This window comes from Talpa occidentalis, unplaced genomic scaffold (genome assembly GCF_014898055.3).
Source record: "Talpa occidentalis isolate TD23 unplaced genomic scaffold, MPIMG_talOcc4v2.1, whole genome shotgun sequence".
In the NCBI taxonomy this organism is placed as follows: domain Eukaryota; kingdom Metazoa; phylum Chordata; class Mammalia; order Eulipotyphla; family Talpidae; genus Talpa; species Talpa occidentalis.
In genome coordinates this window covers 81,631,360-81,703,448 of record NW_026555331.1, presented here as the reverse complement: position 1 = coordinate 81,703,448, position 72,089 = coordinate 81,631,360, and the positions used below count along the sequence as shown (strand labels likewise).

Genomic DNA, 72,089 nt, shown 5'->3' with positions numbered 1-72,089 from the left:
GTGCTTATCAGGGAAAGAAAAGGACATTCAAAACTATACTTTGGATATCTGTTAGCTGACAGTAGCTATGTTTATGTAGTTCTAATCAAAGGTGCACCTAGGTACATTGGGATTTCCCATTCATTTTTCTTTAAGCCAAAAGAAATACAGGCTTCAGATACATCCACCAAAGTTTATACTGCTGCATTTCTATCTTGAAGGCATGAAAGAAAGGAATAATTCAATGAAAAAACTGATACTGACAAACGTAAAAAAAAAAAAATCCAGTAATCTTTGGCAAAAATAATATAATTTGTAAGTTGTAATAGTTGTGTTTATTTTATAATATTTTTGTTGGTTACTGGATAAATCTCTGCAACAACTGAAGACTAAATTCTTCATTAAGTCAAATACAAAGGAATAGTAATAATATAATTATTATTATTAAACATTAGCAGTTTCCATCATGTAGTACTGTAATGATTTTATATTTCTAAAATATCTCCTTTGTGTAAGTACTGACAGACAAATGGTCTGCAAGAAGCTATAAAGGAAATATAAGTAGCAAAATCCCACAGGGATTATCTATTTCCTGAAAACATTATCCAGCTGCATTTCTAGGTAGTCAGCAATTCAACAGAAAGTTGATGATAAATATTTTGTCATTTTCCCAATTAACCAATATATCAGCAAACAAAAAACCCCAAAAACTTATTTCAGAATGTTTAATATTGTTACTTTATGAATAAATTCACTTTTATATCCAATATCATCCCTCATTTCTTTAGTTCAAAATGTAGATCCATGTTTTAATGCCTGAAATAATATTGATTATCTTGATCATTTCCTCATTTTATGCAGATTAACTTTAATTCATATAGTTCTCTTTAGCTTCTAGAGTTGAAAAATGACTGCTTACTGCTTGACTTTTTTTCAGTAATAAATCTCTGCTAGATCTAAAATTTTTTCCAATTATTTCATTTAGAAGGGAGTTGATGAGCATGAAACAGTTTCTGTCATCTGTGAATGTTAATACAATCTAAGTACAATCATTTGCCATCCATTTTCTGGTTAAGAGTGGAGAACAGTAAAGCTGCAACTGGGATAGCTAACTTGAAAATGAATATGATTCCATTTTATTCATACTTTATTATTCATACTTATAATATTTTAATATATTATAAGCTTATAATATATTAATTTTTATAGGAAAATAATTAAGGTATGCAGTGGTGAACGACTATGGGTGCTTTGGTGTTAACATACATTGTAAGATGTGTGAACCTGTTCCCCTGAATCATATACATCTTATAAATCAATATCACCACAAGAAAATATAAAATAAAAGTTAAAATAATTTCATTAAAATTGTAGTTGAGATCAATTAGAAAATTAAAAAGAGTTTGGACCCAAAATTGCCACAACCTTGGGCCTCCCCGGTGGTGCAGTGGTTGAACGCTGGGCTGCGAAGCTGCCCTCAGCCTCTGTAGCGCCTGCTCAATCCCCGGCCACCGGTGAGGGTCCCACATGGTGCGCAGACCTCTCCTGCCACGCCCGCTACTCTCCTCAGCAGTATATTTCATCGGTCTGCCAGTTCTGTTCCCAGCTCTGGCTCTGGTGAATTCTCTCACTCTCCTGCGCATCTGACTGTACCCAGTGCTTGTATAAATAAATAAATAAATCTTAAAAAAAAAAAAAAAAAATTGCCACAACCTTTTTAGTTGGTAAGAAACATTTAATCTTGAGTTGGCACAAAAGTGGGACAAGTGATTCTTTTCCAAAAATGATTTGCTTTGGTTAAACAATGATGCATCAATTTACTTGATGATCTCTTGGTAAACTGCCATGGTGACAAAAACATACAGGCTTACAAAACTATGGGCACTAGTGACACTTAAAAAACAGACCCACAGAATGTCGGAAAGAATTGGAAGGGCATTGGAGGTTATTCAGTCCAACTCGCTCACATTATTGATAAACCAAAAGCTAGAATTTTCAGTGACTCATGAAAGGTTATTCAGCTAGTCTTTGACAGTCAGTTGAGGTACCATTTCTCTCATACATTACACTACTCTTCACTCATCACAATATCATGACAGTAATCACTGAAGATATCAGCAGACTGGGGTGAAAATCACTTTTACAACACTGGAATATATAGAGAAGCATTTGAGTTATGTTTACAGATTTGAATTAATCATCATTATTATTTTACCAAATAATTATCTTCTTCTAGACTTCTCCTAGGCTTCATTTTCCAAAGTTCTTCTTGGTTTGTGATGCTTTGTCTGTTCTCCATTAATTTTATAAAGTAGTACAGCTTCAGCCACCTGTAAAAATAAAAATTATTTTCTTTGTCTTTGCCCTTTATGATGTTAATATTTGACAGGACAATATGAAAAATTTACTGATATGGTGGAATGGCAGATAAAATACAGTTAAAATGAAGTAGTAGCTGGGCCTCCCCTGGTGGCGCAGCGGTTGAGCGCTGGGCTGCGAGGCTGCCTGCAGCCTCTGCAGTGCCGGTTCGTTCCCCAGCCGCTGGCGAGGGTCCCACAAAAAAAAAAAAAAAAAAAAAAGTAGTAGTAGCTGATTTACACATTCAACCTTACTATAAGCTGCAAGACTCTCAAAACAGTGCATTTGTGTCAATAACTGTCTAATTTTGTGCAATGAATGCCCACTCCAGATGCTCACTTAGAGGAAAATCAAGCCCCCTTAAAAGCAAATAGAGGGGCCTCTCTGGTGGAGCAAGGGGTTAAGACACAATTTATGAAGTTGTCCATAGCCACTGCAGTACGAGTTTGATGGCCAGTCAGGGAGCTACCCACATGGCACAGCAGACCTCTCCTGACTCGCCCGCTGCTCCCCTCAGCAGTGTATTTCAGTACATCTGCCCGTTCCGTTCCCCACTGTCTCTGGTGAATCCTCTCACCCCTCCACACCTCGGGCCTGTACCCCAGTTCTTGTATGCATAAATAAATCTTTAAAAAAATAAAGGCAAATAGAATTAGGAATTCATCCTTTTTTAGAGGATCAATGTTAGCAAGGGAAGTTGGCCTAGCAGACACAAGATTTTACTTCAGTGATTGTAAATGGGATTGTTTTCTTGATTTCTTTCTCTTCTAAAACATTATTTGCAATATAGAAACATAATAGATTTTTATTGATTTTGTAGTACTGCCCCTTCACTGTATTGATATATTATTTCTAACAGTTTTTTTTCAAAAGATTTATTTATACATATGAGAACTGGGGTACAGGTCAAAGGTGTGGGGGTGAGAGGATTCACCAAAGACAGAATGGGGAGCAGAACAGGCAGACTGACTGAAATATACTGCTGAAGGGAGCAGCAGGCAAGACAGAAGAGGTCTGCTGTGCCATGTGGGTAGCTCCCTGGCCTGGAATCAAACTTGTGCTGCAGAGTGCTGTGACTTAATCCCTTGTACCATCAGGGAGGCCCCTGTACTCAATAATTGACATGCCCACTCTCCTGGTCAACCCACTGGAAATTAATTTCGTGAAACTTCCTACCCTATAACGGAATCTTTTTCTTAATGCCCTTCACAGATTCTCATTCAGACCTGGTGTACCATTTTTTCAGGAAGGGAAATACATGATGTCACAATATTATTCACTGTCTTTATTAGTTCTAAATTTATTTCCAGAGGAATACATCACCAATTCCTATTTCATGTAATTCAATGAGAAAAACAGAATATATAATCTTATGGACAAAAAAAGATTGCAAATGTTTCTGAATTTTATTTTATTTTTTTAAAAATTAAAAAAAAATATTTATTTATTTATTAAAGATTTATTTTTATTTATACAAGCACTGGTTACAGTCAGAAGCGTGGGAGGGTGAGAGAATTCACCAGAGCCAGAGCGGGGAGCAGAGCAGGCAGAAAGACCGAAGTACGCTGCTGAGGGGAGCAGCGGGCAGCAGGAGAGGTCTGCATGCCATGTGAGACCCTCCTCCGGTGGCCGGGGAGCAGCCAGGGATTGAACCGGTGCTGCAGAGGCTGCGGGCAGCTTCGCAACCCAGCGCTCAACCGCTGCGCCACTGGGGAGGCCCTGTTTCTGAATTTTAGAGCACATTAATACTTTACAAGTGGGCAGCTGTTTCTAAGGATTAGCTTAAAATACTTAAAACATTTACAACTTTTAAATGTTTGCTCTTCACAAAGAATAAATAAGAATCAGCTTTATATAATGCCAGCATTTGTCTTTCTTGAATACTCTTGGAACATTTTCCAGATACATTATTTGAAATTTCACAATACTCTTGGGGAAGGTTTTTGTTGCATTGATATGCTCATATTCTTTCCCGACTTTTTTACAATCTATATCATTTCCTCCATTTGCAGAAATGCTCTTCCTTTGGTCACAAAAGTGGGCATATGACTCAGTCCTGGCTAATCACAGTTCTCTATTCCCTTGATCATAGATTGACTTAGTGATAGCATACAACACTAGCTGAACCAAATGGAATACTTTAGTAATTATATACGAAAGTGGAAGAGAAAGATGTTTTTAATGTTTTGTTGAGACAAAAGTCTATCATGCTTTTTTCTATGCTGTAAGAAGAAAGCCATACTCATCAGAACAGAAGTTCACAGACCCAAGTATAAGTAAGAAATGGGAAAAAATACTGATGAATACTGGTGGCATATTGTAAATATTTAGAGTCCCTGAGACCAGTTCCTAAATTTTGCAGTTACACAGGTAATACTTTCTCTTTTTTGCTCAAGTTAGTTTAAGTTGTGTGTTCATAATTTGGAATTTGAAAGAGTTATAAGTAAAACATACGCCAATCATCAAGTATATATTAACTCAACCCTAAGATAGTGATGTTGTTTTTGGAATAAGTGGGTTTGGAGTGCGGGGTCCCTGGGTTCACTCTGGGAAAGGTTTCACCAGAGCTCCCCTTTTATCAGCACGCAGTGAGTTTCCCAGGCAAGTTTCTCCACGAGGCAGAGAAGTTACTTATATTTAAAGAGCATGTTTATTAGAGAAAGGGACAGAAAGTAAAGGACACTTGCATAGACACAAGTGGGCAGGAAGAGCCGCCCAGGTTTGCTGAGAGAGGCCTGCATGGCTGTAGGCAGGCGGCCTTGAGGAGAGCTGCCTTCGCTGAGGGAGGTCCGTGAAGAGAAGCCCAGCTATAGGTCACGGGCAGGCAGGAGGCTGCTGCCCTGCTGAGGGAGAGAGTTGGTGAAAGGAAGCACCTGCATAGTCACAGGTGGGCAGAAAGACTGCTGCCCCTTTGTGAGGGCAGTGTTAGGTTTTATCATCTTCAGGGAGGGGCTCATCATTGTGGGTGGATGGGCTGTGCTTCCTGACACTCCTTATAGCAATCATATAGTTTTTGTGTGTGGCGCCTCCTGATCTGGGCGTTGATGCCTAAAGGTCTTGGTTTCTGTAACTGGGTTAATGGTTTACACTAATCGCTTCTACCCCTACCTCCTTGTGTGAGTTAGGTTCTTGATCTTGTAGCTCCTTTCCAGTTTTTCTATTCTTATCCATCAATAGTACTGAGAAGGAAATATTGAAATGAGACTGCATGTCTGTTCTGAGGAGCTTACAGTCTTTTTTCTTTTCTTTTCTTTTTTTTTTTTTTTAAAGATCTATCCATTTATGCATACAAGAGCTGGGGTACGGGCCAGAGGGGGGTGGGTGAGAGAATTCACCAGAGACAGAGTGGGGAACAGAACAGGCAGACTGACTAAAATACACTGCTGTGGGGAGCAGCGGGCGAGTTAGGAGAGGTCTGCTGCGCCATGTGAGTTGCTCCCTGGCTGGCAGGGGATCTAACTTGTGCTGCAGAGGCTGCAGATTGCATCACAGTGTGGTGCTTAACCCCTTGCACCACCAGGGAGGCCCTCTATTTTCTTAAGGAGCATTATTCCAAGCCATTTAGTGGTTTAGCCAACATTATAAATGTATGTGTGTGTGTGTGTGGGGGGGGTGATTTGTCTAGGAGTAGAAGTTTATCTACTGTAATCAAAGACAAGAAATAATTCACTACATTTAAAAGACGTTTTAACTCTGTGAGCTGCAGGATGGCACAGATAACATAAATTTACATTTATCCATATTAACTCAATAACTAGATTGTGTACAACAATGGAAGGGAGTTGGAACGCAAAGTTAAATGAGATGGAGTTTCTGCTCGCCAACTCTCAAAGACTGGCAGATAAGGCAGATATTTGAACAAGTAACTTCACGATACAACGATGAATAATGAAGGAAGACGATGTTATATGGATAGAGGGTGGCATGAGAAGGGTGATGCCTCTCTAAACCTGGTCCTGGGGCTTCCGGCAGGTGGGCAGTGTTTGCTGATTGAGGGCCACTATGCACAGAAACAGAATGATGTGCTACCCAGTCACTGGTCTGCGCCTTAGGGACATCAACCAGAGAGAAAAGTCAAAGAAAAGTCTAGGGCTGTTAGAAAGCTTTTGACTGTGTGGTGTGGCTCACAGTTAATTTTGTACTCAGAAGCCAAGAAAATAAAATATCATTCAAGTAAAATATGTTGGTTTCCTTTAGACATTAACCAATGGGTAATATAAGGTCTACAGTAGAATCTTTTCATACAAAAAAATAAATAACAGGAAACAGCACACTGTTCAGATGGTAGGAACTCCAGAATTGACCTAAATTTCGCTAATTTTCATCCCCATTAAAAGCAAAGCATATTTCTGATGTGACTGTTTCTGTTTTGCTGTGCCAGTGCAGATGACCCCATGTTTCTGCTAAATATTGACACAGCCCAACCTACTCATGTTTATGTAGAAGAGTTTAGAATATGACGAACTCAGTGACTGGGATAACCTGTGAATTGCCCTGCATTTCCAAACCTTGTATATTCTCTCCCGTGTGCACACTGGAACTGAGTGAGGGGAGATGCATTTCTTCAAGGGGTTGTTTTTTTCAGTATTGCTTCCTCCCTGTGCTTAACATTGTGTGCTAAATGAATGACCTTTCATTTTCATGAAATGTCAAGCTATTGAGAGATTTTTTTTTTAACAAAAGTAACAGAGGAATTTGGAAGCAGACGTAAATTTTATGTCTACAAACTTTCCAGTGGACTTGATCCATAACATATTTAAAACCTTGGGGCCTCCCTGGTGGCGCAAGGGGCTAAGATGCAACTTATGAAGCTCCCCACAGCCAACAGACCATGAGTTCGATCCCTGGCCAGGGAGCAACCCACATGGTGCAGCAGACCTCTCCTGACTCACCCGCTGCTCCCCTCAGCAGTGTATTTCAGTCAGTCTGCCTGTTCTGCTCCCCACTCTGTCTCTGGTGAATCCTCTCACTCCCCACAACTCTGGCTTGTACCCCAGCTCTTGTATGCATAAGTAAACAAATCTTAAAAACACACACACAACATATTTAAAGCCTTGACTAACTTATCTGGGGGCACTTGTATGCCTACCCAGATCCTGAAAGAGTAGGACAAATATTCCAGGGGCTTAAAAGGAAAACTTCCTGTTCCTAGGGGACCTGCAGACGAGCCGCGCCACTTCACCGGCCTTGTATCAATCATTCATGAGCAGAGACCAACTCCAACCAACTTTGCCAAATCGGAAAACTCGCCATCAGAACCCAACTTTAGGGCGGACTTAATATCCCACCATAACCCCAGCCCCTAGAGAAAAGGCTTCCTGGGGAGCCCCTGCTCCGGGCCCCAGGCCGCCGCGGCTGAACTAAATGCGGGGCGGGGAGCGGGGGTGCAAGGGGCGGCTCTGGAGGGCGCGGGGAGGGCGCCCGGCGCGCGCGGGTCCCGCAGCTGCGCCCCCAGCCCGCGGCCGCTCCCGCCACACCCCTCCCGCGGCTCCCCGGCGGCGCCCCTCGCAGGGGCCCGAGGAGGCGCGGAGCGAGCGGCGAAGCAGAGGGCTCAGGGGACTCACCCGCTCCTCGGCGTGACCTGCCGGTAAGTCGCGGCCGCGGCAGCTGCGAGGAGGTGCCGGCCCCACGCGGCGCCGGGGGAGCCGGGGAGCTGAGCCGGCTGCGCGCGGCCGACCCCGCCTCCGGCGCGGGGGCCTCTGCAGCGCCCCCTGCTGGCGCCCGGCGGCCGCGCCGCCTCTGGTCACGGCGGCCCCGGGTCCTGGCGGCCGGACCTGTTTCTCCACCTGGCGAGGCGGCGGCTCTCGCTTTCCCTTCCCTTAGCCCTGGTCTCTGTCCTGGGTGTTCCCCGACCTCCCGCGCTCGCCTTGCTTTCCTGTCCCAAGTGCCCAGCATTTGTGCAGGCCTGGAGGGGAGCGGTGCGCAGACTTTGACCTTGTCACCTGTAGGGATTGTTCAACAGCGGGTTTGGGACCCGCTCACAGGTGCCTTTTCTGGACGCCTGGGATGGGGCCGTTTCTTTTCTTTTTTCTTTTATGCATTTTTACATCATTTTTCATTTTTGCACAATGAATGCGTTTTCATCTTGATTATAGTCCCCATACAATTCCCACCCCCCTTGTTTTGATCCTACACCCTCCCCCACCCCCCCTTAGTGTGTCTCTGGTTTATAGTTGCTTGTTGATTTTGATTTTTACTTTATTATAATTAGTCTTTTTCCTGGTCCTTTATTTAGGTTTCTTAAATTCCTGCTATGAGTGAGACCATCCGGTATTTTTCGTTTTCTTTCTGGCTTATTTCACTGAGCATGATCCCTTCTAGCTCGGGTGGGGCCCGTTTCTAATCAGTTCCCAGCCAGGCAGAGGCACACTTAGCTCACACTTAGAGATGGGTGGCTTTAGAAATTAGCTGGCACATTTCAAACGTCACAGTAATTCTGTGAAGTGGCTGTTTTTACCATTCGGGAATCCGAATTTAAATCTCCGCGGGTGACTTGTCTTCTAAATTGTCCAAATCTTGTGCTCTAAACTGTGCAGACCCTTCCTCTGAGGTACAAGCTCTTAAAACGCACATTTACTTCTTATTTCCTCACCTTCTAAAGGTTACTTCTGTGCCCCAATGCAGTCAAGCTTTCCAAATCTAAAGCTCAGTTACTGTCAGACTTTAAAAAGTTTCATGGTTTTTTAAAATCTGAGGGGGATGAAGAAAGTGGGATTTACTCCTCTGAGCTGGAGCCAACCTCAGGGTAGTGTCTCAGACCCGAATTGCAACATCCTGGGATTTGGTGTACAGTATTCCCAGAACTAGTCCGATTAGAAAATACAGATGAAAATAAACATTCAACCACATTTTCCATGAATTATTGTTTTCTCATAGCCAGGGGACCAGAAAGTTCATGTTTCTCTGTGTAGTTTTTAGTAGTCATTGACCTTCCATGTGGTGGTGTTAAAGGCCTTTGAAGGTTAAGTTACTAGGGACTGATTCCTTATGGTAGGAGTAGAATCTTAGGCTTTTTATTTCTAGTGAAACCAGAAAAGAGTCATTTAAGAAGTTTTAGAAAACTAATCTGTGTGTGGGGGCACAGACTGCAAAACATTGCGACCATTTATTAAATGCGTAGGTATTGTTGAATTTTTAAAGTGATCATGAGTCTTAAATGGTGAAACAAAGCAATATGCACACATTCTTTACAATTTCTTTTCTTACAATTTTTTTTTTTTTACAATTTCATAATCTGTTTTCCACAAGACGAGTGCAAGGAAGTTATTATATTAATATAAACTGAATAGCAAACATCACTTAAAACTGCTTTCTACCTTCTAGTCAAAATGCTTAAAATCAAGCCCGAAATATTTTTGTTTTATTATTAGACTAACAATTTTGTTTTGCACTCCTTCCAACAGTTTTTTTTTTTTTGTTTAACATTTTAGTCTGATGAATAAATACAGTATGTTTCAAAGTAAAATGATAGGAAATGTATGGCTGTTTACTACTTAGGTTGTAGATATTGTAAAGGCAACACAGTACTGAATTTAAAAAATGACATTAAAGAACTTTTATTGACTTGTCAGGAGTTAATATTACTGATGAAATTTCTGCAGTTTGGATGATTTCTGTGACTAGCATATGGGATGAAGAGAAAGATTTCTTTGGAGAAATATAAACCAAAGACATCTGAAAATGCTCTGAGTCAGCCAGCCACAGACTTTTCAAAATCAGTATGGGTGGGAAATAGTGTCATGCTATTACAAATATTGAAAATCACAATGCTAGTTTGAGTATGACTACTAAGACTAGGGAATTTTAAAATAGGAATTCATCTGCAAGTTACAAACTTGGGTCATTTGGATATTTTGTAATAAACTTTAGCAAGAAAGAATATTAGCAAAAATTGTTCTCCAGTGTTGCTGGGGATGGACTATCAAGCTAGTGATTTCCCACTAACACATTGTTGGGAAATCATTGTAATTTAGAATCAATGAGTTCTTTTACCTGAACAACCTAATTTTAGAACTTGATGGGATTGTCATTCAGGAAGTAAACAGAATAAAATAGTGTGAGAGAGAAAATAAAAAATGATCATACTATTAAAGATGATCACAATGTGTAATAGAGAATAAGTTGTAGATGAATGAAAAGAACTGTCCAAAGTTTTTCTCCTTGGGAAATCGAACTAACTCCTAAGGGCACACGCACAAAAAAAGATTAGCAGTATTTCCAAATCTACCTCTTATTGCATAAGAATGGTCAGACTTATATTAAGAGGAGACAAAATCACTTACCTTCAAGGAGAAATATTCTGTCAAAGTGGTTGTTTTAGCATGGATCACGGTAAAGCTTATCTGGTGTAACTGATTCTACTAAACTAATATGACTAATTCTCTTCATTAGTTTAAGATCTGCTGGTAAAGTAATGTTTAGAGTATGTGGTCAGTTTGTCCCTAGTATCTGTGTGTGAAAATGGCTGGGGGTATAGAGAAGGTCTACCTGTGGGATTGGATTAAAATTTCTTCTATGTATTTCCCCCAACTCAAGCCCTTTATTGTTCATTCGATAACACAATCAACAGTCAACATCAATTGTAGATGGTTTATTTTGAGGCTGACAGATCAAACTCTAACCAATTACTACTTGAATGATGCTCAAAATTCCATGACTAAATATTTTCAATTGTCTTTGAATCTGTTTTATCTATCAAAAGGCTAAAATTCCTGGAAATTGTACTCCTTTAAGCCTTACCAATTATTTGTATCCTACTGTAAATAAGTAATTCAGTACTCTTTGGGAAAATTTGTTCTGGCATATAGAGTGAAATATAAAGATGTTGAAGACTTATATTGGAGGCGTATTAAATGATTTATTTTTAAAAAATGTATCTTAGTCATTCTTTCTAGTGTTTTAGGTTCCCATCTGTTGCTCAACAAACTTTTTTTTTGAGATATAGTTGCTACATAACATTTTATTTGTTTCAAGTATATAACATGATTTTATATATATATATATATATATATATATATATATATATATATATAGCAAAATGATTACCGGGATAATTCTAGTAACATGTTACTATACGTAATTACAATTTTTTCTTGCAGTGAGATCTTTTAAGAAGTACTCTCTTACCTACTTTTGAATATGCAATACAGTATTAACTATAGCTACCATACTATACATTATATCTATATTATTTATTGTATAAATGGCAGTTTCTATCATTTGACCCCCTTCACCAGTTTTTCCTATCCCCCACCCCTCTCTCTGTCAACCTCCAGTTTGTTCTCTGTGGCTATGAACTTACTTGTTTGTTTTAGATTCTACATATAGTGAAGATCATTCAGTATTTGTATTTTCTTCTGATTTATTCCACTCAGCATAATGCCCTTAAGGTCCATTTGTCACAAATGGCAAGATTTTATTCTTTTTTATGAGTGAGTAGTATTCCATTGTGTGTGTGCATGCACACATACGCATCTTTATCCATTCATCTACCAACAGACACTTAAGTTGTTTCTGTGTCTTGGTTATTGTAAATAATGCCATAATGATCATAATGGTGTAGATATCTCTTTGAGTTAATATTTTCATTTTCTTTGGATAAATACCTAGATCATGTGGTAAGTTCTAGTTTTAATTTTTGGAGTAGCATCCATAATGTTCCCATAGTGGATGCCCCAATTTACATTACCATCAGAAGTGCACAAGAGTTCTCTTTTCTCTACTTCCTCACCAACATTTGTTATTTTTTTTATCTTTTTAATAATAGTCATTCTAACAGATTTGAGGTAATGTCTCAGTGTGTTTCTGATTTGCACTTCTCTGATGATTAATGATGTTGAGCACCTTCCTTTTCATGTGCCTTTTGGTCAGGTCACTTGTATGCCTTCTTTGGAAAAATGTCTATTCAGAGCTGCTCATTTGTTAATTGGATTTTTTTTTGCTTCTGAGTTGTATAAACTATTTTCTTTAAATCACTCTGTTGGTCCTTTGTGTTATAGTAGCTTAGCACATACCCTAGCATTCTTGATATTATATTCTTTTCTGAGTTTTTAAATATGTGTTTATGTTTTATGTGTTTGTTACCATCACTAACATTTGAATTTTAGAAGAGCAGAGATCATTCCATTTTAGCCCTGTATGCCTTGTAACTTAGAACTTGATGGAATAGATTTATTGTAGTTGTTTGTACAATATAACTTTAACCATGGATCTGAGCACAATTGTATACATGTATATTATATGTTCATAAGTAGTCAGGAGCTGATAAATAATGATGAAGAATACTTTGGGAAAAATTTAATGAAGAGTAACTGGTCAATAATGTTAAGTGCTACTAAAAAATCATAAAACATAGGAAATGAACAAATATTCTGTTGGACCCAACATTTAATAGGACTTTTCCAACTATGTGAGAACAAGTACTAAGTACTTCCAGGAAGAGTTGGGGAAGGAGAGAATGAAGAGAGTGAAGACAATTACTCTCGCCTTCCCATAAGGTTGAATAAGAAAGGAAAGAGAATTGGGGCAAGCAGTTACAGAATCGTTTTTTTTTTTTTAAGGATGAGAGAGATTATTCTTTTTTTTTAGAAGATTTATTTCTTTATGCATACAAGAACTGGGGTATAGGCTAGAGATGTGGGGGGGGTGGTGAGAGGATTCACCAGAGACAGAGTGGGGAGCAGAACAGGCAGATTGACTGAAATATACTGCTGAGGGGAACAGTGGGCAAGTCAGGAGAGGTCTGCTGCACCAAGTGGGCAGTTCCTGGCTGGGAACTGAACCCATGCTGCAGTGGCTGCAGATAGCTTCATAAGGCTGTGTTTTTTTTTTTTTAAAGATTTATTTATTTATTTATTTATGCAAGCGCTGGGTACAGTCAGAAGCACGGGAGGATGAGAGAATTCACCAGAGCCAGAGAGGGGAACAGAACAGGCAGGCTGACGAAATACACTGCTGAGGGGAGCAGCGGGCGCCATGTGGGACCCTTGCCGGTGGCGGGGGATCGAACCGGCGCTGAAGAGGCTGCGGGCAACTTCGCAACCCAGCACTCAACCGTTGCGCCACCATCACCAGGGAGGTCCCCCATACGCTGCACATTAACCCCTTGTGCCACCAGGGAGGCCCCGAGATTAGATTATTCTTATAGGGTAAGAGGAAAAGAACTGCCGAAAGAGATATTGAAGATATATGAGAAAGAGACTGAAGGAGTAAGGTGCCAGGAAAAAGTAAATGGAGGTGAAAATCACAACACTATGAAAAGATTGTATTTGATCGAAAGTAGGAATATCTTTCTCATGGATTGGATGAATGAAGGGAAATATGAGTTTAAATGGACCCAGCTTTGTGAGTAGGAGTGAAGGATAATGAATGAATATATGTCTGATGGGAGTAGAGAACAGTTGAAGGAGATGGAAATCCCCCCCTTTTTTAAAAGATTTATTTATTTATGCATACAAGAACTGGGGTGTAAGCCAGAGGTGCGGGGAGGTGAGAGGATGCACCAGAGAATGTGAGGAGCAGAACAGGCAGATCTACTGAAATACACTGCTGAGGGGAACAGCAGGTGAGACAGGAGAGGTCTGCTGTGCCATGTGGGTAGCTCCCCAGCAGGCCAGGGTTTGAACTCTTGCTGCAGTGGCTGGCCATAGCTTGATAGCGCTGTTTTTAACCCCTATGCCACCAGGGAGGCCCCCAGAGGTCCCATTTTTGAAGCAGCAAAAATTGAGGACTTATTCCCTGCATTCAAAGTATATAAAACTTATTCGGATGAAATGGGGAGACAAGGAATATGAATAATTGAGTCATTAGGGGAAAAATGCATAATTAGTCTTATTATCCAAGTACGGAGTAAGAAGATATTGCTGGGGTACCTAAAATTCATAGAAGCAGTGGAGGAAATGAGTTAGGATTTAATTGGTTAGGCAAGATACAATGGAGGAATGGATGTTTTGAATTTGACTTCAAAAGAATGAAAGAATTTTCACTGGTAAAAAGAAAAGGTTTTGCTTTTTTCCCCTAACCAGAGGTGGTATATATGGATTACATTTTCCTTTGGTCTAGCATCATGTTTATTTTTAAGAATTAGCTTTATAAACTTAGTACTGTTCCCTGAGAACTACTGCTTATTTGGGATAACCAGAAAATTTATTGTTTTTTTAATTGAAAATTTAAAATTATTTTTTTAGTGAGGTAATATTGGTTTACAACGTTGTATGTTTCAGGAGTACTGCTTTACACCTTGATGAATATCTATATCACACCATGTCATCATATCCACCATTAAAGGTCTCGTTTTCATCCACTGGACCCCTGCTCCCTGTTCTAACCTCTGCCCTCGCCCCTTCTCTGCTCCACTCCCTTCCTCTTTGGTAGTCACCATTCTGTTGTCATAATCTAAGGTTTTTTCTTATATATTCCATAACTTAGTGGGATCATATGCTATTTGTCTTTCTCTGATTAGCAAAATACCCTTAAGATCCATTCATGTAGCATATAACAGATTCCATTCTTTTTAATTGCTGAATAATATTTCATTGGTGTGTGTATGTGTATAGATGTATATGTCACATTTTCAACCATTTATCAGTGAGTACTTAGTTTATTCCCCTATCTTGTCTATTGAGTAGCCATTTTTGGAAGAGTGAAATGATATGTCATTTTTTTTTTAAAATTTATTTATTTATTGATACAAGCACTGGGTAGAGTCAGAAGCACCGGAGGGTGAGAGGATTCACCAGAGCCAGAGCGGGGAACAGAACAGGCAGACTGACCAAATACACTGCTGAGGGGAGCAGCCGACGCCCCAGAAGAGGTCTGTGGCGCCATGTGGGACCCTCGCCGGCAGCAGGGGATGGAACCAGCACTGCAGAGGCTCAGGGCAGCTTCTCAGCCCAGCACTCAACCACTGTGCCACCAGGGGAGGCCCTGTCATTGGTGTTTTGACTTGCATTTCTCTAACAATAAGAGGAGTAAATATCTTTCCATGTATCTGTTGGCAAAGTGTCTGTTTAGGTCCTCTGCCCATTTTTTGATTAGGTTGTTTTTTTCGTTGTTGAATTGTTTATATATATTTTGATTATTGCTTGACCCCTTGTATGACAGATGGTTTGCAAATATCTTCTCCTGTTCAGCAGGATGTCTTCTTATTTTAATGATGATTTATTTTGCTGTGGAGAAGTTTTTTGGTTTGATATAGTCTCATTTAAAATTTTTTGAATTTTCTACTGTGTTTTATTAATAAGGAAATTGCTAACATATTATGTTATTTGTTGTTTCTTAGTATTTCCTAAAGATTTCTCCTAGGTGAGCTTCTGAAAGTATTGACCTTTCTCATATGTCTAGTATTAGCAGAGAATACTCAGTCCTTTCTAGGCCTGCCCTTAGTATTGCCTTTCTATTCTGACTAGCTTCTTGCAAATCCCTCATTTCTGACTACACATCTCTATGGTAGTTCTTTTTGGATCAAGCTCTATTAAGTCGTAGAACTAGACTATCTTTCCTAGTCATTGGTAGCTGCAGAATCCTTAACGACTCACCACCAGTTTCACAGAATGGTTAGTTGAGTTAATTCAGTAAAAACAAGATAGGTTTGGAAGTAAGGTGAATTTTAGGGACTATTTCCATCTGAGATGGATAGGGCTTTTTCTCTAAGGAAATTATTTAACTCCTCTATTATTAAACAGGGCCTTTTGAGAGCTCAGACTTCACAGCTTCTGTAGAGCTGGATTTGTTGTTCAACGGCTGTGCCATGTGGCCACAAGGTGGCTCCAGAGCCCTTTGCAGTAAAAATGAATGTCTGCAGGGGCCTCTGGTGCTGTTTTCTGCTTAGTTGTTTTACCTGACTTCCTCAAACTCACTGGAAAGATAGCAGGCAGTCTTTGTGGTTTTGTGGTATTATGCTGTTTGAGCATATTTCAAGGTCTAAATAATTTTCACAAGGTTTAGAGTAAGCATCAGTTTCTGTGTAATCTGTGGGATCCTCTTGGTTTTCTCATGTGTATACATATGTGTGTGCATCTTTTTATAATATGTTTTATTATCAATGTCTACATTATTTTTATCTAATATTTACTGAATGCTTACCATTTTAAGTATTTAATATAAATTATCTATTTCTTATAAACTCCCTTGCAAAGAGGTACTTCATATCATTTTACAAAGGAGAGACTTAGGATAAGTAACCTGCTCCAGAATGCAAGGTCATTTTACTGTTTACAGCCACAATGTAATGTTTCTCATAATTTTCTCACAGCTTAAGGGAATATCAGTCATTTACACTTAGTTGATTAGAAAGGAAAGAAGTTCCTGTGACCAAAATGTTTCTCTGGTTCCTGACCTGTTGATTTACTTTTTGTGAGTGTGAAAATCTTGTCCTGATCAAAATAAACCTATTGCAACCAAAATCTATTTTGCTGAAGAAGCCTTAAATCTATGCAGATTAGCAGGAAAGTAGCTAGAAAAATCATTCTTTTCCTCAAACAGCTTCCACAACCATTTAAACCTCAGAAATCATTTAAGGGATTTACTTAAGAATCATGAAAATAGCAGTGAACTGAGACATTGGGAGATTGCTTCTTTATTCCTTGTATGCTTGTTACCATTGTTTTACTACTGTTCTTTTTTTTTTAAAGATTTTTTTTATTCAAGAACCGGGGTACAGGCCAGAGGCGCGGGAGGGTGAGAGGATTCACCAGAGGCAGAGTGGGGAGCAAAACAGGTAGATGACTGAAATACACTGCTGAGGGGGCCAGTGGATGCAACAGGAGAGGTCTGCCACACCATGTGGGAATCTCCCTGCCGGCTGGGAATCAAACCAGGGCTGCAGAGGCTGTGGACAGCTTCACAGTGCTGTGTTCAACCCACTGCGCCACCAGGGAGGCCCTTACTACTGTTCTTACATGTTAATCAGGTTGTTTGCAATGGTCAAGGACTTCATTCAAGATGTTAAAAGATTATTCTACGGTATACATAGGAATATAGCATTCATAGGTAGCAGTGAAGGAAAAACTGTCTTCCTAAGTGTCAGGCTTCTGATCTGTAAGATGAGAAAATAATTTTGCCTATTTCATAAGGTAGATCAGGTTTAAATGAGATAATAAATGTAAAGTGTATGGCATAGATAAATTGTTCAATGAACATTGTTATTGTTGCTGGAGAATAATGGGTGAATGCAAGTATAGAATTGGTAGGAGGAAGGAAAAAGCACTGAAAACAAGGAGAACCAGATTTATTGCACTGAGGGGCAGAGGAAGGGAGGACCTTAGTTGTGTCCATAGGCTGACAAGTTGTCAGTTCTTCAGTTCTGATTACAACCAGCCAGAAAGCTGTAGAATTTCTGGCAGGAGATTTAGAAATCATCTAACTTAACCATGTTGTAGCAAAGAAAAATTAATTAGGAGACTTACTCAAGGTCAGCTAGTGGCAGCTACATGTCTAGAGTCTAAGACTTGTCATTGGTTCTGATGCTGTTTTTACCACCATTCATATTGTTTTATGTTAATCAGGTTATTGGAAGCATGAGATTGAGATAGTTTTTTATCTGTATTAACTGAACTCATGTTAGGACCTTGAGTTGCTGAAATATAATGTTATATTGAAATGAGGGAGGGTAAGTTATTATAACTTTAAATCAGAAGAACCACTTAAACAGACACTTAGTTCTCCTTGGCATAGTATCCTCAAGTTCATGGTGCATTCAATACCTATCTTCCTAGAAAGGCTACATGTAATGTGATTTTTCCCCATTATGGGAGAATTATGGCTTCTTTAGTGTGTGACCTCTTCAAGATGCTTTCTATTATAGCTACTTATGATATAACCTCATAGAGACTTATTTCTCAATAAGCTCCAGAATAAGAATAGCAGTAACTTGGTTTTATGGGCTAATATATTTTCAGTAGAGTTATACTTCCTGAGCTTTCCTTAGTGGTAATCTTACTTATGTAGGTATATCAGCATCCATCTTATATTTACATGCCACTGGACAAAAGCAAATGAGCAGGAGGCTACTGACCACTTTCTCAAAATTTAGAGGCTACCAGATAGAATCGCCCTTTCCTTTAAAATTACATTGAAAAATTTCACTTGTAGTCTCAGACATAAGAGTAGGTCTACTATTTTCTGGGCTAATTTTATATGTTGCGAATGAAATTATTCATTTCACTATTTAAATAAGTATCTTTAAAAAATATCACCGGGCCTCCCTGGTGGTGCAGCGGGTTGAGCCCTGCACTGTGAAGCTGTCTGCAACCTCTGCAGTGCAGGTTCGATTCCCAGCTGGCCAGGCGAGAAAGCCACATGGCATGGCAGATCTCTCCTGCTTTGCCCGCTGCTCCCCTCAGCAGTGTCTGCGGTCCGTATGCCTGTTCTGCTCTCCGCTCTGTCTCTGGTGAATCCACTCACCCTCCCACACCTCTGACCTATACCACAGTTCTTGTATAAATAAATAAAATCTTAAAAAAAAAAACATCCTCTCTCACTCATATAATTACATCAATATGGGTGAAGACAAAAATTAGATAAAGTTCTTTATTGACTATTACAAAAGTTTTTTTTTTAATTTTTTAATTTCATGTATTTTTTACATCATTTTTCATTTTTGCACAATGTATGCATTTTCATCTTGGTTACAGTCCCCATACAATTCCCACCTCCCTTGTTTTGATCCTACTCCCTTCCCCCTCACCCATTGTGTCTCTGGTTTATAGTTGCTTGTTGGTTTTGATTTTTACTTTATTATAATTAGTCTTTTTCCTGGTCCCTTATTTAGATTTTCTAAATTCCTGCTATGAGTGAGACCATCCGGTATTTTTCTTTTTCTTTCTGGCTTATTTCATTGTGCATGTTCCCTTCCAGCTCCATCCATGTTGCTGCAAATTGCATGTTTATCTTTTTGACTATTACAAAAGTTTATTTAACAAAAGTGTTCAGTAAGAAAAGTCTATGACCCAATTTTGTATCATATTAAAAAGATGCTGTGGAGGGGCCTCCCCGGTGGCGCAGCGGTTGAGCGCTGGGTTGCGAAGCTGCCCGCGGCCTCTGCGGCCCCGGTTCGATCCCCGGCTGCTCCCCGGCCACCAGAGGAGGGTCCCACATGGCGCGCAGACCTCTCCTGCCGCCCGCTGCTCCCCTCAGCAGTGTACCTCGGTCCTTCTGCCTGTTCTGCTCCCCACTCTGGCTCTGGTGAATTCTCTCACCCTCCCGCGCTTCTGACTGTACCCAGTGCATGTGTAAACAAACAAACAAATAAATAAATAAAAAAAAAAAAAAAAGATGCTGTGGAGAGGGAGCATGTGGATGTAATTGATTTATCTTGTGAACACAGCCATTGTTTATATTCAGTTAAAGGCTTCTAACATAATGGTACCATTTCCTCATATCACCACCATTCCAATATTGGTCTGTTGCCCACTGCTTGCCATCTCCATACATTCAACTATCACATGATTCATAAAGTGATCAAATCCCTGTAGTATTTCCTGGGAAAGTTTGCCACCATTTAATTTCAATAATAATGTCTTGTTCATATTTTCTTTCATCTTGGGAGGGTGAGCTTTACTCATGGCGTCTACTCAATATGCTCAAAAATGCTTCCGGTGATAATGACATTTTAAAACATTGTATTTTTTGTGGGTTCCAATGACACAATATATTACTTATATACTTATTGAATGAAATGTGGACTTTGTAGAACAGAAATAAAATAAGGATGAATAGTAACTCCACCAACCAAATGAAGTTGCTCTGTTGAGAATTTGTTCTACATCTTTCCAGAGAAAGATGTTACATGTGGATAGGATTACACAATGTATTGCTGCTTTTTAGTCATATAATCATTAATCAATTTTTTGGAATCTCATAGGACTAGCTTATTTAAAGGTGGTTTAGTCTAATGGGAAATAATGAGTGTGAAAACAAATAGAGTGATTTTCTTTCTCATGGAAAATATTGGACATGTCATTATCTTAAAGGGTTTGAGAAGTTTTGCTGACATAGAATTAAAAAATTTGAAAGTGTTTAAATGGAGGAAACAAGAGGAAGAAGGAAGATGAAAGAATGTAAAGAAGGAAGATGAAGGAAAATACTAGTTTTCTTCCTAGGTCAAGGATAGTGTTCAAGTGGAACTGAGTGTGTTGAGTAAGGGTTTTGTGGCTTAACATATTGAAACATCTGTTTTTGTCAGTGACGTTCTAAAAAAAACCCTTGTAGGTTTGCCAATTTTTGCCTTTCCAAACAAAGCTACAAAAACATCCGTGTACTGATATTCTTACTCACTGGCACGTTCATTTTTATGTCATAGGTGTTCAAGTGTGAGATTTCATTTTTATGTGATAGGTGTTCAAGTGTGAGACTTCTGGGCAGAGGTTGCCTGAAATGTAAATTTAATTGATAATGGCAGATTACTTCTTAAAAACATCCTTAATAACATATTTCTGTTAGCAGTTCCTTTGCCTGGCAGACCAAGCAACATTTTACTTTAGCAAACAAGTAAATTGCCAATATGATATATACGTAAGTTCATTATATGGCTACTTTAATTTGTTTTTCTCTACTCCAAAATTAAAGCATGTCTTCACAGATTATTTGCTAATTCTTTACTAATTTTGTTAGGGTATCTTTTGCCATGTAACAATTTACTTTTATAAAGTCAACTTTTTAAAGAAAGCTTTTAGTTGTACATATATTCTAGATTTTTCTTAGGATTTTTATTGCTTAATTTTGCATTTATCTTTAATGCATTTAGAATTAATTTTTATATCATTATATTGTGCGATATGGGGGTATAGTTTTATTTCCTTTCACATGGATTGTCATTTGTATCTATTTTTTCCCTACAAAATTAAATTTTTTTTTTCATGTTTAAATGCTCTTATGTAGTGGGCTGTGTTTGTATTTGGCCTTTGTGTGTGTGTGTGTGTGTGTGTGTGTGTGTGTTTCACAATTTGTTTTTTAACCATGTCAACAAGAAGTTGATTTGAATACAGTGACTTATAGTATACTTTAATATCTGATGAGGAAAATCCTCTCCTACTTTTCTTTTATTCTATTTAATTATTTGTTCTGATTTTATCAAATTATACATGCATACAGTTTAAAGGTATAATAGTTTTATGTCTTTTTTCCCCCCTCCAAATACTGAGCAAGGTCAGGAGAGAGCTTCAGGGAGGTAAGCAGGGGCTGAGGGGAAATGATTGCGACATCTGGACGGCCCCAATGTACAGAGTGCCAGGACAGATCAAGGCCAGTAAACAGCAGCTCCAGAGAAACAAAAATGTGAAACTGCCCCATAACAAGCCCTCCTCCCCAAAAGAGGGAACAAAGACTAACATAAAACCCTAACAGATTAATAAGCCTTCTGAATCCTGCCAATGACAACTCATTTGCGTCCCCTCCTGACAACAGGAGCTGTGCTGCTGTGCTGCTTTCACGTCACATAAAGATTTTGCTTTGCGGGTCTCCCCAGCGGCACAGAGGTTGAGCGCTGGGTTGCGAAGCTGCCCACAGCCTCTGCAGCGCCGGTTCGATCCCCGCGGCGCCGGGCGAGGGTCCCACATGGCGCGCAGACCTCTCCTGCTGCCCGTTTCTCCCCTCAGCAGTGTACTTCGTCAGTCTGCCTGTTCTGCTCTCTGCTTTGGCTCTGGTGAATTCTCTCACCCTCCCTTGCTTCTGACTGTACCCAGTGCTTGTATAAATAAATAAATAAATTAAAAAAAAAAAGATTTTCTTTGCTTTTCTGCAAATAAACTTTTTTTTTTTTAAATATTTATTTATACAAGCCCTGGTACAGTCAGAAGCGTGGGAGGGTGAGAGAATTCACCAGAGCCAGAGCGGGGAGCAGAACAGGCAGACTGACGACCCTTGCTACATGGCAGGAGAGGCCTGCGCACCACTGCAAATAAACTTTTGCTGTGCATACTCTACTGTCTTTTCTCCTGCTTTCAAGGTGGCCACTGACTCCGTGTCCCTTCTGCGGTCTAGGGAAGCCAAGGACTTGCGGGTGAAGTGACGCATTGCCTGTTTTCAAAACCAGCTGTCTTTGTTGGCTCCTGCCTCCTTTCTTTCAGAGGCAATAATTAAATAACTTGCAATTCTTATTTTAGATTGAATTTTACATTGATATCTCATTATGGCAGATGAGAATTTAGCTCTCCTCCCCTCTCCACCCCCACCACAACAGACCCTACCCTTCAGTAGATGTATACTGTTGTGTGGTTATAATATGATTAAATTATTTTAACTCTGTAACTTCATTCATAGGTGAGATATTTGGTATACTATGATTACTTTTCCTTTCCTAAACAATTTTTAATTTCCTCAAAGATTAATAATGATCTGATTTTTGTTTGTTGCATAATCTGTTTTTCATTTGCTTACCATTAATTCACTTTCAGACTTGGCACCAATTGTTTAAATCTCCTCCTAAGATGATCTGATTCTATTAATCTTGAAGGAAGCTAAGTGTTTTCTGATTGCTTCAGTCTGGGCTCCCTGCCCCCATTCCTGATGAATTGTGTTTTCTGAGATCATCTTTCACCACCAGGAGATTATTTATCTCTTTCTCCTGTATTTGATCTCCTCTTTCATATATCTCAAGGTTTCTTCTTTCTTGATTAGCTACTTTGTTGACATCAATCATAACCTTCATTAGATTCCTAAGAAAGAGGATATGAGGATACGAGGATCAAATTGACACTTGGCATGTATGAAAATTTTATTAAAAATTTTTTAATATATTTTTTATTTTTTACATCATTGTTCATTTTCAGACAATGAAAATTTTAATTTAACTTCACACCTGATAGTTTGGTTGAGTATAGTATTTTAGGTTGGGTATTGTTTTCCTTCAGAATTTTCAAAATATTGTCGCATTTTTTCTACTTTGTGGTATTGCTTAGAGAATTTAGAGTCAACCAAGTTCTTGATGTTTTGTATGTTATCTGTTTTATCTCTCTAGAGACTGTTCAATCTTTGATTACTCCCAGTATTCTGAAATTTGAGCCTTCTTGTGGTCCTGTTTTCTCTTAACTTTTTTAGTGAAGTAACATTGCAGTATATAAGTTTCAAGCGTGCATTTTTATAAACCAATATCTGTATGTACTGCAGATGGCTCACCACTAAAAGTCCAATTCTATCCTTCACAATATACTTGGCCTCTTATGTCTCATTTACTCACCACTTTCCCTTCTTCCTTTATGGTAACCAATAATTTGATCTTATAGTCTAGAAGTTTATTTTTGTTTTATTTATTTTATATTTTATTTATTTCATTTGTTTGTTTGGTTCCTCTATATACTATGTATGAGTGAAATCACATGGTATATGTCTTTCTCTGTCTGACTTACTTCACTAAGCCTAATAGCCTTTAGGTTCACCCATGTTGTTGCAATAACAGAATTTCATCTTTCTTTTATATAGCTGGGTAATATTCCTCTGTTTATATAACCATAACTTCTTTATCCAGTCATCCTCTGATGGACACTTAGGTTGTTTTCAACTCTTGGTTATTATAAATAATGCTGAAGTGAACATGGGAGTGCACATATCACTTCAAATTAGTGCCTTTGTATTCTGTAGATTAATTCACAGAAGTGGGATAACTGGATCATGTAGAATCTCTATCTTTAATTTTTTGAGGCCTCTCCTTTCTGTTTTCCATAATTTACATGCTCTTGCTCCTGTTTCATCCTGAGTTTTAGGAAGCTGTTGCATGTTTGCAATATGAGATTTGATCAAGAATATCTTAATGCTCCCTTCAGCTTTACGAAACTTTAGTTTGATAGTTTTCTTTCTGACTCCAGGCTTCTGACTTCCCTTTCTTTTGAACATTTACTTTAGAAAACTTATAATTTGATGTTCCTTTGAGATGTAGCTCTTTTCAAAAGCTTTTTGCCTTCTAAGATGATCTGATGCATCAGGAATTCTATGAATCTTGAAGGAAGCTAAATGTTTTCTGATTGCTTCAGCCTGGGCTCCTTGCCCCCATCCCTGATGAACTATGTTTTCTGAGATCATCTTTCACCATCACCAGGAGATTCTTTTATTTTTTTGCAGCCCAGGGTTTTATTTCTCAAGGACTTGGGAACCATCCCTTTGAAATTCAATTACCAAGAAAGGCCCTATTCTTATATTTCATTTTCTGTGGTGATCTAACTTTGTTAGGCTGCTTGCTCCAAGTTACAAAACTACCTCATGTCATGAAACATGAGAAAATTTCCTTTTTTTTTCTGCAAGGCCAATTACCATGCACAAGTAGCTTATCATCCCCCCATACCTCAGCAATTCAGACCTCTCTCACCCATAGTTTCAGTGGAATTTAGCTTAGATCTAATTCTGGCATCTTTCCTCTATTTGTGAACAATATATATTTGCCTGTTAAACTTTGGCACAATGTTTGCTTTGACAGAGCTTGTTATCCTTTCATTCTGGCAAGTTTTCTCAACTCTTTGCTCATGGTCTCCTCATTGTTTTCCTTCATGATTCTACAAAGACCCAGGATTTTTGTTGTTAGTGATTTCTTGTGCTCTGCCATCTCTGGGAAACCTGGAATCTTCCTCTGGATCTTTGAATCTGACCAGCAGATAATAAAGGACAAGGAGGATCACTTTGGGAGTTTTTTATCTGCCAGGTCTATAACTGTTATAAATTATTACATTCATATCCTAGTGGTCAAATTCAGTTATATATAGTCATACTTAAATGTAAGGCAAATTGGGAGAATGTAATCTTGCGTTGCTCTCAGGAGGAGAAAAAAGGACTTTGTAAGCATAAAAAGAATTCTGTGATTGTTTGCTCTCTTAGTCACCTCGGACCTATATTATATTCCTCCTGTGCATTTAGAACATGTGACTTCCATTCCTCCCCAAGACAGACAGTAGAACTGGTCACTGTATCCAATTACACATCTGTGATTTCTGGATGCTGCTGCTTGTGAATCATTGCCATATGAACAAGGAAGAAGAGTTATCTGCTCTGCCAACCCCCTTGGTGATGGTGGAACAGGGACAGGATAAACAAAGAACACTCATATTCAAAAACGGAAAGGATGGGACACATATGGCAATCACCCATCCATATATTAAAATGGCCTTTTACCTGGTGGTGGAAGATATTCCTTGTTTGACTCTCAGTGAGAAGGGGAGTGTGGTCAAAGTTCCTCTTATTATTCTAATGTAGTCCTCCTCAATTTTTATAACCCAAGGGGCTGCTTCAGCCTCATTTCCAAGTTTTGGTATTTTCACAATAGTTTCTTGCCTGTCTTTAATATATATATATTCACATTGTTCACTTTTGTACAATGTTTAATTTCTCCTCTCAGGTGTAGTCCCCATAAAATTCCCACCACAAAGTCACCCATGAACCATCATCATAGTCTCTTGTGCTCTTCCCCCTCCTGTTTTGATCCTTCTTCCTCCCCTTCCCCTGTTGAATGTCTCTGATTTATAGTTTTCCTGCTATCTTTTCCCCTGCTGATCCCTTATTTGCTTCCCCTATATTTCTCCTATAAGTGAAACCGTGCAATATTTTTCTTTTTCCTTCTGATTTATTTCACTGAGCATAATCCCTTCCAGCTCCATCCATGTTGCTGCAAATGGCAGGAGTTTATCTTTTTTGATTGCTGAATGGTATTCCACTGTGTATATATAGCCTATCTTCTTGATCCAGTCACCTGCTTTGGGCATTTAGGTTATTTCCATATAGTAGCTATTGTAAATAATGCTGCAATAAACATTTAAGTGCAGTTTTCCTTTCAGATTAATGTTTTTGTGTCCTTTGGGTAGATTCCTAGGAGAATTGCTGGGTCATATGGTAGCTCCATTTTTAGTAGTTTAAGCGTGCCCCCTACAGCTTTCCATAGTGGTGGTTTCTTGTCTGTCTTGCGTATGAACAGTTGCCATTTTTAAGGAAATGATTTTACACACACACACACACACATGCACACACACACACACACACACACCCCTACAGATTTCTTTTCTTCCCCAGCTTTATTGAGATATAACTGAGGTATAACATTGCAATAAGTTTAAGGTATACAACATGATTTAATACATGTATAGATTGCAAAAATGATTAACACAATACAGTTAGCTATTATCTTGCCATCTTGATGACATCACCTCCATTGTTTCTTCAACAGATTTTCATCAATTCACATCACTTTAGTCTCCATTCAACTCTTCCAGACATGTGTTATCACCAGTTCTCTGATTGGGGATTTTGTAGTGTAAATTGGCTTGTTCTTGGCTTTTCTCAACTCTCAGTAGGGTTTTGTTTTTTCACATCTTTCACGTGATTTACAAAATATCGATCTCCTTCCTGGCTTTTAAACTTTTGTTGCTGTTGTGTACTATTGTGTTCTCCCTGTCATTGTGAGTTTCTCTACAAATCTTTTGCTAGTTAAAAAAAAAGGTTTTCCAAAAAAAAAAAAAATCCCTGTTGAATTCATTTTAGTAAGTGTTTAGGAGTGAGCAAGAGTAATTGCATACATTTAATCCACCAGATTTCTTCCCATTAACAGTGTCCTTTTCATAATTTTGTTGGATATCTCATTCCATCTTTAGAGGGAATGGTTGAACATATTTAGATATATTAATAGTACAGATATACATCAGTAAAAAGAATATTAAGTACTTTCTATGCACCTTGAAGGGATTTCCAACATATTGCATTAAAGAAAAATCAGAGCTGGACAGTAGTTAAAGCAGTAAAAACAGATTTTTCTTCAGGAAATATTGCCATAGTAGAAAATAAACTTTATGTAGACCTGGGCTCAGTTCCAAATGCAACATGAACAAGGGTGAATTTATAGCTAAGAAGCAGGTTGGGGGCTCAGTGGATGGAAAATTAATAAGAGGAAACATTAGGGATATTGTGGGATTCTGGCTAAACTTACTTGAAAGATTCTTGCTGAAGTCAGGCCAGGGTGTTCAGATACCAAGGGTAGAGCATGATGAATTGATCATATATTACAGGCATCACATATTAAGGGTCTGGAATTGATCTAAAATGACTGTAGTATTCTTGCTAAAACTGGGTGATACAGGTCTGACAGGGCAGACTCTGAAGTCCAAACTTGAAACCTAGTTGTAAAGAGGGCTTAGAGGAGCCTATATAAAGTTTGGTCAAGGAGAGGGCCTTCCCCGCTCTCCCCTCCAAAAAAAAGGAGAGGGTCTTTTCCAAGGTTGGCATCCCAACTGCCAGATGCAAGAGTACTCAGAACAAGGAGAGGCCACAAAGCACCTGGATCCAATCTCTCCACCTGCCCAGCCACCTCACCGAGGCTGAAGATTCAGCACCAGAAGAGCTGCACTTGGCAGAGTCCCTTAAGAGAAATTTCAGGTGGTCAGAAAAATCCTTCCACGTGGTCAGAAAAATCCCAGATATAAAATCTAGAGGGCAGTGAAACTCGACTGTTTCATACAGTTGGACTATGCCTCGCTGGAGGTGTTACTAGTGGCTCAGTGGGGTCAGAGATACAGGCTTTCAGGAAGTTCACTCTAATGATTGAGTGGCTTATGAAGGGCTATCTGGAGCAGTCCATCCAGAGTCCTTGGGACTGGGGCTACTGGGGAGGGCTACTCGACACTTCTGCAGGGTTTTATTCATAAAATAAAAGGATTCAATGAAATAATCTCAAATATTTCCTGCAGTGGAAATCTATGATGGTGTGAGACCCTGCACAGACCTTGCCACATAGGCTGCAGAACTATAATGTAGAAAACATGAGACCCCTTCAACTTCTTCCTGCTATTGGCAAACTATTGTTTTTCATGAAAGAAAAACAACTTTTTCTATTTTTTGGTAAAGAGAGACTTTCAAGGAAAATTAAAACAGATGAAACGATGAATGAATAAAACAGATGAAGTGCAAATGATTTAATAACTTTGAGCATTAAAATGTAGTTATGATTTGATATACTTAATAAATGCTCATATTTAATACATTAAAGATGCAGAGGGTCTTTGTCAGTGGTTAAATGACTGAATAAAGTTGTACATGCATGTGTGCATGTGTATGTGTAAAACTTTTATGACTGCAAGAAAGGATTTTAATGCAGGTTAATGCAGTTTATTGGATAGTGTGCTAACATCGGTTACCTAACTGAGAAAAGGAGACATGTGTTTGGGAGGAGGAGTGGAGTGGACGGAAAAAACAATAAAATGAAAATGAATGTAAAGAAAGGAGTTCACAAAAATAGCATCTGTCACATTATTCCATTATTTAAAATTATATGTCTATATGCTATGTATCTGAAAACATATTTGAAAGGATGCTTAAAATATATTAATTGGGGTATGTCAGGAAAAAAAAGATGGCTAAGAATTTTTTTGACACTCCTGCTATTAAGGGATAGACATCTATTACCACTCTCCTTTGATCTGCATCAGGGCAAGCTCTATTAATGCTCTGGCCAATTCACTGTTTTCCAGGGTCAGACCCAAAGAGAGTGCAGCTTCCACTTTTTCCTTTTGAAAACTTCCTCGTGGAGCCCTGTGCCACCATGAAAAAGTCTGACAAACCCAAGGCCCTTGAGGCTGAAGTGCCATATGAAGAGGGAGTCAAGGTGAGTAAAGAAGCCTTTGTGGAAGTGAAAATATAGTGACAGTCGTGCTTGAAAGAAAGCCTAACAAAATATTGATTGTATCATCTCTCAGTGCTGGGATTTTAGATGATTTACTTTCTTGCTCATGCCTTCTAAAGAGATAGTGTAATCTAGTAATTAAAAACAAGAGTTTTGAAGCCAAATTACATGGGTTCACATACCTGTCTGTCACCCACCAGTATTTAATCTGGGGCAATCAGTTAACCGTATCAGCTTCAATTTCCTCATCTATAAAATAGGGATAGTAATAGTATCTGCCATATAAGACTGTTGTGATGACTAAATGAATTAATTTACATAAAGAACTTAGAACAGTGTTTAATAAAGTTAACCATCATTAGCAATATATATAAAAATATAGTTTAATTTTTTTTCTCTGAGTGCCAAGGATGGCAATATGGGTGTTCACTTCCCTTCATTTTTAATGAATTAATTTCTAGTGAACCCAATATACAGTCTTAAGGAAGTAGGAATAAAATCTAGCAGATGAGGAAATTCGAGGTTTGTGTTATTCTTTGTATAATGCTATGGAATTTGTACCTAAAAGATAGTACATTAAGGCTTGGTAACAAAAACTGGAAGGGCAGTTTAAAACAAGGGCCGGGCTGGCTTAATAACAGGAACCGGAAAGGTTGGGTTCAGTAACAAGAACTGGAAGTGTAGGGTGGAAAATGTACATTAGAGCTTAATTCTGTATAAATCTGATATACTAAAGCAAGAAAGAATGCAATTTTAGGAGCTACAGAGGGAAATTAGAGAATATCCATAACTAGAGAACTTGTTGAGAATGAAGTGTGTGGCCAACAGCGGAAGGGAGTTAAAAGCTGAAAATTCTTCAAGAAGTTAGGAGAACTCGTCAGTTTCTGGAATTTATGTGTCCATCGGAAGTTTATGGAGTTTAACAAGATTTTTGGTTAGATCTCATCTCACTAGAGTTTTAACTCCAGTTTATTGGGAAATATTTTTCTTATGAAAGGGAAATTAAGACAATAAAGGAAATAAATGAGAAACACAGGATTCCCTCTATGGCTCAATTTAAAGTAAAACATTATCTGTAGATTCATTTCTCTATAGCTGTACGAATGCAAGTAAACTAAGTGGAGAGGAAATTCTCCTGATGATACAAGCCAATAAAACCTGCTCTTAATGTATTTTGGATTTGAATTATGCACACTGACTTTATACACTTATTTGAATGCATTTGTTAGCAGCACTGCAATCTTCACTCTGGTGGTATTGAAATGCCCAAATTATGTGGTAATAAGATGCACATGACCTAGTTCTCAGAGCTCATTAAACGACAGATGGGGTTTTCTCCATATTTTAATGTCTGAGGGTAAAGTATCTTGTTTTATTTTCTTGTCTTAAGAACTTTAGTCTAGTAAGTGTGGGTCTGGATGAGGGATGCAGGGAATGTTGGAAATGAAATCAATTTCCTCTTTCCTAAAGTAGTTTCAAATCATGTCTCAATTCTGGTTCATCATTTAATTTAAATGGGAAATATATTTGATTGTCTACTCTGTGTAATGCATCCTGTAGAATTTAACAGAATATTTGAAGATTCAAGAAGAGTTTAAATTTAGTTTTGGGGGCAAATTATAAGTGATTATGATACATGGTAGTATAATATGAGAACCACATTATTTAATTTAATATATATGTTTATGATCTAATTTTGAAAAGTAAATTTCAGGAATTGAGTAAACTATAATAAAGTTAGAACTCCACAGTATTATGGAATCCTAAAGAATGAAATTAATTTTATCCTGCAGAATTAGGTAAGATATTTTAGTTGGGCTGAAAGGATTATTAAGATTTTAACTAATAGAACAGAGATTATATAAACAAAATTATGTAAATATCTAACTTAGTCAATGAGTCTGTTTGGGCTACAACATTGTAGGGTAGGTAAAAAGTATCAGGCTTTTCTGTCCTCCCGCCATTAGGATAGATGACGGAACCCGGAAGTCCCAAATGCATGCCTGATGGCGGGCACCTGGAATAGGGTGTGGGCATAGGTAGATGGGATTCACCTGGGCTAAGACTGGGCTTTTAAGCCCAGTCACGGGGATGCCAGCAGAAACAGAGAAGCAGAAGCAGAACCATGAGAGGAGAGAAAGAACGCGAGAGAAGGCCGGAGATCAGATAGAATGAAGGCTTGCTGGGGGCTGGGAGGCCTACCAGCCTCCCGGCACCCCAGTACCCCGGCACCCCTGCCTGCCATGTGCCTGGTAAATCCCAATAAAAGCCTGAAAAACCACTGAGGGCTCAAGGACTCCTCCTTACCCGGGTCTGCTGGATCAGAAAACCTGCTCAGTACCCAGTCCTGCCCCTACAAACATGAAGGTAGATAAGGGGACCCCAAGAGCTATAGTTCTCTGGGAATTCAAATATTTGAAGATTTGACTCTAGACTTTCAGATACATTCAAGGATTAGCCTAGAATAGCAATTTCTGGATTATTTTCTTTAGAAATCTAGCTCAGGAAAGTATTTAGAGGTGATCTAGGGAAAAAAGATTCCATGATTAGTGAAGTTTGGGAAATCTTAGGCTAAAGCAGTCTGGACAAATTTCTAATTTTGGGACTTTTTGGAGCCTTTACTAATTATGCTAGTTACTCTTTCAATATGCATTTTCCATGTTGTTTTAGGAGTTTTGTAAACATTTATTTAGTTTCTTTCAAATATCTAATTCTAATACTAGATTCCTTTTAATCAATGACATCTAAGTCTTTTCTTCTTCCCTCCCTTATTCTTAATTTTTCTCTTTCAAAAAACATATAGTTAAATTCTAATTAAAAAATTTCTGTGTTTACAGTTTTCTGTTTATTTTAAAATGAAATCTTTAGTTTACTTCTTTAAGAATTTGATTCTAAAAACACTGAGGAAAAGAATTTTCAACTGTTGAAATTACAGCATCTTAGCTCGTATATGACCATCCTTCTAGCAATGTAACGTGACTAACCTTGTATAGACGTTTACAAGTCTTGAGTTATAGGCTTGACTTTAAAATAATTCTTTCTTATTGGGGAAGAGTGTTTTTATAGTATCTATTTTCAATTTTAACCTAGAATGCAGCGGTGAAGAAAAAAATTAGGTTTTTGTCAACTGGATCAGCTGAATGACTGTAAGTCATTGACTGATATATCTGTAAGTCAGTGACTTATATATCTGACAAACACCCTAAACCAATTTTTTTTTTAAAGGTTTATTTAGTTATGCATACAAGACTTGGGGTATAGGCCAGAGATGCACGAGGTGAGAGGACTCACTAAAGAGAGTGGGGAACAGAACAGGCAGACTGACTGAAATACACTGCTGAGGGGAGCAGCGGGCAAGTCAGGAGAGGTTTGCTGTGCCACATGGGTTTCTGTCTGTCCTGGCGGGGGTTGAACTCGTGCTGTAGAGGCTGCGGACTGCTTCATAGTGCAGTGCTTAACCCCTTGCGCCACCAGGGAGGCCCCTAAAACAATTTTTTAATTGCTTTCAGGCTTGTTATATTCTGTGTACAAGAAAATGAGCATTTTTCTCTTTCTAAGTGAACTTGCATAAGAGGTGGAGCTAGAACTAGAACTCAGGAATCTGGTTTCAAAACCACTACACTCATTGCCTTCTGTTATGTAAATAAGAACTTCTCAATAAAATCATCAAGGGATGCTGCACCTCCCCCTGCAGTGACCTCTAGGAATCCCTAGGTCTGGCTGGGCAAGGAACCAGCACGCAGGGGGAGAACAGCAAAATCCCCTGAAGACATAGATAAGACGGAAGCCTGTTGAAAGATAACGACCACCAGGAGCCACTACAGGAATGCTGTCCGCTCGGAAACTTATCTCACCTTCTCAAGGCCCACAAACTTTATTCTAATACAACTGTCTCTCTAAAATCTTTTCTCTCTCTCTAAAATCTTTTCTCTTTCTCTGTCTAAAAGGTCATTGGTTTGCTGATTAAAAAAGAACATACGAAATCTAATAACTAGGCTAATTCAAATGAAACTTTACTAAACTCTGTGTATTAATAGAACTGTTAGCTTAATTTCTCTGTTGTATGCTTAGCCTTGTTAGCATTAATCTTAATGATAAAAATATTACATTGTGAAAAGTAAAATTCACCCGTGTTAATTAATAGTAATTTAGTGGTAGTGAGTAGTTAAAACAAAAAGTAATCATATAAACAAAAAGAAAAATTAATAGCCTAACTACTTAGGAATGCACCTGAGTCCATATGTAAATCACTGCTCTGTCAATGATAAGCTAAACCTATAAGCAAGCTGATTTCTTCACTGATGTTCGCCATTCCTATGCTTTTAGAAAACATATATATATATATACTGGTCACCAACTCAAATTAAATTACACTCAGATTTTCACTCTTGAAGTGTGTCTGTTTGTCATTTCTTTAACCGAATCCCTGACCACCCTGCGCAATCTCTCAACCCTGAGATGGCCTCATCGTTCACTGCTGTGCAGGTCTGCGGCAAAGGGAAGGCTACCATACTGTATATTTATTCTGATAAAGTAAAAAATACAAGAATTGTATTGCAGAATCTTAACTAGAGTTTTTAAATAATTTGTTTGGTAGAGGAGGCAGCTATTATACCTTTTGAGGTACAATAATAATGACATTATTTTGCACATAAATTTCTGGGGAACAGTATGCCCTGAATGAGCTCCACCCCTACCTCTATGCCAAAGAGATCCCAGGTGCCTAGGATTACAACTCCCATCATGCCTTGCATCTGCCATAACCTTGGAAGGGGACTGCTGGGAATGAAGGATGGAGTTAACAGCCATGCTTGATAGAAAAGGGGGAACTTATGGGCTGGAGGGAACTTGGTTTGTCTCCCTTCAGTTCTAACCTGGGGCCCCAGCTAAGGCAGCGTTACTGGTAGGACGTATTAAACAACTAATCTCTGTATCTCTCTTTGTCTCTCTGTGCTCCCCCCTTTTCATTTCCCTTGTAAATAAACCTTTTATTAACTTTTCTATGTGTACCTGCCTGTTCTGAGTTTTTTAAGCACATGGGTGAGGACTCATACCCAGGCCATCCTATATCCCTTTGGGATTGCCCTGTAACAAAATGACAGAGATATAAACACCATAAAATTTCAATTTCTTATTTATTTATTTATTTTTGGTTGTGGATTGCTTCATAGTGCGGTGCTTAACCTCTTGCACCACCAGGGAGGCCCCAATTTCACAATTTAGATTAAATAAAACCTTTTACAAATTAAGACACCTTGCAAAAAGTTTAGAAAATTGTGGATTGATTGTGGCTGATCTAAAGACTATTGTCAGAGAATTTTATAAAATTTAGGAGACAGTTTTCAGAAATGAATACTCTATAAATATAAGTATATAATAGCCAAGTTAAAAATAGAAATGAATCACATTCTTTTATGGGAAGGGAAGAACACACAAAATATAAAGCAGTATAACCAGAAATCTTTAACCAAAGTGCTGGGGGCATGAAATCCTCTTGGACAAAAGTTCAGTGGAGTCCTGTGCCTCCTCAGAGCACACTCCTCAGGATGTACCAGGGCTGGAGGTGTGAATAAGGAACCAGCTGATGTGTGGAATTGGTTTTTTTTAATGTGAAATACTTGAGTTTGACATTTGTTAAAACCTATTCTACTAAAATGGTATAATTTTTAATAAATACACAAGAAACTGAAATGTCAAAAGATGAATCAATCTTCTCTTTTAAGATCTTTTGGAACTGTGCTATTCTCACCCCTACTGTGACTCTTTCACTTGAAAATTATGCACAACAAAAGGACAAGTCTCAATTTTGTGGCCATAAGGCGATAAGAGAGATGCTATTTGAATTGTAAAAGTTCTTTTTTTAAAAAAATGCTTACTTTATAATAAAGAGGCACTTTAATCTGAAGAACGAGTCTTTTTTGCATTTGCCACCTAATGCAATGCAGTTTCAACTGTTCACCTTGACAGATATATGAATCTATATGTGAAATAAATCCTCCTTTCTTCATTAGGCTATTTTACTTTAATTTTCATAATGTAACAGTAGGAAAGGCCAGGGGCTCCCCTCTTACAACCCGTGTAAGGAGTTTCATTCATTCAGCAACAATGGCCTTAACAAAAGATTAAGTAACGTACTTAAGAAAATAGATTCTAGGGGGCAGCGAAGTATCTAAGGCCCTTTGGAAAGATTTCTCAAGAATTAAATATTTTTCACCTTGACTCTTTAATTTCTCTTGTATCTCTCCCTGGCAAGTACTAATCCTCCAGTCCATGGGGGAACATTCTACATCTGGGCTGTGGTGAGACAGAACTCTACACTCTATCTTGAGTCCTACCTTGCATGTTTGGGGAGAGGTCATGAGAGAGGGGGATCCTACTCAGGGTCACATGTATCACTAAAATAACAGGATTAAAAAAAGAACACCTTCAGTCGAATGGAAAATGTTATTTAACAACAAATTTATGTGTACATCAGAATTACTTGCGGGGTTTTTTTGTAATCAGATTGCTGAATTCCAATTCCAGAAGTTCTGACTTAATAGGAGTGGGGTGGGGAAAAAACTGCATTTCTAGTAGATTCCCAAGTGACTCCTGCTGGACTGCAGACTATACTTTGGTAATTGCTTTAGAGTTCTTATATGTGAGCTGTCACTATCTTGTGTGCCCCAAATGGGTTTCAAATGAGCTGAAATGTGGACTTACCTCATATTCTGGTAGCACATGGGTTGAAATGCAGGCTTGTTGCTTCAGGCTGTGATCAATCTTGTCTGTTTACCCCAGTGTGCCATTTAAATATCATTACTTTCATCTATTTATTTATTTATTATTTATTTATTTATTTATAAGATTTATTTATTTATTTATAAGATTTATTTCATACAAGAACTGGGGTACCGGCCAGAGGTACAGGGGGTGAGAGGATTCACCAGAGACAGAGTGGGGAGCAGAACAGGCAGACTGACTGAAATGCACTGCTGAGAGGAGCAGCGGGCAAGTCAGGAGAGGTCTGCTGTGCCATGTGGGTTGTTCCCTGGCTGGCCGGGGATCGAATTCATGCTACAGTGGCTACAGATAGCTTCATAGTGCTGTGCTTAACCCCTTGTGCCACCAGGGAGGCCCAGAATATCATTACTTTTATTTTTTTATTTATTTTTCATTACTTTTAAATGTGCCGTGATATGGAAAAGTTGGAGGTGCACCCAATTCTATAGAACTTTAAAGTTTCCAGTGATTTAATTGTATTGGGAAAAAAACCCAGTGTCTATAACTTGTATTTGGAAAGGATTATTTTTTTGGGAATTTATTTATTTTTACTATTTTATTTTATATAATTCTTACATAATTTTTCATTTTTGCACCATGTATGCATTTTCATTTTGGTTTTATTCCTTATACAATTGTACCCCCCCTTATTTTGACCCTAATCCTTCCTCTTCCCCCCACCGTCCCCGCCCTCACCGTAGTGTGTCTCTAGTTTACAGTTGCTTATTGATTTTGATTTTTACTTTGTATTAATTAGTCTTTTTCCTGGAACAGAATATTTTAAATCAGGCAAAGACCCTGACCCATTTCCCAGTTACACTTTGCAAGAAGAAAAAAGAATGAGAGTATTTATTGAGCAAATTCCTTGTGGCAGGTACATGCCAGGTATGTAATATGTCATTACATTTAGTTCTCATCACTACCTAATGAGGTAGGTATTATCTGCTCTTTTGCTTTACCTAACTGGGGTTTGGATTATGTAAGTAATTTGCCAAAGGTCACAGAGCTGGTAAGTGAAACCAGAGTTAAAACTAGTTATCTCTGACTTGAAGTTTCAAGCTCTATCACATGCCTCAGGGGTGAGGCTAATGGGGGAACCCTTTCTTTACTCCATCTGAAATTGGATCAGCTTCAAAAAAAGTTAAGTTGCATAGAAGCTATATCTAAGTTCCCAGTGAAAAGGTAACCAAGGTAAGTATTACTTTATTGGCTTACCCAATTTAGATAGTTTAGGCTTGCAGAGGATTATCTAGCTAGAAATTTTAAGCATGTGGTTACCATGCCTCTTCTATGTGTGTTTACTTTCTGGTGTTTAGCTGCAGCTGATACCTATAGTGTATCATAATTCCTGGTGTATTATGTAGGCACACTGAAGATTAATATGCAGAAACCTCACTTAATTGAGGCTAGAAAGGAGTTCTCATGCAAGTGCACTAGGCACATACAGAATGCGGTCAGAAGAGATCTGCTGTCCTCCTTTGACAGGGTTGACCGGGTGGGATGCTGCTTTGCTGTCCCAGTGAGAGGAAGCAGGAGGCACCTCACCCAACAACAGTTTGTTTAGCCAATGAGATACCTTAACTCAGCAAATGAAAAGCTACCCTGGAAATCCCGGTTTCCTCCAATGGACTCTGTTTACAACAGCCCCTCTAAAATCTGTATAGGGACATTCCTTCCTTAATGTGTTTCACCAAGAGACCTCACTTCCTAAGTGCTTTTTGTTGTTATTTCTGAATCAACCCATTTTGCTAGTGAAATGACTGCTTATTTGTTTCAGGTCAACAGCACAGTGAAGTTATGACTTGGGCAGTTATATCATGGGCTTGGGGATGGGATTTGAGTGTCTTGGTTAGTTTTCCTCATCTTCCATATCACTTTATGAGGACTCAGCCAGGAGCCATTGTCTACAAGCCACCTATGGTCAAGCATTTCTGGGTTTCAGATTCTTTCACCTTTCATTTTTGTCTATCTTATCTTTGTACCACCAGACCTCTCATAACACTCTTTACATTTAATTTGCATTTCTATTATACTTGAGCTTCAATTTATCACTTACAATGTTAAGAGGGCTCATTAATTTCTTTTAGTGTGGGCTCCCTTCACATTTACTTCTTATTTCAAATGTGCCCCGTTCACAATGGGGTGTCTAAATTAAGTGTTTTAACTGGATGCTTTATTAATTACTTCAGTTGATTTTCTTCAATTACTTTAATTAGTGTTGTGTTGTGTTATTTTTATCTCTTGACTTCTCAAATTAAAGGTTTATTTTTTGATATATTGAAAACATGAAGAAAAAGAAATCACTTGAGTGAATTAAGCCTTGTATCTGGGTAATGTACTGCAATTAAAAACATGTGGGATCTTAAAAGTTTCCCATTCCATAATAGGGGAAAAAAGAACATTCAGAAACAGATTTGAAATTAGCCAAACTTGGGTTTGAAACCTGGATTTTAATTTACCAATTCTGTGATATTGGGCAACTCACTGAACACTTTTGAACATGTTCCCTTATCTGAAAAATGGGTTGGTAATAATTCAGGGTTATTGGGAAGATAAAGTATTGGCATCAAAATGGAACTAGGTACATTTTAGACCGTCACTAAGTAGTCACTATTACTGTGTTTACTAGCACATAATTTGATTCTATTAAACTATATTTCTCACTTGTCCTTTATATAAATTCTACATTCATGGAGGTATAATCTTCTAAAAGGCAGAATCATGACTTTCATAAAAATATAAAATGTACTCCTCCCAAAGATTTAAATTACATCTTCTACAATGAAGGAACCAGTAAGATGTTTAAACAAATTCAAGAGCATTTGACAGACAAAATTTGTTTGCATCTCTGGGAAATGAAATACTTTGAATTGCTACAACTGGAAACACTTGTATTATTAGTACAAATGCTTAATGTAAGTTAACTTCTTTCCCTAAAGAATTTGTTATAAACAATTTAGTCAATAAAAGATAGTCAAAAGTTCAGATCCCCATGGACTCATTCCTGGAGAATCTACTAGACAAATGACCAGTATTCCACTGGAAGCACAGCCGGTAATCTCTTTTGCTATATACCCAAGTCTGTGGAAATTTTTCTGGCAGTCTCATCCTCTCCCACTTGTGATCACACAATAGTATCCAAATATAACTTTGATCACATTAAACACTGATCTCAGTAGATTTGCTTGATTATTACTGGGTGCTGGAATATTATAACTTGTGCACATGGGCCTCCCTGAGCCTACTTTGCAAATCTAGTTGGCCAACAATATGAAACTACAAAGGTCACACAATTAACTTTGATTTTGAAGTTTTCATAAGGAATATTGGATTGGAATTTAAAAAACCTGTCGTTTGTTTTTCTATTTCAAGGTTAGAAAGTCAAGTTCAAGAAATTCTTTCCATTGGACTTCACTTATAATATCTATAAATTTGGATGAATTTCTTCTTGAGGTCTCCAAAATTTGCTAAAATTCTTGGCCTACCAATAAGTGACCTTCCTTTTCCTCTCTGAGGACAGTTTTCTTGGGAAGATTGCTGGCATTGCATCCATGTATAAAGTCAAACTTGTTCTTTAATAATGGTTTGTAATGTCTGATTAAATTAGATTTGTACTTAGTTATGATACTCCAGATACAATATTGATTTGTTTATGTCCTGGGAAAAGGAAGAGAGATTTTTATTGAACCTAAGCATATAACTAGATTGCCATAAAAAATAAGAAGCCTCAGGTAAAGTAATTGTGAATTTGGGGGAAAGAAAGTCCCATATAGTATATAAAAAATAATATGTAAATTTAAAATATTTCAGTATTTTATCTTACTGAGGAGTTATTTAGGCACCCACGAATTATCTATTAATTAACTTAGTTTAATAAATTACCTAAAGATATTAGAAACTACGTTTAAGCTGATGCATTATAAACCATAATTACTGTTCATCTAAAAAGTTTTTTAGAATTTTATTTTATTTTATTTTATTTTTTTTAAATAGAGGCATGTTTTCTTTCTTTCTTCTTTATTTGTTTGTTTGTTTGTTTTGTTTATACATGCACTGGGTACAGTCAGAAGTGCGGGAGGGTGAGAGAATTCACCAGAGCCAGAGCGGGGAGCAGAACAGGCAGAAGGACCGAAGTACACTGCTGAGGGGAGCAGCGGGCGGCAGGAGAGGTCTGCGCGCCATGCGGGACCCTCCTCCGGTGGCTGGGAAGCAGCCGGGGATCGAACTGGCGCCGCAGAGGCCGCGGGCAGCTTCGCAACCCAGCGCTCAACCGCTGCGCCACGGGGGAGGCCCGTTTTTTAGAATTTTATAAATTAGTTTAACACAATATATTTTTCATAATTTTCAATAAGGTAGTAATTTTAGGAAGTTCATAATGACTAGTTTATTCATGAGGAAAAACCTAAATCTTATATAAAATGAAATGTATACTTTTATACTTAACTGATAAATCAGAGAAAATATGTAGCTTATTTGTTAAAAAAAAAATTATTAAACCTATTTAATTAAACTGTACTTATTACATGATCTTGAATTTTCAAAATATTTCTGAGCTAGCAGAATTTTTCCCCCTTAAATGTCCAGCACATCTAAATTATTAGAAGTTAAATTTCCTTATTGGTCTGTGAATTATGGGCATAGTAAAGATGGTGGTTGTCATGTTGATAGATATTGCTGCTATAAATTAACTAGAATGGTGTTCCTTTAGACATAATAAGCTAAATTATTTTTTAAAAAATTTATTTATTTATGCATACAAGAACTGGCTAGAGGCCAGAGGTGTGTGTGGGGTGTGTGTGTGTGAGAGAGAATTCACCAGAGACAGAGTGGGGAGCAGAACAGGCAGATTGACTGAAATACACTGCTGAGGAGAGCAGCGGGGGAATCAGGAGAGGTCTGCTGCACCATGTGGGTCCCTGGCCGGGGATCAAACTCATGCTGCAGTGTCTGTGGACAGCTTTGTAGGTTGAGTTTTAACCCCTTGCACCACTAGGGAGGCCCAATAAGCTAAATTATTAATGCTTCTTGGAGGTAGGAAAGTATTTTATAGTCACAAAACAAAAGGTCAAATCATTTCTCAATTAGAGATATGTAGACTTTCAAACATATGACTTATGGGTAGTTCATAACCTGTATTGTACAACTTCAGACACAGGTGATAACATAAGTAGAGTGAAAACAGGAATTCCCTAATTCAGATCTCAAAATTTTTTCTTCTTCTCAGTGGGTGTGAATTCTTAATTGATTTGTGCTCACAGACAGACAGAGAAGCAAACAAAAAAGACTAACAAATCAGATTTTCTTTTATCTCTAACCCAGTAGAAAATAGATCACCATCATCCACAAAGCAAATTTACCAATGGTTAAGCTATAATCCAAATTCCCAATCATTGTTGCCGCAAATGAAGAATCATTTATTGGCTGTCTAGAAACCAGAAACAAAAACAACATGTATTTAGTAGAGAGGAAACAAAAATCTTAGGGAAACCATCAGCAAAATTAAGTTTCTATTGCCCTTTGGGATTCAGTATAGAAGTAAAGGAAATATGTGCCTAGGTTTAAACCTCTCTCTTTTTTTTTTTAAACATTTATGTATGCATACAAGAACTGGGGTACAGCTCAGAGTTGTGGAGAGTGAGAGGATTCACCAGAGACAGAGTGGGGAACAGAACAGGCAGACTGACGAAACACACTGCTGAGGGGAGCAGCAGGCGAGTCCGGAGAGGTCTGCTGCACCATGTGGGTAGCTCCCTGGCTGGGGATCGAACTCATGCTGCAGTGGCTGCGGATAGCTTCGTAGGTTGAGTCTTAATCCCCTGCGCCACTAGGGAGGCCCAGTTTAAACCTCTTTTTAAGTACTCTTTTCTGGCAACACAATTACGTGGTCCCATTAGGTCAGTCTAGCAGGGCATCCCAGTGTGATTTGCAAAAGTGCTAAAGAAAAGTTTTAAAAAACTTGAAAATATGACACTGATAGAAATTAAATATGAACACATTCAAATATTTTCTTTAACTCAAGGCAACAACTGGGGTGGGGTTTGGGAGAATGGGGGAATTCTTCACTCTTTGTTGCACTTGAAGGCAGTTTTGATTGTTCTAGTAATGAGGAAGTACTTCTGGAATTTAGTAGGTGCAGAGTTTAAATTCTTGTAATATAAGAATTATCCTTGCCAAAATGTCAAAAATACCCATGTAAAGAAATGCTATACTAGACTAATATATGAGAATATTTGAGTAGTTATATTCTCTATACTCAGGCAATTATTAAGAGAAATAGTAGAGAGCAAGGAGGTGGGGCATGATGTCAAGATCCCAATTACTTTGCATTAAACATTAAACTAAGGCATTTCTTAGAAGAGAACGAGGAGGCAGAGAGATTAAGGAGGGCTGTTTTGCTCTTGTAACTTCCCACAAAGAAGGAATGTGGGAATGGGAAATGAGATTCTCTCCATGTTAAAAGTTGGCTGAATGTTGATATTCAAACAAACAGTTTCTTTTTCATACTGTGGGTCACAGTTTTTATAATAGATCCACTGTTTTGTTAAATGTTGAATGTTATTATGAGATATTTGAACCCAGCTCAAATCAATTGAGACTGCTTTTCTTTTGCCCGAGTGAATCACTTGATCTTTTCCTCCTTGTATTCCCAGTATGTTCCCTCTTTATTTTTGAATTTTTATAGCTTTACAATGCTATGATTTGATGTTACTTGTTCTGGGTCTCACTTTTTCTTTTCTGGAGAATGACCTGCTATTTGATGTGTGGATTTAGAACTATTGTGTTTTTTACCATCATGTCTTTTAACAATGGCAATGTTTCATTATCCTGGTCTGATTTAAGGGAATTTTATTTATGTTTATTTAGGTTCTTTTTAGCTGTATATTAGGTGTACCTAAAGGAAGATTTTTCATTCTATTCTTCTTTTCCTTTTTCCTTTTTGGGATTTCCAAGAGGGTGACAATATGCTACCATATTCAAAATGCCTGATCCTAAACATTATTATAAAGTCATATTTCAAATTAAAAGATGTGTACAAGTGAGATATAAAGATTCCATTTTGAATTTGGTTTTATTGATTTGGATATTTGCCTATGAAGTAATGTTTATCCAAGAAATTAGAATGAATTTAAACATTTTAATTTTAACGTTGCAGTCTCTGTAGAGGAGCTAGGAATATTTTTACACAAATTAAAATGTATAGTAACTATGAAGTAGGCAAAAAAAAAGAGTAAATAATGTCAGTTGATGTCTTGAGGGGTTTGGTGAGAGTTCGATTTGAGTTGGTGTGATCTTGTATACAATTGGATCCCAGACCTGGCTACATATCAGAACAAGTTGAAAGGTGTTTTTAAATGTAATTCTGATTTCTGAGTCAGGGATGAGGTTTAGGATTTTTTACTTTTCAAAATCATCCCAGAGAGTTCTGTTGTGCTAACATGTGTATTAACCAGATTTTAGAATCTTTCCCTCCTCTTTTATTTTAGTTATTTATTTAAAAAAAAGATTTATTTATTTATTTGTGCATACAAGAACTGGGGTACAGCCAGAGGTACAGGGGGTGAGAGGATTCACCAGAGACAGAGTAGGGAACAGAATAGGCAGACTAACTGCATACACTGCAGTGGGGAGCAGTGGGTGAGGCAGGAGAGGTCTACTGCACCATGTAGGTCACCTCCATGGCTGGGGATCAAACTTGTGCTGCAGTGGCTGTGGACAGCTTCATAGGCTGTGTCTTAACTCCTTGCATGACCAGGGAGGCCCCAGAATGTTCTTAATGCTCAATAAAAAGTTAATTAGAGCCCTTCTCTACTACTGTGCCAACAGTAACAGCGGAGAATATTGTGGGGATGCATTTTGGGGACAGGATAGTCTTTAGATTTGCTTAGAAATCTTTGTGTATTTGTTGGAAAGTCTGTGTCATTGAAATTTTCCTTATAATTCTCTATCACAATTTTTGTCTTTGCTGTGACATAATTTCAGTTGCTGAAGAGGGAAACCAGGGTGTATGTAGGTACAGACAAATGAGCAACTGCATTTTTTGGGAAAATGTTTAACAACTCAAGATGTAGTTTTTCCTGAAAGAAACGAATGGTTGTTCTTCAAAACACCTGAGGTAACATGAATGACTTTCCTCTTTGGTGTCATATTTGTATAGAATTTCATAATTGGATTTGATTTATCAAATTAGCTTTTTGGTGTACATAATCTTCCATTATAAAAATTCAGTTAAAATGTTCTAATGTGATTGTTTTCTTTTTATCCCTAGGAGACAATAAAAAGCATTCACTTTATTGCAAAATACACCTAAAAGATAATTATATCACTTTAAACTTCAGATAAATTGTTCATAAAATGACTTAAAACTGCTCTTAGTGATAAATGCTTATATGTGATGATGCAAGGAAATGGGACACAGTAAATGCGAAATAAATGGTTTTATGTAAAGCTTTAAGGATTTTTAATTACCTCTCTTGTACTATAAAGTGGTTTACTTCTTTAAATGCTGCTTATAAAACTTGTACTCTGATTTTACTCTAATACTTTTAAAAGATGTAATTAAATTTTTGCAGACTTACCTTACCTCTGATAGAACATCGTAGGAAATGTGATTATCCCTCGTAGGTTAAACATTTCCTTTATTTGCTTGATAGTGAGGAAGTGTAGCTTTAAAATGTCCATAATTTTATAGACACTCGGAACATTATGATAAATATAATCTTAGAAGAAACCTCTCTGGAGACAGTGGTTGCTTTGATGCTTTCTTGGTGATGTTTTTTTAACCATAGTCTTTGAATCTCAAAACATGTATGTTACTGGACATTTGTTGTAATACTTTTGACCATAAACTAAATTGAAGAATAATTATGCTCTATTTGGTTAAAAGTAGGAACTAAAATTGTAAAAATTATAGCTCTGTGGTGATTTCTTAAAGTTCTGTTTATCTAAGGGTAAAGAAAGAAAAAGCAGTGTCAGCCTATTTTTTATTGGAAGCGGGTAGGAATAGCTCATATTGTAACTGTGTTCCCGTTAAGAGAGGCAAACATTGTATTGCTTATGTATTATTAGGTATTAATGTATTTTAGTTTGAAATGTGTTCTGGATCAGAGATAGCTTTATTTTGGTCAGTGAGACCTAGCCACAAATTATTTGATTTTCTAAACATATATACTTACGTAAGAAAGACTGCATTTTCCCTCTTAAGTGTCCTTGCCTACTGAATCCAGTGTGTGTGTGAACTGCACCTAGTTTGAGTCTAAACAGCACAAAATCTGAGCACTTACTTCCCACAGCTTCCCTTTCTCTCCTCCCTTAAAATGTATTCCCTATTAGAACCTGTTTACTTTGGTTCACTCTGCAGTGCTCAGGTACTTGTTTTTGTATTGTTTTTTTTGTGTAATTTCTAGTAGTTTTATTTTCCTGTGAGGGCTTTATGTGTTCATCACTAGCATTTATCTCCTTATCTTTTCTCTCTTGAAATATTTATTCTGATCTAATGCCCACATGTTTGTTAAACCTTTTTTAGTTTCTCAGAAAAGGTATCCTGATGGTATATTTTCTTTTTATGCTCAGGTTTGACTCCTCTTATGAACGTTTTCATTAATCTCATCTTTGATAAATTACATCATTCTAATAATTCTAACTTCTTTTCCAGAAAAAAATCAAGAAATTTGTTTTAATTTGCATTTTACCTTCCTTTTTGTTCTCTCCTTTTCATTTATTTCTTAATCTCCCTCTTCATTCTGTGAGATCATTTCAAGTTTACACTTTTTCACTTTTCAAGTTTATTTTCTTCAGTAATAATTCTGCACTTTTTAGTACAATTAAAATATCTTATTTCAATCTTATTCCTTCTTAATATATCTTTAAAAACTTATAATTACATTTAATCCTTTAGTTTCTTTTTGGCCATCTTTATTTTTACATTCATTTTGTTACTGTCTTTGAATTTATATATATATATATTTAAAGATTTATTTATTTATTTATACAAGCACTGGCTACAGTCAGAAGTCGGGAGGGTGAGAGAATTCACCGGAGCCAGAGCGGAGAGAACAGGCAGACAGACGAAGTACACGGCTGAGGGGAGCAGCGGGTGGCAGGAGAGGTCTGCACGCCATGTGGGACCCTCGCCCGGTGGCCGGGGATTGAACCGGCGCTGCAGAGGCTGTGGGCAGCCTCGCAACCCAGCGCTCAACCACTGCGCCACTGGGGAGGCCCTATATATATTATTTTTATAGAGGTTGTGAGTTTTAATTTTTTGAAAGCATGGAATTGTATTGAAATGTTTCCTCTAATTTCTAAAGCGAATCACTTTTATTTATTTATTTATTTTAAAATTATTTGTTTATTTTTGTGTAGAACAACTGGGGTATAGGCCAGAGATGTGGGGGTGAGAGGATTCACCAGAGACAGAGGGGGGAGCAGAACAGGCAGATTGACTGAAATACATTGTTGAGGGGAGCAGAGGGCGAGACAGGAGAGGTCTGCTGCACCATGTGGGTAGCTCCCTGATCGAACTTATGCTGCAGTGGCTGCGGATAGCTTCATAGGTTGAGTCTTAATCCCCTGTGCCACCAGGGAGGCCCAGTTTAAACCTCAGGCAGACTGACGAAATACACTGCTGATGGGAGCAGTGGGCGCGGCAGGAGAGGTCTGCATGTCATGTGGGACCATGACACACCAGCGGCTGGGGATCGAGCCTGCGCTGCAGAGGCTGCGGGCAGCTTTGCAGCCCAGCACTCAACTGCTGCGCCACCAGCGGAGGCCCATCTTCTGCCCATTTCTTGACTGGACTGTTTATTTTGTTTTTGTTGACTTGTGGGGGTTCTTTGTATATCTTTGTGATCAGCCCCTTATCAGCTGACTGGAGTGCAAAGATTTTTTTCCCCAGTCAGTGGGTTGTCTCTCGGTTTTGGTTAATGTCTCTTTTGCTGTGCAGAAGCTTTTCAGTTTGATGTAATCCCCGGTGTTTATCGTTTCCTTGGCTTTCTTTGCTTTGGGTGATGAGTCTTTAAAGATGTTATTGCGATGTATGTCTTGTAGTGTTTTATGTATATTTTCTTCTAAATATTTTATGGTTTCAGGTCTTATGTCCAGTTCTTTTATCCCTTTTGAGTTGATTTTTGTGCACGGTGAAAGGTAGTGGTCTAATTTCAGTTTTTTGCATGTGGTTGTCCAGTTTTCCCAGCATAGGTTGCATCTTAACCCCTGCGCCACCAGGGAGGCCCTAGCTAATCACTTTTAGATAGGTTTTTTTCCTTTAAATGTTGTACTCTTTACCTGATCTTCACTATTTTCAGTTATTTTCCCACCTTTTGTTTTTGTTCCTTGCTGGCAAAGTATTCATGAATCATATATTGTGTTTCTCAGATTTCATCAGTGATATTGGTAAGGCATAGTTATAGAAATGCTCTCCTGTTTTCAGGCAATAATTTGACTATTAGCTTTAACTTCTGTTGGTTTTCACTTTTTTTTTTTTTGGTATTTCTAATAGACAGTCAGGGAGGGGGGGCAATTTGTATGAGGAAATGAAGGCTAAGTGCTATTTTTAATTAGACCCTCCAATAATTATTTTCCAGATAACTTAAATTATTTTCAAATGCATTAACCAAACATTATTTTGGTTAATGTACAATCTCCTGGGAATCTTATGCTTATTTCAAATATTAGGAGAGAAGGGTCATTGGGATCATGAACAATTCTCAATTTTGTTTTCTCTTTTGCTAGTTAGTACTTTAAATTATATTTGCAAAAAATGTAAAGCCCTCCACTTTCCCATTATTATTGGTAAATGAATATTCCATTATGAGAGGGCATGCCTTCTTTTACGTTCTCTCCTTCAACGGAACTTTACTTTCTGAGTTCACTTTCAGGGTTGAGTAATTCAAGGAAACCCTGGAGAATAGCTGTGATTGCGGTTGTTTTCTTACACAAGGGTGCACTCATTTTACCCAGTTTTCAAATTGTATATTTATCAAACACTTTCTCCACAAATTGTTTTGAAAGAAGTTGAGAATATACGTTCAGGATTTAGGAGGGGCATGTCTCCTGGTTGGTGCAAGTGAAAAATTTCTGTAATAGATTTCATACAAATGTATTTATTTTCGGTATGAACTGCAAATGATGAGAAGTGAATTATCTATAATATTAACTTTATATTTAAAGTAGAAAGAGTTAATCTTTGGAATAAATATTAATGAGGTCCTTTTACCTCATTACAACAATTTTGTACAGTACTCAGCTGAATTATATAATATTTAGAATCTGCTAGCCTTTGTAGTTATAGTACAGTTAATTTTCAATGTGTGGCTTTGGATCCCTGGTTTCCTAAGACCCTTTTAAGCAGTTAATGAGATAAAATTGTTTTCATTATAATACTTAGACATTATTTATCTTTTTTACTCCCATTCTTTTACAAGTGTACATTGGTATTTTCTAGTGGTTGCTTGATGTGTGATATTGTAGCAGAATGAATGCAGACCCAGATATGTGAATCCAGTTGTCTTCAGTTAAGCCAGATATTAAAGGGAACAAAAAGTAAAACAGTGCCATGTGTGATTGACCAAATAATGATCTCCCAAAGATGCCCATGTCCTAATCCTTGGAACCTATGACTATATGAGTCAGAGAGACTTTGCATGGGGGATTAAATTAAGGATTTTGGCAGAGGAGAGGATTTTGCATCTTCTGGAGAGGGCCCAGTGTAATCACAAGGGTTATTAAATGTGGAAGAGGTAGATGGAAGTTTAAATATTAAAGTGACAGGACGTGAGAAAGACTCAAAAGGATGTTGATGGCTTCGAAGATGGGAGGGGCCACATGCTGAGGAATGTGGGAGATCATTAGAAATGGGAAAAGGCAAGAAAAACCAAATGTTCTGTTGAATCCTTCAGGAAAGAATGCAGTTCTGCTGTCACCGTCACCTCAGTTTTAATCTGTGGAGATCCAGTTTGGATTTCTGACCTTCAGGACTGTAAGGTAATAGATTTGTGTTGTTTAAACCAGTTTGAGGTAATTTGTTAAAGAAAAATAAAAAAAAAATTAATTATGCAACTGCATGACAAATATTTAAGTTATCTATGCTAAACAAATAATGCCTTTTTAATAAATGCCATGCAAGAAAATCTCCAAAAAAAAAATAAATTAAATGTTTGAACTTAAAAAAAAAAAAAAGAAGCAATAGGAAACTGTCACTCTAGTATTCGTTACAGCGTCTTTTAAAGACTGCATTATTCCTTTAGTCTATATCCTTCAATGAATCCCTGCTGATTTCAGAACAAAATCAAGCTCTATAGTTTGACCAATAATGCCTTTTGTCATTTGATTTAACTGTTTATTTAGTTAAGTTCCCTAATATCCGTTCTATGTGCCATGGATATAAAACTATTGCTGGTTTTCAAAATTACCAACTTTCCCATGCCTCTGGGTTTTTTTTTTTTTGTTTTTTGTTTTTTTTTTTTTGCCCACACTATGTTCCCTGCTTACATAGCCCACTTTTACTTGTTCTACCTATCCTTATAAACTCACTTTCAGTGTCATTTGGTATGCACAGCCTTGGCTTTGCCTTCCCATATGAGACAGAGAGAGAGCCTGTCTTCCCATCCTACTGTTAGCTACTTAGGGAGGTAATAATGTCATATACGTATATGTATACTTCAGTATCTTGATTCACAATATTCCTCAACAAACATTTCATGGTTATTTAACTGATTGTTAATTGCTCAATATCTCATTAATAATTTATTCTCTTCTATGAATCAGTCTTCAACATGAATCTGTCATGTATTAAACTGAATTTAGACATTTCCTGGCGCCTCTCCTCATCTTTTTCTCTTTTTTTAATGCCAAATAACCTGAGGGGTGAGTGATCTGTGGGTGCAGTTTTAGTTTTCCTCCTCCATTACCTCTTAACTCCTTGATATGTTATTTATATTCTAGAGAATTGGTTTTTCTTTTTAAAAATTCCCTTTAATCTCTGCTTATCTTCTTTGACCTCTCTGATAAATTTGACCATTCATCAGTCTTTTCTTCCTTTAGTTTCCAAGTATGTTAATACTCTTTTTCAAATCCTATGTTTGTTTGTTATTTTTTCCTGCCTCTTTTTTTTTTTCATCCCTTTATTTTGGATATTCCCCCCAAATAAATGTGTAAGGCTTGGTTCTTGTCTCTATTTGGTTAGTGTCTTGAAGACTATCTACATCATGGCTTTACTGCTATGTCTGTAGTCAACACCAACTGTAGTCCTTTCCGTACAGCAGCCATACTTGAAGTCTCTTCCATTTTAGTAAACAAAGACAAACAAAAAATCAGTTCATTTCTTATAAGTGATTTTCCCATCATATGTGTCTTTTTTCTATCAGTTACCATCGTACCCACTTGTCTGGTTAGAGATGTTGGAGTTCACCTTACTTTCTGTTTTTATCTTTTTATTTGATCTTTTATCAAGATATTGTTTTCTTCAAGCTGTCTCTTAGATTTGTGACCATCACTCAAATGTAGGCCCTCTTAGTCTTAAGAGCCACCTAACTTTGTTCCATGCCTCCAATAATTTTTCTCTTTAACCAATTTTTCATTCAATACTCTTCTTTATTAACCACTGTGAGACCTACCACCACTACTTTTTTCACATCCAGCTCATTCTGAAGTGCTTTCATATCCTCCTACATGAGAAACTATCGTTGATTTTTATTGGTTATCTCAACAGGGTCTTGAATGTTTTTTGACCCAACTAAACATGGAGACTCACCTTGAGTATCAAGGGCTGCATTAACGCTAACCTACTCAAAAAGAGTAAGAAGACCACAGGGCAGCACCAGGTCTTGCTTTTGAGAGATAGTTGTAGCAGTCCAATTTCTTAGGGGCAAGGGAACTGTCTAGGTCAGGAGTCTTATACCCCTACAGGTGCAATTAATCTTATAACAACCCCAGAGGGATAGCTTCCAAGGTTTTTGCAAGGACATATCAGTTACAGAAGTCACCATATTCAGGAAAGCACTAAGTATGGCATCCATATAATTTCTTTATAGCTTATTTATAATTCCTTCTGGTCCATGGGTCATTTTTACCATGTTAAGTTATGGGGCAATGCAGTGAGCATTCTACCCTTACTAGGTTACCTAGGGACTAGTGGTAGCAAGTTAACCGAGGGTTAGATGTCATGCAGGAAGGGAACAATTTTGTTAAGTTTTTGCTCAGTTAATAATGAAATTAGAGGGCCTCTCTGGTGGCATAAGGGTTAAGTCTCAGTGCTATCACTGCTGTCGCCTGAGTTCGTTCCTGGCCAGGGAGATAAACTATTTTTTTTAAAAAAATTTATTTATTTTATGCATACAAGAACTGGGGTATAGACCAGAGAGGTGAGGGGAGGGTGGTAGTGAGAGGATTCGCCAGAGAGAGTAGGGAGCAGAACAGGTAGATTAACTGAAATGTACTGCTGAGGGGAACAGTGGGCGAGAAAGGAGAGGTTTGCTGCGCCATGTCGGTTGCTCCCTGGCCTGCCAGGGATCAAACTCATGCTGGGGATCAGATTCGTGCTAGGGATCGAACTCATGCCACAGTGGCTGCTGGTAGCTTGATAACACTATGTCTTTCACCCCTGTGCCATTAGGGAGGTCTGGGAGCTAAACTATTACTGTGCAGCAGACCTCTCCTGTCTTGCCCGCTGCTCCCCTCAGCAGTGCATTTCAGTTGATCTGCCTATTCTGCTCCCCACTCTGTCTCTGGTCAATACGCTCACCTCTTGCACCTCTGGCCAGCACCCCAGTTCTTCTACGTGAAAATAAATAAAAATTAAAAAAAACCAAACAATGAAATTAGAACTGATATGTTTTTTATTAAGTTCTTTCATAATCTGAAAGACTCATAGCCATTTATTCAAATCTCCCAGCACTCCCCATTAGCCTCTTCTGACTCCCTCACCTTATACAATAAGAGTTTAAAATATTTTCTTTCTTCATTATATTCTAAAATTCAGTGCATGCAATAATTCTAGGCAAGCAGTAGTTATTTAAGAAACAGCCACAGGATAACAGAATTTCAGAATTATAAAAAACATTCTAAACTGATGGATGCATTCTATTATGTTTTGCATTGATATAAACTAAACATAGAAGAAAACGAAACACTTTTTCCATTCAATGATGAATGAGAGAGCACTATTGCAAAACTCTTCTTAGAATTGGAAAAACTCACAGCTCAAAGTTACATTCACTTCCAGCCTAAACACTTGCCAGTACAATATTAAGAGAAAAAGCACAATATAAAATGAAATTCAAAGTTGAATCACAAAATTGCTTAGGTTTCAGAAGTGTAAAAGAGGTACACTCTCTGTGATGGAGGCCGGGGGCAGTGAGGCCAAGCAGAGAAGGTGGAATGTGAGGCAGCAGGAGACAGAAGACTTTGGATGTGGTTCAGGCTGACTGCTTGTATGACTGTTCTGGCAAGTTAATTAACTTTTCTGTACTTTAACACATGTCCATTAATGCACAACGTGATATTTTCCCATTATTTACCTAAGGCTACATGGCGAGGATTAATGAGGTGATACTGTGAAATGTTTCAAGTTACATGAAGAGAAAGTCAGCAGAAATATATTTTTATTTCTCCTATTGGGGATCAAGGAAGAGCGGAAGAAAAGCAGGATTTATAATAAAGCTACTTTTAATTGTGTCTACATAGACCAATTAGAACATAAGTCAAAAATTTTTTGGTGAATTTGATCAATTGAGATAGGAAATTAAATTAACTCAGGCTGACCTGTATTATTTCATTTTTCAGTAGAATGAAAGCATTTGGATATAAATTATTCTTTCAATTGCTCTACCCTCTCCCACTTCCCCCCATTTTCTCTCTCTCTCTCTCTCTCTCTTTTTTTTTAAAGATTTATTTATTTATTTATACAAGCACTGGGTATAGTCAGAAGCACGGGAGGGTGAGAGAATTCACCAGAGCTAGAGGGGAGAGCAAAGCAGGCAGACTGATGAAGTACACTGCTGAGGGGAGCAGCGGGCGTGGCAGGAGAGGTCTGCGAGCCATGTGGGACCCTTGCCCGGTGGCCCGGGATTGAACCAGCGCTGCAGAGGCTGTGGGCAGCTTTGCAACACAGCACTCAACCGCTGCGCCACCGGGGAGGCCCTCTCTTTTTGGTTTTGGTGAAAGAGTCAAGTATAAACCCTTGATCCCTTTTTTAGGTGTAATATAAACATTTAACAACTAATACTGGAAAAAGTCTATATCAAAGGAAAGAAATAGAAAATTTTTGAACTACACATATGATGTTTGTATTATCAAGGTAAAGCTTAAGCATATGGGCAAGCTGCAAGATATGCATATCCTAAACTATTGTCCAACAAAAATTATATATCAAGTTAAAAATGCACACTAAAAGTGCATTTGTTATATTGTACTGTGCATTTTAAAAGCAAGTAATTAATATATAATAGGAATTGATAGCCTTCCTTTTTAAAATTATGAATGTCCTCAATAAAATATAGAGATACTTTTTTCATGGTCTTCTACATTTATAAGCTATAGTCACTGGAAAGTAATTAGTCCAATTTTCTCTTTGAGAAAACTTGAGCCCCTATTATCCTTTGCCTTGCTTATATCAGCCTTAGTAAGTAAAAGTTATAGAGTAGCAGAAGTTCTTCCAAGACTGCATTTAATTCAGTCTGTGGAATTTATTACTGCAGATGTCATCATGTTATAATAGCTGGATTCAAAATGACGTTAGGAGAATTTTATAGCAAATAACATTTATAATTGTAAAGCAAGTGACTTAGGGTTTTATCTTTAGGTCATAAGATCATACTTATGTATGATCAGTCCATAAAATATTAAACTATGGAATCAGAAAGGGGATTTTTCTTGTATAATATCCTTAAAGACCTTGAAAGTGACAACATAACAGAAACATCATTTGATATTGGATTTGATGGCAAATCCAACATTTATATAAAACTTCAGCAAAATACAGCCAGCAAAATATCAAGCAAAATTTAAAGTTTTGCCTATGTCTAGAAAAGCTAAAAAGAAACTTCTCCAAAGAGGAAATGCAAATGGCCAACAGGTATATGAAAAAAATGTTCAACATCACTTGAAATCAGGGAAATGCAAATCAAAACTACAATGAGATACCATCTTACACCAGTGAGAATGGCACATATTAAAAAAACTAGCAACAACAAATGTTGGCAAGGTTGTGGAGAAAAAGGAACTCTCCTGCACTCTGGTGGGAGTGCAAACTGGTCCAATCACTATGGAAAGCTGTATGGAGATTCCTCAACCTACTAAACATAGAGCTCCCATATGACCCAGCAATTCCACTCCTAGGTATTTACCCCAAGGACACAGAAACATTAATTCCAAAGAGCACCTGTACCCCTATGTTTATAGCAGCACTATTTACAATAGCTAAGCTTTGGAAACAACTCAAATGCCCCAAAATAGATGACTGGATCAAGAAGATGTGGTACATATACACCATGGAATATTACTCAGCATTCAAAAAAGATAAACACATGCAATTTGCAGCAACATGGATGGAGCTAGAAAGGATCATGCTCAACGAAATAAGCCAGAAAGAAAAAGAAAAATACCGGATGGTCTCACTCATAGCAGGAATCTAGAATACTTAAATAAGGGACCAGGAAAAAGAATAACTATAACAAAGAAAAAAATCAAAATCAACAAACAACTATGAACCAGAGACACACTATGGGGGGAGGTGGGGAAAGGAGGGATTGGGATCAAAATAAGGGGATTGCATTCGTATGGGGAATATAAAAATAAAAAAAAAACAACAAAGCAATAAAAAAAATAAAGTTTTGACTATGTCCACTTGCTGACAAACAGCTAGTTAAAAAGAATTAAAGGAGTAAAATTCAGTTGAACTAATTATTGATATTGTGAAGACTTGAAAAGTTCTTACTGTTGTAGAACTTATCTTAAAATATTAATTCAAGTAAACTTGCTTGCATGTATAAATATAGGCTAAATGCATGTAAATAGTGAAATTGATTCAATTTTTTTAAAAGATTTATTTATTTCTGCATACAAGAACTGGGGTATAGGACAGAGGTGCGGAGGGTGAGAGGATTCACCAGAGACAGAGTGGGGAACAGAACAGGCAGATCAACTGAAAAACACTGCTAAGGGGAGTAGCGGGCTAGTCAGGAGAGGACTGCTGCACCATGTGGGTAGCTCCATAGCTGGGGAACGAACTCATACTGCAGTGGCTATGGACAGCTTCATAGGTTGTGCTCCAACCCCTTGCGCCACCAGGCCCTGATTCAATTCTTAATATAAAAGTTTTCAATTTTTTGATTGCTGAGTAATATTCCATCATGTATATGTACCACAACATCTTGATCTAGTCATCATTTTTGGGCATTTGGGTTGTTTCCAAAGCTTAGCTATTGTAAATATTGCTGCTATAAATATAAGGGTGCAGGGGCAGCAATATGGATGCAGCTGGAAGGGATCATGCTCAGTGAAATAAGCCAGAAAGAAAAAGAAAAAATACCAGATGGTCTCACTCATAGCAGGAATTTAGAAAACCTAAATAAGGGACCAGGAAAAAGACTAATTATAATAAAGAAAAAAATCAACAAGCAACTATAAACCAGAGATACACTATTGGGGGCGGGGAGGAAAGGAGGGATTAGGGCAAAAATAAGGGGGGGTGGGAATTATATAGAGCATATAACCAAAATGAAAATGCATACATTGTGCAAAAATGAAAAACAATATAAGAGTTATATAAAATAAATAAAGAAATAAATTTAAAAAGTTTTCAATTTTTATTTGTGGAAGTGGATGCATTCAATACAACTTTATTAGGATTGTTTCGTGGCCCCATCTTCTAAGTAGATCTATAAGGCAGTTCTTCCTTCCTCAGAGTCAGCAGCTTGACTAGGAGTTTGATAATTTTAAAGCCATTTAGTTCTCAGAAAGTCCGAGAAGGGTTAGATATTGTCTGAGTTTAGAGATTATCGAAGTTAAAGTGTTGCTCTTGAAACTGAAAAGCTTTTATATTGACATTGATATCCAAAATCTTGCTTTTTAATTGCACTTTGGATATATAGAACTGTTGTGGATCAAAACTTGTAATGTGTGGCAGTATTTAATGCATGCTCATTCGATCTTATATTGCATGTCAGTGGTCTTTATACTTAGGAAGTGCCAGTAGACTTTGAACAACTCTTCATTTTCTTCCAAGTTTATGTCCTGCTCTCTATTTGGAGTGTGGAAACTGTTAAGCAGGGGCTGTTTCTGGTATCTGAGTCTTCATAATATTTTCATTCTCTACATTTGCTTTTTTTTAAAGATTTATTTATTTATTTATTTATACAAGCACTGGGTACAGTCAGAAGTGCGAGAGAATTCACCAGAGCCAGAGCGGGGAGCGGAGCAGGCAGAAGGACCGAAGTACACTGCTGAGGGGAGCAGCGGGCGGCAGGAGAGGTCTGCGCACCATGTGGGACCCTCCTCCAGTGGCCGGGGAGCAGCTGGGGATCGAACCCGCGCTGCAGAGGCCGCGGGCAGCTTCGCAACCCAGCGCTCAACCGCTGCGCCACCGGGGAGGCCCTACATTTGCTTTGTCATATTGCCTATATTACTTATTTTTTGAGTTTGATTTTCAAGCATAGAGAGATATATAATCTGTTGACTTGATTTAATGTTGGGCAGGAACAAAGCTAATGACCATAGAAACATAGAGCTTTATAGTGAGTTTTTATGTCTATCAAATAGCATCTATTTCCTACTTTTAATTTTACAAAGGTTAGTAGTCCCAGAGATACACAAAATGACTTGTTCAGAAGAAGCTAATGTGATTATTGATTTTATGAATCAGTTTGACCGGATCAAGGGGTACACAGATATTTGGATAAACATTATTTCTGGGTGTGTCTGTGAGGGTGTTTTCAGATAAGATTACCACTGAATCAGCAGACTGAATAGATTGCTCTCCCCCATGTGGGTGGGACATTACAGCCTCTATAATCATGTAATCTGACTCCATATCATAATATCTATCTATCTATCTATCTATCTATCTATCTATCTATCTATCTATCTACCTACCTACCTACCTATCTATCTATCTTTATAGATATTTACCGGTAGGTTGAGTTTCTTTGGAGAACACTGACTAATAAAGCTATTCAGGACAGACATATGACTAGAACACAGGTGCTAACTCTGCTGCCATTTATCACACCATACTTTTGAAAATATTTAGCATGATGCTTAATATGAAAGAGGAGCAGGGCAATAAATGTTTTTGAAATAGCTCATAGTTTAAAAAAACATTCTAATTTTATTTTGCAACAAGTAGACAGGGCCTGGAAGTAGTTGCAAATTTTCATTTCATTTTCACATCGATCCTTATAAATTAAAAAGCTCTTTCCTCCCATAAAAAAAGAAAACTAAAGAAAAACTGAAAGCCAGTATCATCAAATGCCATTCTCTTGCCTTAGGCGTTAATTAGCTATCATAACAGAGTGCCATCTCAGATGAGTCTTTTATGGGAGCTCTTTATACTTATGACCATGAGTATATACTCTATGGCCAATTCTCTGCATAAGTGGGTAGGGCATTTGAAAACTGACCAAGGTGGTTATAATGACCACATCCTAAAGTAGCCTTTAGCCACATCTGCTCGATCTTTAGAGGTAATAGGTTCAGTCAATCTATTGCCACATCTTGTCATGAACAAAAGAGACAGAGTGATGCTTCTATCTAAAGTATAGTTAGTGTGCATACAAATCACCTGAGAATCTTATTAAAATGCACCTCTTCTGATTCACATTTCTGGAGTGGAAACTGAGACACTGAATTTCTAGCAAGCTCTTAGATGCTGCAGAAGTTTCTGGTTTGGAGTTTACATGGGATGGGGAGAAACTAGCTACTAGAGAATTCTACTGTGTGACTCTTTTAAAAAAATTATTTATATATATTTTACATCTTTGTTCATTTTTAAACAACATTCAGCCGTGCACCATCGCCGTAGTCACCTATGCTCCTCCCTCCCTCCCTTCCTCTGATCCCTCTCCCTTCCCCTCTCCTGCAGGATGTCTCTGGTTTATAATTGTCTGTTTGTTTTTGTTTTGTTTTGTTATTATTATTTCCCCTGATGTATTATTCCCCTATATTCCTCCTATAAGTGAAACCATCCGATATTTTTCTTTTTCCTTCTGACTTGTTTCACTGAACATAATTCCTTCTAGCTCCATGCATGTTACTGTGAATGGCATTAGTTATCTTTTTTGATTGCTGAATAGTTTTCTGTTGTGTATATATACTGTTGGCGCCTTACCTCGTGGCATCAGGATACTTCCCCCTTCCATGATTGGCTGTGCTCCTTTCGGCCCAGTGCGCATGACGACCTCCGGCGCACCAAATAAGGTTATGTGTTTAATCATTGGCTAGGCACCATTGGCCTGCTTCTTCCGCTTCCGGTCCCCAGCTATAAAGCCCCGCCGAAACCGAAAGTAAAAGAGACCTGCGATAGCTGAACCAAGAGTGTACGTGTCTCCCTCCGTGGTGTACCCCTGTTCTTCAGGTCGCTGCTCTCCCCTCGAGAACCTCGTTGACCAGTCCGCGGACTCGGGCAATATACCACATCTTCTTTATCCAGTCATCTCTTTTTGGGCATTTGGGTTGTTTCCAGGTTTCACCTATTATAAATAGTGCACAATAAACATAAGGGTACAGGTATTCTTTTGAATCAATGTTTTTGTGTCCTTTGGGTAGATCTCTAGGAGTGGAATTACTGGGTTATATGGTAGCTCCATTTTTGAAAGGCATATGAAAAAATGTTCAACATCCCTTATAATCAAGGAAATGCAAATCAAAACCACATTGAGATACCACCAGTAAGAATGGCACATATCAAAAAAAACAAATGTTGGCGAGGATGTGGTGAAAAAAGAACTCTCCTACATTGCTGGTGTGAGTGCAAGCTGGTCCAACCATTACGGAGAGCTGTCTGGAGGTTCCTCAGACTGTGTGACTCTTGTGTCTATGTCTTTGCCATGTTTGCCTCTAGACATGTTTTGTCAAGGATCTTATTTATTACAAGTGGGAATCCATATCTTTCAGCGTTTAGTCTTGAAATTGCCATTTTCTCCTCCAAGTTATGTGAATAACAGCCTCAACCATTCTTGTCTTTGCACTTATAAACCCAGAGTCATGTTCTGTCTCATCCTATGATATTTTGTGGAGTAATGTCAGAATTTAACAGAGAGTTGTTAGAAACATAGATAAATATGTCTGTTTTTGGAAATATAGTTCACTTAAAGTTTCATAGCTTAGTTTAAAGATGAAATGGTAATTTGATTTAAAATAGTTATTATTGGGAATATGGGTAGTATCACTAAAAGTTACTATGGAGCAGAAATTTACATTTGCATCGAAATGATGATAGCCACATATATCTGCACATTTTTAAAGGACAGAAAATAGAAAAAAAGACATTTAATCCACAAGGTGGCAGTAAGATATATATAAAGAAAAAAGGAATTAAAAAAAAAATGATTTCAGACAGACCCGTGAGGAAATGTCAAAATTAATAGCATTTCCTAATGCACTGGTATGTAGGAATACCTTATTGAAGCTACTTATTTGTGGCATTCTTGGATAACCGTACTTTACATTGTCAGTGTAGAAGCTAGTCATCTTCTTGGGTTCTCAGTAAACATTTGTAGATGACACTTTTCTATTAGGAAAAACAGCAATGTAATATTTTTTCTTTATTTTAGTTCTATTTAACCAATAGTTACACTCATAAGTTACATGTAAATATTCCCAAGATGTGAATTCTAGAAACTTTGACAAGTCCTTGGTTCCACAATAAACTGGCCTTTTACGTAAAGAATAAATTTAATGAAAATTTGAGGTTGTTTTTCTGTTCCACTCTTTGTGACACTAGAATAATTTTAAATAATGACAAAAGTCTTATTTAATCTTTCATCTTAGTCATGAAGACAACTGTATTGTCTACTAGAAATCAAATTGATTGTGTTGTGAAAACCCTGTCAGCAGTTCATTGGTTCTAAGTTCATCTAACTAGTGTCTAAGTTCATCTAACTAGTGTCTAATAGGAAACTGAGATAAATATTGCAAAGGTCACATAGGTATCTAGATATTCTTTTCCTTTTGGAAAATGGTAAAGGATATTAGGAAGGGTTCTTTGAAAGACAAAAGACAGACTGAATTTTTCAATATCTGCTCCACTTCTTGAAATAGCTTCATTAAGTGAAGCTATGCTCTACATAATTGAAAACTTGGAAATACCCTCAAATGCCAACTACAAACCAAAACTTTTGATAGTCAACTGGGAATGGGAAAAGGAAGAATATTCTGGCTAGAGTAATGGGTAGAATTTCTATTTCCTGCCATTGGCAGGATGCCTGGGTGTTAGTTGTTTTGGGCCTGGAAATCAGCCATAGTGAATCTGGGGCCAAAATGTCAAGGAATGACACCTGTGCAAGTGTGCTCGTGGCTCTGGCTCAGGTATCCCTTGTGTCAGGCAATTGGGACTGTATTTTTGTTTGTTTTAATGTCTGCCATGCAGTTGGGCAGCATTAAATAAATTACGTATGTCTAAGTGTGAGTGAGATTCCCTTAAAGTCAGTGCTTAGAAATGAGTGTATGGTCTCTTTGGAATTTATGAATACTAAAGACTTCAGGTTTATGAAGTCTGTCATACTAGACTGCTCTTTTAATTAGTCTGGTTTGAATTTTAAAAAGCTGTTGTTTGAAATAGCTCAACAATATCAATCAATGTTATATTAGGGTGCTTGTAGTTATTACCTGATAATTAAAAAATAAAAAGAGAAATATTTAACATACACTTAGCAACCATTGCACGGGTGCAATGTTACAATCAGAATGATGCTGAAAGTTTATGTTTATGTGAGCTTGAAACCACTGACAGGACCGGGCTGTGCTACCACCACAGTATTTTTTTAGAGAAGCAGTGGTTAGTGATCTAGTGAAGCCATCAATACCTAAGCTGTGTTTACATACAAAACATAAAGACGTAAGTACAGAACTCAATTCAATGCATGTAGGATCATACTTCTGAGTAAAGGTATCATAATCATTTAGTTTAGTATTACTGCTACATTCAGAAAAAGTGCATCTTTTCTGGATTTCTCCTCCCACCCCCCAAATCTAGTGACAAAGTTTTTTTTTTTTTTTTGCCATTCTTAAATTAGATTTAAAAATAAATAATACAACTCCCACAAGTCAACTGATGAAACTAAACTATTAATTTAAAAAATAAACTTGATTAAAAATTGAGTCATTGTGGCAATAGCCCTATATTTCTACCAGGGAACCATCCTTTATGACACCAATATGGGAAAAATGTGCAACACAGGATTGATAAGTGCATCTATTGGATAATTATTTTTTAGCTGAGTAAATAAAATGCTTTGTTCATAATAAGTATCAACTTATGAGTGGTATCTGCTACCACTCATGTCTGTAGCCAATCATAAATGGATAACCCAGCATCATAACCAGTGCCTAACAGGACTCACATCATGGCCAGAGACATCAGGAGTGGCAAAAAGACACAGTATTTTCTGGATTTTCCATCTACCTTGTTACATTCAGAGAACACATCACTAAATGACATGGTATATGGAATGTTAAATTATCATTTAAATATTTACATGCCATCCTTCCAAAAGCAGGACTGTATTCCTGGTTGAAGCAATCAAGGAATAAAACAAATACAAAAACAAAAACAAAAAACCAAAACTGGGAGATTGCCTCCAGGAGGAGGGGAATAGCCTGCATAGCAACTTGGGACACCAAGAGATTGCATCCCTCTCAATGACTGACATGGTGAGGACGTATGGGTTATAGATGCAGCTAGTTGTGGCCCAGTTCATTCAGCGCTAATTCAGGCATAGTTTGGTTACCTCCAAAGTCTAAGATTTATTTTTTTTCTCTAGAATTTCTTAGACAGCTTGTGATAGGCATTGGATTGACTAAACAGAAAATGATGGCTGTGGGAATGGTTATTAACCTTGATTCTAGTGAGGAAGTAACCTCACTACAGTATAACAAAGTGCGAACACCTTTAGGTTGGAAGCAGATAATTGTTCTGTCCAGTCAATATTATTCCCTAGTCTGTGAATTAGGCATGGGGATGGGGAATCAGAGGTGAGGGAATTCCATCTCATGTTGATGCTGACATGAGATTGTCTCCTTAATAGGGGCTTGAGAAAGAGAAAGGTTGTAACAGTAGGCCTTGGCAATACATAGTGAAGGGAGGCACTTACTGACACGGTCTTTTTTTTTTTTTAAGTAAAGATTTTATTTATTTATTTTGTGTGGAAGAACTGGAGTGTAGGCCAGAGGCGTGGGTGAGAGGATTCACCAGAGAGAGAGTGGGGAGCAGAAAAGGCATGTCTACTGAAATATATTGCTGAGGGGAGCAGTGGGCAAGACAAGAGAGGTCTGCTGCGCCATGTGGGTTTGCTCCCTGGCCAGGGATCAAATTCAGGCCATCCCGGTGGGCTGTCATGGTGGTAGTGCTGAGACTTAACCCCTAGGCCACCAGGGAGTCCCTTTATTGACAGTTTGAGTTCTAGAGACAACGAGAGAATATGCTTGGTTTTTAGGTCAGGTGGAAAGAATGAGCCTGCAAAGATTATCTGTTTCTTTATTGTGGGACTCATACTTCTCTTCTTGTTATGGAGTATCATATGCCTGCTTTGTTCTTTAACTTGAGTATATGTCCACATTTGGCCCAAAATCCAGGGGTGCTCTTTTATTCAATCATGTACTCTGAGTTTGCACCACATTACCCAATCTGAGTTTCCCTACATTCTCATATAGCTTACAACCAAGAACCACAAAAAGAGCATGGTAATTTGAACTAATTCTCAGCATCCAAGGTGTCCTTATATCCAAGGGAATTGACTCTGCCTATTGGGTGTTCCATCCTGAGGCACCATGTATAGTCTACTGTCAGCGGTCTCTTTGGGGTTGAACTATTGTATGTGGATTTTGCCCCAGATCCTTGCTAGATGCTCTCTGTGGTGACCTCCTTTGGCTTCCTCTCTGGCCCTTGCCTGTAATTGTTTAGACAAGTAGGAAAGGAAGTTGTCTTTTTTTTTTTTTAAGATTTATTTATTTATGCATACAAGAGCTGGGGTACAGGCCAGAGATGTGGGGGGGCGGGTGAGAGGATTCACCAGAGACAGAGTGGGGAACAGAACAGACAGACTGACTGAAACACACTGCTGAGGGGAGCAGCAGGCGAGACAGGAGAGGTCTGCTGCACCATATGGGTTGCTTCTTGGCCGACCGGGGATTGAACTCGTGCTGCAGAGGCTGCAGATTGCTTCATAGTGCGTTGCTTTACCCCTTGTGCCACTGTGGAGGCCCAGGAAGTTGTGTTAATTCTGGTTATTATTTCTTAAAAGAGGCACATTTTGAGCAGCTCTGTTATAGGTAGTTCTGCTCTGGTCAACAGAGACACTAGATACTTCACCATGATGCATTTGTCTTCAAAATAACAGGCCTCCTGCTGAGATGCTTGAGAAAACCTTGAATGAAAACGGAGAGTATATTGATGTAGAGAATATTTTCTCCCATTTGGGAAGAAGCAGCGTTAGCAGGGCTGACTCCCTGTGATGGCAGATCAGTTGATTTTTTTTTTAAGATTTATTTATTTATGCATACAAGAACTGGGGTACAGGCCAGAGGTGCAGGGGGTGAGAGGATTCACCAAAGACAGAGTGGGGAGCAGAACAGGCAGACTGACTGAAATACACTGCTGAGGGGAGCAGCGGGTGAAACAGGAGAGGTCTGCTGTGCCATCTGGGTTGTTCCCTGGCTGGCCAGGGATGGAACTCGTGCTACAGAGGCTGCGGATAGCTTCATAGAGCTGTGCTTAACCTCTTGCGCGACCAGGGAGGCCCCCAGTTGATTCTTAAGGTAAATTATTTCAGGATGGGAACCCTATGGTAACATCTCCCAAAAATTATATTCTCATAGTCTTTAGTTTACACAAGTTGTTGTTAAATGAGGAGGTAACAATCTTATCAATTTGTCTCAAATGGTCATCATTTGTGTGAGGCATATCTCCCAATGAATCTTTCCCCAAGTGCCCATTAGGATGAGCCTCTGTAACTTCTTTCTGTCCCACTTCATTTCCAAGTCATCAATAATTCAGATTGGCTCAGTCTTTCAAAATATATTCAGATTCTGACTACTTCTCACCAGTTCTACAGACTTCATTTTCCCTAAGCTGCCATGATTTCTCCTGATTCACTGCCAACAACCCCACATAAGCTTCCCAGACTCCTCTACAGTTTATTTTTTTACACAGGCTGCAATACTCGGATCATGCCACTTTTCTGCTTTAATCTTCCAGTCACCTTTATTCTCTCTCACAGTAAGAAGAAAGGTTCTGAGGTTGTAGTGGAGACTTAAACATCCTACAATAACAGCCTTTCACTTCTCTCCCTGCCCCATAACCTCCCACTCCCACTTCCCTTCTTCATTCCACTTCAGCTACTCTGATACATTGCAGTTTCTTCGCTGTGCTGGTTAAGCTTCAGCTCAGGAATCTCTTGTTTCCAATTTGAGGATATTCTCCCTCTTGCCCTCTTATCCTTCCTCAAGTCTCTATACAAACACCACTTTATACAGAGATAATTTCCCTGATGACCTACTGAAAATAGAAAATTTCTGCTTCTTTCATTTTCTGTCCCCTTCACCTGTAGAAAATAGCATATTACATATTTGTTTAGTTGTCCATTTATTTATTGTCAACTTCCTGTCCACAAGAACATTGACTACTTTTTCTTTTTAAATAGGGACTTTGTTCTGTTCATGTTTCTTTTTCACTCCCTAGAGTAGTGCCTGGCAAACAGCAGATCTTCATTAAATATTTGTTGAATGAATGAATATAATGTGGCATGTGCTACCTAGGTCATCACTTTATCCATATCCACATAGGTTGATTTCACTCCTTTACATCATTACCTGGCTACAGGTCGTAGGCATTTGAATTTGTGACTCTTGGCCTATAGCTTGGAGCAAGAAAGGTCAGTTTAGGAACAGGTGAACAAATAGCCAATAATATCTCGATGAGAAACATAAAAATCTCTGTTAACGCAACCTCCCTACCTCTTTCCATCCAACTCAGGACAGAAAGTTCAGGTTTCAAAACCAGTGTTTTTACTTTCTGAAAGGAGAAAAATACTGCTTTTCTTTTCAGTGAGTTTACAGTAGTGGTGCAGGACTTCAATTAATTTCTTTGAGGTAGAAATGTGCTACATAATGAAAGTATTGGTATAATGTCGAATAGTTTTTGGATTCAATGGGATTACACATAATTCAGAAATTATCTCCATTTCAGATCATATTGAGTTTTACTTCACTCTGGCTGTTTCTACTTTGTTTCTTTGTTTCTCTTCTCTCTGAGAAAGTTAAAAGTATTGAGAGAAATGAAATTGTTATTTAAGTGAACTCTCTTGGCAGTCTTTTATATTCAATCAATTTATTGAGTTTTAATTTGCATACAATAAAGGCATCCATTTGCATTGTACAGTATGAATTTTAATAATTGCAAACACATGTATAATCAGTTGTATCCTAATCAAGATATAGAATATTTCCAGAAGCAAAACATTTCCTTTTGTCTCCTAATAATCAGTCCTCTTTAGTTCTTGTCTTAGGCAACTATAGATTAGTTTTACCTTTCATATGAAAGGTAAAATTAGTTTTAGACTTTCATATAAAATAGGTCATATGCTAGGTATTCTTTTATATTTACTTTCTTTTCCTCACCATGTTTTTGGGAATTATCTGTGGTTTACATGTATCAAGGTCTGTTTCTTTTCATACTTCACAGTTTGAATGTAGCAATTAGCCTGTTCACTCACCTGTTGATAGAATTGGGGGTGTTAATAAATAAAGCTGCTGTGAACATTTGTGTATGTGAGGATATGTTTTAATTTTTTTTAATATATACCCAGAATTCCCAGCTCATCTGCTGAATATGTTTTTATTTCATAAAAAAAAAATTCTGGCCAACTTTAAACTTATTTTTTTAAAAGGAAGCTTCCTTTGTAATCAGTTTGTTCTCATCCTCATATTTTCATAATGTGAGTCACTTTTGGGGCAAGGTGGAGACTCAAATGTGTCTACTGCATTTGTTGTAATCATGCTGATATGGAAATTCAGCAACGGCACTCAAGTGAGAGGAAAGCATCCTTTCCCCAAACCGGTGCCTGAATGCTCTCCCCTTCATTGGGCTGCTGGAAGGATTAAGTGAATCAAGAAATGAAAATGCTTATTAACACAATGACTAGCACAGGTTGATGTTTGATTATGTTAGTTGCTATTAATATCTGAGTTTATTAATAAATTAGGATGGGAGAGAAGAGGTGATTCCAGTGCTGTAGAAGTTGAATGATAAGTTTGTTCTGTACTGTGGTCATCTTCTGTGAAAAACTTATGTCAGAACACCCTTACTAGCTTAATCACCTGCATTTTTGACTAAGTATGTGTTTTCATCTACTCTGAATATATGCAAGCAAGTTCAGAAGATCAAAACAGAGAGAAAGCAGAATCCAATAATGTCACTAACTGCAAAATGAGAAAATAAGAACAAAATCACAAGGTAGAAAATTATGATAATTTAAAGGTGAATAGGTACTTTTGTAAAGACTTCAGTTTTCTAAAATATAATGATTTCATTAAAGCCTATGACTGCTTTTAATATTTGCTAGGCTTTGGTGCTTAACCCTTTACTCTGATGAAGGAACCATGCTGACAGCATTCAGTGAGCTTCACTATTCTGCCTTTGATTCTTTAAATGCACTAAATCTTTAAGACTGCTTAATCTGTAGGTGGCATTGTTAAACCCAAAGGTGTAGAGAAGAAAAAATATTCAAGCTTATAAAGAAGCTGAATTTTTTTAAAAACAAAGGGAAACTGTTCATGTAATGTGTATTTTATCCACAAGTACAAATCACTTAGTGTTTTCCTCAGCAAGTGGTCTTTATTAGAGCCTGTTGCTGATCTCCCAACTCACCATATCCAAAGCACTATGGGCGAGCTCTATTTCAGTCAGAAAAAGAGTTATTAAATACCTCTAATTTTCAGTACAGCAGAAGACCTCCTGTGTAACAATTTTTCATTTTTGATGAGGAATCAGGTTGAAATTTTTTCTTTTTTTTTTTTTAAAGATTTATTTATTTATGCATACAAGAACTGGGGTATAGGCTAGAGGTGTGGGGGTTGAGAGGATTCACCAGAGACAGAGTGGATAACAGAACAGGCAGATTGACTGAAATACACTGCTGAGGGGAGCAGCGGGTGAGTCAGGAGAGGTCTGCTGCACCATGTGGATAGCTCCCTGGACAGGGATCAAACTTGTGCTGCAGAGGCTGCGGATAGCTTCATAGGTTGCGTCTTAACCCCTGACGACAGAGGGAGGCCCCTTAAGTTGAAATTTAACTGACTTGGTGAAGATAGGTGTATGATTTTTTCCAAAATGAATTTAAGATTAAAAGGATTGCAGTGAGGGGCCTCCCCGGTGGCGCAGCGATTGAGCGCTGGGCTGCGAAGCTGCCCGCAGCCTCTGCAGCGCCGGTTCGATCCCCGGCTGCTCCCCGGCCACCAGAGGAGGGTCCCGCATGGCGCGCAGACCTCCTCTGCCGCCCGCTGCTCCCCTCAGCAGTGTATTTCGGTCCTTCTGCCTGCTCTGCTCCCCGCTCTGGCTCTGGTGAATTCTCTCACCCTCCCGCGCTTCTGACTGTACCCAGTGCTTGTATAAATAAATAAACAAACAAATAAATAAATAAATAAATCTTTAAAAAAAAAAGGATTGCAGTGGCTAATAGACGCATCAATCAAATGCATTTTTTTAAAAAAACTTATTTTCTGTGGTAGATTTCATTGAAGATTGTCATTTGATAAAATATACACATTCTGCAGCAATGGTTTTTAGTTTCATAATCTGATTGAAATTTGAGACAATTAGAGACTAGAGGGACCCAGGCTACCAAGAGATAGGAAATGGTCTTGGATTCTTGTAAAGGATGGAACAAGAGAAGATACAATTCTTGAGTGAATTAATATCCCAGCCTGTAGTGAGAGAGGCAGGGAAGATCTTATGCTAGTGGAAAAGAACATAAAATAAGATTGTGTAAAGAAATACAAAATTTTTATAAATTGTGATTGTGTTTTTGGTGCTATTTGGGGGTCACTTATTGCCTGAATATTGACCTCTGTGTATGTCTCTCTGTACTCATTAATTAAAACCACTACTAAAAAATAAAGAGAAAAGCAGAGAAAATAAGATGTGGTATGTCCTGAAAATCCCACTGGATAAGACTGTGCCTCATCTCATTTCATCTTTCATTAGTAGTTCATCTTATCATTCATTCGTCTTACTCACATAGTATTCACAATTGTAATGTGAATATTCTTCGGATTCACCCACCTTATCCTTTTTTCACAAACCTTAAGAAACATATAGTGAAGTATTAGAAACTACAGGGTAGTCTCGCACTTCTTCCTGAGAAGGCTGTGTCATTCAGAGGTGGGGGAGAGCATAGTAGATGGTGTACAAAGAAGACCTTGTTAATTCCCCATCTCTGTGGGAATACCCATTTGTAATGGGATTTAGCTGCTCCTCCCATTAGAAGGTGGAGTGTATTTTAATACTCTTAGATTCTGATCTGGCCTTGTGACTTGCTCTGACCAATATGCTACAGAGTGAGATTTTCCGATGCATGAACCTTGGCTCTTTGCTGTTCCTCTGAGTAGAAGATTAAAGCAACTAAGGTTTTTCTAGTTTTCAGTCATGTGTTTCTCACAGAGATTGGAGTCTTGTACTTTTCAGTCTTTGTTAAGAAATCATTTTAAAAACACTGTCTTTCAAACTTTAAAAGCTTTTCTTTCTTTCATTGAAGTAGAAATGGCAGAGATGAACTGCTATAACTGTTGCTGGCTGGCTTAAGGATGAAATGAAATAGCTAACATATTAATTTCAATTCAGGTGAAATTCAGTAGTTCTTTTATCCACCCACCTGTACATCCATCCTGCATCCATGTTTGCATCCATATGTTTTAACCACCTCCTGTTCATGCTGTTAGAGAGTGAGGGAATTCCGTTCTAGGGTTATAAGGATGGGATGGCAGAACACCCAATTCCAAACAGTTGATATTGATAGCTCTGGGAATCAGTGCTGTGTCACAAAGAAGCCTGGACCAGCCTTATTGTTTTATTATTATTATTTTTAATTTTTGCGTAGAAGAACTGGGGTGTAGGCCAGAGGTGTGGTGGTGGGAGTAAGAAGGTTCACCAGAGACAGAGTGGGGAGCAGAACAGGCGGATTTACTGAAATACACTGCTGAGAGGAGCAGTAGGCGAGACGGGAGAGGTCTGCTGCACCATGTATATGTTAGCTCCCTGGTCGGGGATCGAACTCAGGCCTTGGCAGTGATAGCACTGAGACTTAATCCCTAGGCCACCAGGGAGGCCCCCAGGACCAGCCTTCTTGAGGGTGAGAGAACACAGGGGGAGTGAGGCTCAGATGAAAGTCAACACCAACTGCCACACAGGTAGATTTACACATATTCACAGCCTGATAGTAAAGATCACCACATGCTGCGTCAGGTCTCAGGGGGTTTGCACTGAGGAATGAAGTGAGACAACCAGGGACTGGTTTTGTAGTCAGGTTTTGTAGTACCGAGAGGGTGCAGTGGCTCTTGGTTGTAGTGGGAAGCTCTCATTGTCTTGTTTGAATAATTCTACAGACTACAGAGAACTGAAGCCTGCCACCAGGGATAAGCAGGTACTGCACCTGGTCCATTTGATAAGGAAGGTTGTTTAGCTGGGGGACCAAATGCACAGGAGCAGAGTGGGAAGGGGAACTCATGGTTAGGCCTTTAAGTTCCTCCTGATTTCACCAGGTATCAAAGATGCACATAATATTGGATCTTAATTTTAAAGCTTTTTACTGCATTCTCCTATAAAAACTTAATAAGAGCTACTATGTGCTAGACACTGTACTAGAAGCTTAAAATAATCAAGAAAAATAATATATCACCTATGCATTTGAGGGGTTCAAAGTTTAATAGAAAGAGCCAGACATATAAATAGTGCTAAATGAGCTATAGTAGACATATAAATATAGGACCTGAGGACACAAAGACAAAGTAATCAATCTTATCTGGATAAGTTAAGAATAGTTTCCTCAGTAAAGTATTTGCTTTCTGTCTCCTATATGAATAGCATGAACTCTTCTAGAATATATTCCCGTGTGTGTGTGTTGTGTATGTGTATATATACATATATGTATATATACATGTATATGTATATGTGTATATATATACACACACACATGTATGTATTTTGCTCAAGGTTATCTTACGTGCCCATACCTAACCAGTCCTTCTTTAGAAGAATTTGATAACTGATTTGATTGAGACAAGTCATCATTCTGTCACTGGGGTTAGGGAGGGAGCCATGAAGCATACAGTGGCTCAAAAAGTCAACAAAATAATTTTAACTCTAATTTAGTTCTTCATTTCAAACTCCCTTATCCTCCTCCTCTTCCTTTTCTTCATCCTTTTCTTTTATTTTTCCTCCTCCTCTTCATCAAATTCTTTTTCCAAGATGTGGTAGGGATTCATAGTTGTGTAAATATCAACATTTTTTGCCTCATCTTCCCTATCTGATTTATGATTGGTCCTGTCAAGTCTAGTCCCAAAGTATTCCTTGAGTCTTTCCACTTCTGTTTATGTGCACTGCACCACATTTGTTGAAGCCAGTGGGAATCTTTGCCTGGGCAAAGATTGGAGGATCCTGTGTATCACAATCAATTTATTAATGTGCACAAAGGTGACTTTAATTGGTTCTGGTCCCTAACACAGGCACAGCATGAACCTTAATCCTAAACATTTAATCACATGCTTAACTTTCTTCCTTTCCCAGGAAAATACTTTACAGCTCTCACCTGATAGTGCTAAGCTAATGTAATCACATAAAAAAGGCTATGAAGTGTTATGGGACGTGTTTCTACCAATGTCACATTTTCAGTACATTCAAAGAGTTGTGCAGCCATTACCTCAATTTAAATTTAAAACACTTCATTAATACATAGAGGATTCTTATACCTATCAGCAGGTAGTTCCTTATCTTTCTACCCTTTACCCCACCTTCTCCTAGTGCCTGAGGCAACCACTGATGCACTGTATTTCTTTATAGATTTACCTGTTATGGACATTGCATATGTATGTGGTCTTTCATGATTAGCTTTTTTCTTCCTTCCTTCCTTCCTTCCAATGGATTTTTGCAGAATGCTACTGTATATTGTTCTTCAGTAGGTCTGTGCATTTCTTTCTTTCCTAAGGATATAGGAAATCCCCAAACATAGGGAGGGTATTCTAAGGATCCTGAATGGCTCCAGATATAACGGTCATTACACATATAATGGCCATTATTATTAATTTTTTAAATAATTTTTAAAAAAGATTTATTTATTTATGCATATGAGATCTGGGGTACATGCCAGAGACATGGCGGGTGAGAGAATTCACCAGAGACAGAGTGGGGAGCAGACCAGGCAGAATGACTGAAACACATTGCTGAGGGGAGCAGTGGGTGAGACAGGAGAGGTCTGCCGTGCCATGTGGTTAGCTCCCTGGCTGGCCTGGGATCAAACTCCTGCTGCAGAGGCTGAGGACAGCTTCACAGCATGGTACTTAACTCCCTGCGCCACCAGGGAAGCCCTATAACGGTCATTATTTTTAGGTCTTAGATTATAAATACCATGTCAGAGAGATCTTCTACAACCTAGTTAAAAAAAGTAGATCCTTGTTATAGTATCTCCCAGTTCCTGGTTTGTTTTCCCATGATAACCTGAAATTATTCTCTCTCTCTCTCTCTCTCTCTCTCTCTCTCTCTCCCTCTCCTCTCTCTCTAACTCTGTCTTCCCTATGAAAATACCCATGTGTCAGCAAATGAGTCATGTCTATCTGCTCAATACACCTTCGGCATTGAACACAATGTTTTTTTGAATAAGTGAATGAGTTAATGAATGATAAAAAAGCATATAGTAAGAGGTAAATGCTTGCGAGGTGATGATGATGGTGAGATAAACATGGAGCTTTCATATGTGAGGCGCTGTGGGACATTTAGGAGACCGTGTCTTCTAGGCAACTGACAGATGTAGTTCATACAAACAATTGATAGAGGTGTTTTAAACTTAAATAGTGCGAGGGCCCATATGAAAAGGCAATATTTTTTTCATCTAGTCTACCCTCACTCTATCTCTCCAGAGTTTTTAGCATTTTTAATATGCCTAATTCTGAGGTGGTTACTGCGACAGTCTGTATCTTTAAATATGATCTTTAAATA

At 38.1% G+C, this 72,089-nt stretch overlaps 2 protein-coding genes across 2 annotated transcripts in view; both read right to left on the bottom strand.

The window, feature by feature from the left end:
• STEAP1 (STEAP family member 1) overlaps positions 1-7,975 on the bottom strand; it is a 12,133-nt gene extending 4,158 nt beyond the window's left edge. The window contains exons 1-2 of the mRNA XM_037511657.2: positions 7,902-7,975; positions 2,195-2,309 (exon numbers count right to left, since the gene is read on the bottom strand). Coding sequence (XP_037367554.1) covers positions 2,195-2,278 — 84 coding nt within the window. The 5' untranslated portion in view covers positions 2,279-2,309; positions 7,902-7,975. The remainder of the gene's footprint in view (positions 1-2,194; positions 2,310-7,901) is intronic.
• An 11,734-nt stretch (positions 7,976-19,709) lies between these two features.
• On the bottom strand, positions 19,710-19,898 carry LOC119245510 (small nuclear ribonucleoprotein G-like). The gene has a single exon (XM_037511604.1). The coding sequence runs from the start codon at positions 19,896-19,898 to the stop codon at positions 19,710-19,712; it is 189 nt and encodes a 62-aa protein (XP_037367501.1).
• Between the last annotated feature and the right edge of the window lie 52,191 nt (positions 19,899-72,089).

Bases quoted from the DNA above. Each gene is read 5' to 3' on its own strand.
- LOC119245510 (XM_037511604.1), bottom strand. From the start codon at position 19,898: ATGAGTAAAGCTCACCCTCCCAAGATGAAAGAAAATATGAACAAGACA.